The sequence below is a fragment of the Lampetra planeri genome, chromosome 1, assembly GCF_965212315.1.
Source record: "Lampetra planeri chromosome 1, kcLamPlan1.2.h2, whole genome shotgun sequence".
NCBI classification, from domain to species: Eukaryota; Metazoa; Chordata; class Hyperoartia; order Petromyzontiformes; family Petromyzontidae; genus Lampetra; species Lampetra planeri.
The window spans coordinates 17,642,259-17,706,413 of record NC_136107.1 but is presented as its reverse complement, the minus strand read 5'-3'; the positions used below and the strand labels follow the sequence as shown (position 1 = coordinate 17,706,413).

At 49.2% G+C, this 64,155-nt stretch overlaps 1 protein-coding gene across 1 annotated transcript; it reads left to right on the top strand.

Annotated features, from left to right (window-relative positions):
* Positions 1-15,180: 15,180 nt before the first annotated feature.
* Positions 15,181-25,088, top strand: LOC144719311 (uncharacterized). Its single transcript, XM_078595145.1, has 3 exons — positions 15,181-16,010; positions 21,755-21,942; positions 24,789-25,088. Exons 1-3 carry the CDS (start codon positions 15,275-15,277, stop codon positions 25,002-25,004), a joined length of 1,140 nt encoding a protein of 379 aa, XP_078451271.1. The 5' UTR covers positions 15,181-15,274; the 3' UTR covers positions 25,005-25,088.
* The last annotated feature ends 39,067 nt before the right edge of the window (positions 25,089-64,155 follow it).

Here is a 64,155-nt window from a genome sequence, read left to right as displayed (position 1 = left end):
ATAACTGGGGATGTTAACACTCGGTGAAGTAAATTAAAATAGTGCCTGTCAGATAAGATGGTCCAAAAAGTGCAATTAAGTCTTTTTTGCGTGGTTAATAACATCTTTCCAGTGATTACTGAGTTTGTACCCATCATCACGGTTGAAATTATGTCTGTGTTTGTATATTTGTATGGCTTCGTGTACAAACCTTTGATGGTAGCCAGGAGGCTTGGCTACCATCAAAGGTTTGTACACGAAGCCATACAAATATACAAACACAGACATAATTTCAACCGTGATGATGGGTACAAACTCAGTAATCACTGGAAAGATGTTATTAACCACGCAAAAAAGACTTAATTACACTTTTTGGACCATCTTATCTGACAGGCACTATTTTAATTTACTTCACCGAGTGTTAACATCCCCAGTTATTTTTAACAGTACTCTCTTCATTTTTCAGCCTGCATTGGTATAAACATGGGCATTTTCGTTCCTTTGTTCCATCATGTGTATCAGACCTCCCCTCCCCCCTTTCTGCCCATTGTGTTGGCGTGCGCAGCAGCCGCGTCCAAGCCGTCGCCAAATGTTTTGTTGGCTCCCTCCCCCTCCCACCCCCCTCCCTCCCGATACGTTCCATTCATTGGCTACCACATTCTGATGAACTCCCCCCCCCTCTCCTCCCCCCCTTCAACTTGCTTATAAGGGATTACATTTTGAATCATTGCTTCACTTGATGCAGCTAATCTGGCTGTGACGGTCCCACCTGATGACGGAGACTTGTGTTGCCTCCGAAACGTCGTGAATTTTATTTTTATTTTTGTTTTGTTTTATTTTACTTTCATTACTTTTAATGTTTTACCTACGTGACTTTACCGAAAAAACCTGAGAATAAGTGCAATGTATATGATGGGTAAGCAAGTCACTAAAAATAAATGTATGCATATGAGTACAAATTGCGAAAGCATATCAATGCCTGCCGATTTTTCACTAAAAACACGCAACTGTTGTGTTCCGCTTCTACGCTCCCACGTCCCTGCTTCCCGCCTTCACCAACTCGCACTGATTAGCGTGGTGAGATAACCCCCCGCCCCCGCGCCCCACGACATGCACAGCGTCGGGTAGGGTCTCATCCAGCAGTGGATTGAGACGCGCGTCACTGTCTCACAAGCTTGAGCTCTGTAGCATTGAGCCTGGCCTTGGGTTGTGAGCAACAGAGGGCAGTGCAGCCAAGTCCATTGTTGTGCTGTACTTCTATGCTCCTCGGCTTTTACCAACACGCACTGGCCAGCGTGTTGAAATTTGGACAGATGACTCCCACGAGTCGCACGACGTGGAGAGGCTCTCACCCAACAGTGGAGTACATGTGTAGTGACATAGAATTAATTATGTAGCAGCATAGTGCTGGCTGCTGGCAGGGAAGGGGATCTGCAGCTTACAGCAGTCCTGACGTCAGCAGGCCACGTGATACACCAGAGGGGGATGTCTGGGTGAAATGTTACAGAAGGGGCACGTGGGAGAAGCCCGGCAACCCTCTAGTAGGTTCTAGAGAGCGGGCGTGGCCGGGGCGGAGCGAGCCCACGCTTGGAGCATAAAAGGGGGCTCTGAGCGGGAGCTCGGGGCTGTCGTTTGGAGTGGGATCCCCCTCGTGTTGTTGAAGATCGTCGCTTTCATCTCATCGCCATCGTCGCTGTCATCTTCACTCGATATTGCGCTGCTCGACGGTAGTTGTCTGTCTCGGTGCAGCGCCGTCGGTGTTAGACGGCTCGTGTTGTGTATCGGCTAGCAATCCACGTAGCGTTGTGTATAAACGAGCGACAGAAGAGTGTGTACCAGCGTAGGGTGTGTATTGTGCAAAGGGTAATCGGTTAATTAAAAGAAGAGCCTCCAAGTCTTAGCGTCTACGAGTTAAGCAACCACGCATGTGCACAAACAGGTATACCCAAGCAGGTGCTACGAATACAACTTTATAGAGTCTCTGAGTGGTATACATGCGTCAAAGTGTTGTTGAGTTGTTTTTGTGTTGAATGTTTACACTCGGGGTTTCATTTTTCACGCACGCTCATGCCTCCTCTTTATGTCCGTGCACGTGGTTGTTTTTATAAGTCGGTTTGGGCTGGACCTGTCATGGCTGCAAGGGGTGATGGACGATGAACGATACGTGTCGCTGAATGGCAACCAAATGCAATAATAACGTGCCTGAGAGGGCGACCGCCGCGGAGATGGAGCGATGGGATCAGCCCGTTCGCATAACCCGAATAGTTATATAAATACTATTCGGCTCGCTCAGGTTTGTTTTGTTTAACAACTCAAGAGACCAGATTTAGTCTCATTTCGCAAAAGTTATCTGGGCTTCACCAATATTACAAAACTGAAACAAACAGAATAGATTAGGAGCATTAAAGCGAATAGAAATCGGACACACAAAAGCAACTGTGCTCATCATGGATGGTTTTGGGTTGGAGCGATGGAGCGGTGATAATCAGCCCGTGTGCAGGTGCCAGGCGGAGTAGCAAACCGCATAATCTTGAAAGTTGGCCGCGGATTGTGGAGGAGGGAGGTATTCATCCAGCAGTGGATTGGTCACGGCTGATGTCGGTTGGGGTTTTTCTTCATGGAGGGAGGGAGGCGAGCTGAGTGTGTTCTCGTCTGAAGAGGCAGGCATGAGCATGGCGTGCCCTGGGCGAAAATAAACATCATCTAAATGGAGTGAGGGCACTAAAAACACTCCCGACTTCACGCGGCGGCTGCCCCAGCAGATCCTGTTTAAAGGCCACGGTGGAAGAGGAGGGGGGTGGGAGGGGCACGGCACTAGGGCCGCCTTTCAACCTCTGCCAACATTCTCGCCGGCGTTGTAAATTAGACATCACGCACAGAGCTCCGGCGGCGCCTTAATTCGGTGTCATCTCGACACCGCGGGCGCGTCGGCTGCAGTTGGCGCGACGGTTCGGTACGGACGGATGCGTCGGTGGGTGGGGAGCGATCCCCGCTCTACACTTTCGCCTTCGTCCATAGCGCGAGCGACACGCGTTCTCGTAGCCTGACTCTGGCTCATCCGTCGATTGATTATACACTGTGTAATAAAAAGAAATATGGATTTTTTTTGTACCTGGGTACTAGGTGTTATTGTCCAATTGTTCATGCCTCAAAAGTACAGAAAATGGATATAATTATTCCGCACAAACTTTGCTTTTGCGACCAGGACAGTGCTATTTTGAAATGTACCTATTTTCAATGAGAAAACGCGGTGTGCATTTGTGTCATTCCTTCACGTAAAGTCCTGGTCACAAAAGCAAAGTTTGTGGGGTATAATATCAATTTTCTATACTTTTGAGGCATACGCATTTAGAAAATAACACTTACTACCCAGGAACAAAAATCGTGTTACATAGTGTTCGCGGCTTCCTGATTGCGGCGCGGTAGATGAGTTCCCCGAGTCTTTAGTCCTCTCCGCGCACTGCATTTTCTCGCTCTTCCCGTCAGGTTCCCGCGATCTTAAAATAGGAATGTGTACATTTTGTGAATTGTGTTGTGTGTGTGTGTTGATTTATGGTGTTTTGGCGCATCTTTGTGCTACTACTTTTGGTTTTCGAGTCACGAGCGAAATTCGGAACAAATATCCGTCAACATATCCGTGGCTGTATTTAGAGGATGATGATGATGATGCAGGCCACGTACGCACGCGTCGTGGGAATACGAAACATCTAAATCAGCTCAAGCCTCCCGTAAACCACGTGACTTATGCGTGGCCACCCACACTCTGAATCCCTCCTCACCTCCCACCCGCTGCGAAAACAGACGCTGCTCCGTGCGGTGTCGATGCCCTTGTACAGCCTCGTCTTCTCTATCCTCATCTCTCCTGGCACTCTGCTCCAGTTTCTCCATTCATTTTCCACTAATTTCCCATGATTTCTCTTCCTTTTCCCGTTCCTTCTTCTATTGCCATTAATTAAATAATTGACTCTTCTGTACTCCCCTGTGTCACGGGTGCAAAGCTGCGAGTATATTTGATCTTATATGGATACAAACCCGTGCGTCCCACGTGGGCTGTCTGGCACGAGATTGAAGCTTCGTTATTGAAAAAAAAAGTGTAACCTTATGGTCACGTGCACACGTACAGCCCTTTATCAATCCGCTGCTGGAGTACGGCCTCTTCACGCCGTGCGGGTCGTGATGGGGTTTATTTCGACCATACTTCACCACGCAAACTCATGATGCGTTTCTGTGCCGCATCTTCGGTGGATTATCAACTCCACGCTGTCTCTCCACATGCATGTGAATTTAACAATATTTGTGACGTTTGGTGAAGTCTAGATTGACAACTCATTTCTTTAGAACTGCTTCTTGTGTTTAGTTTGTTGTCCTTCCCCCGCACCTCCGATTAGCACGGTTGGCTACGTACGGTGCGAGAGAATTCCAACCTACATATTGGCGTTCCATACAAATATAACCAAGAAGCATTTGTTTAAGCAAGCACATACTCGGTCCGGTTCGGCCTTCTGGGTCTCTGCCAGAGTTTGGTCTGAAAGCCAACAGGCTATGTTTACTTCGCCACACACACAGACAGACATAGGTATGTTGCGTGACAGACAGCATTCCCGGTGAGGGACGAAGGCTGTTTTCTGTGCAACCGCCGCAGACATCCAAGTCGCGCGCACGGATCCCGTGCGGAACCAACTCGTTTACGTGCCCTCTCCACCCCACCCCCACCGGCTAGAGGAGGCTTTTGCACGGATCTTCCTCGAGGAGGTGTTCTCTTTCTTCGCCTGGCTCGGTCAGCGTCCAGGCACGCTCCGAGTCATCCCGGAGAGCGGGATTACGCACGAAATTCCCGATTAGCGACAGGCCGGCCTCGCGATCGGGGGGGGGCGTGATGCCGCTTTGAAGAAGAGTGGCTCCTCCGTGTTGGGATGTGCGCAAGGGCCGCTAACGTCGGTCGTTGCGCACGAAGACATAATTCAGAATCAAAATCTTTGTCCTTTATTTAGATTGGATAGAATGCTATGAGTTATGAAGCTCTTTTCCAGGTATGTCCAGTAGGTCCCCCGTATAGCCTCAACAGACTGTTGGGGCAAGTGCTGTTAGTGAACACTCATAGTTGTCGGAACGGCGCAGGTGGAGAGGGTTGGGGGACATTGCCCGACCGCCTTTGTCTCCCCAAGTACTGATGTTTTATACACCAAACCAAAGACTTATTTACACGCTGAGTCGTCAGCCTAGGGGAGGTCCAGGACATGTCCACATATTAACCAAACTGATGTTGGTCGTGAGCAGACTCGATCTAAGATATCTGGGTTCATGGCCCAGTGCGCTAAGCATTACACGACCGCTATCCATACATACACGCTTTCACTCGTACACACACACACATATCAGTACATCACACATTTACATGGCCGAGAGACAAATCTTCATACGCATCTCTACACACGTACACACACGCACACGTATATGACCCCAAGAGACACATGTTCACACGTGACACCGACAAAAATCTCCCGTATAGCCTTAACAGACTGTTGGGCCAAGTGCTGTTAGCGAGCACCTATGAAGAACGGCACGGCACACGAGATGGGTGGGTGGGCCAGCACCACGCCCGGCCGCCTTTGGATTCCCTAGTGGCGATGTTTACACACCGCACCATGTACTCATTTGAGGCTGAGTCAACCTAGAGAAGGCCCAGCACCGGTGCGTCACTGGGATTGGCCGTGAGCAGGAATCAAACTCGGTTCCCCGGGTTTCGAAGTAGTGCAGCTATACACAGACCGCTACACTACCGGCTCACATCATTAGACCTCCTTTGCCAGTACCAAAATGTAATAAAAGACTCGGACGCTTCTCTCTGTCCTGTGTCCTTTATTTGGGTTCGATCTCTTTTCCCTCACGGTACTCCCCTATATACTCTCCACTCTGCAGCCCCAGGCTGCTGTCGCTCTCGTAGCCCAACTCCCTCCTAGCAGCCCCGCTGCTGTCACGTCGTGCAGACCCCTGCTGCCCGACTCCTCCCTTGCAGACCCGCTGCTCTCTGCAGCCTCCTCGCTGCTCCTCCTGCCCCGGGGTCGGTCCCCGTTGGCCGACGGTGCCGATCCTCGTGGCTCGGGTGTGTGGCGACCTCGCCACTCTCTCCTCACCCTTCGCCCTGCGTGGCCTCTCACTTTTCCAGTCCCCGATCACTCCCTACTGCTTCCGGTTACCCCCCTTATAGACCCTTACCCTCTCCCCCACGTGACGTAACTCCTCCCCCCATGACGTCACTTCCGGGAGGTCGTTTACGCCCGCATTACACCACCCTCCCCCGTAGAGAAAATCCAGCCGACCTCGGCTGAACACAACTCCAATAAGCAATGCGAGCGAACACGACCGAATACGAAAAAGGACACAGAACACGCGATAATATACCGAAGGAACAAGAACACAACACAATAATTAACGAAATGTGAGGGATTTCGAGTGGGTGCGGGTCGCCGGGCCGTCCCGGACGGTCGGTGGCCCTCCCGCCGAGCGGGAACGTGGCAGGGTTTTAAGAGCAACAGGCTGAAGTTCGTCTGTCGCTATTGGAGGCCTGGCAACGTCCCGGTCCCCTATTTTCGAAGGCGCAGCATCAGAGGCGTCCCGCGATCGTGTCCGCGGCGGGGTTGGAAGGGCTGCGGGCCTCAAAGGTTCCGCAGCCGTGGTAGGCGCACCTCGAGCTGGATCTTCTTTCCCCTGCCGCGTCACGGCCGGCTCGTCTGTGAAAGGCACGACAGGCGCTCTAGCAAAGTCAGCAGGCACAGGCAAGGGCGGGCGAGTCGGCAGCAACAGACCCCGGCAAGGCAACCTCAGGAGATGACGCATCCGGTCGAGGGGCCACGTATGGTTTCAACCGAGATGTATGGACGAACGAACGCCGAGAACCAAACCGAACACGCGCCGACTGTGGGTTGGGAACCTCGATGAGGCGAACCGGCCCTTGCCATGGCTTATGTAATTTAGGAGAGGTACCTGGCCGCACCTGTGGACAATGGAGCCAGGCCAGGTCCCCCGTTTTCCAAGGGCATTCTTCTTTTGAACGTCGCGCACACCGCTCGTTCCGAGCCTGGGCTTTGGCCGTAGCCATGCGAGCCTCCACCCGCGCCTCAGTGACTCGGCGAACGGTGTCCTGAATATAATCAGGAAGAGGCTTGACAGGTCCCCTCGCCTCGGTTCCCAACTGTTCATTAATCGGCGGTACGTTTTCACGACCGTACATTAGAAAAAACGGCGAATATCCTGTAGCCGCATGCGGCGTCATCCGGTACGCTGAAAGCACCCCAGGGATATGCAAATCCCAATCCGATTGTTTTTCACTAACCGTCTGGCACAACATGGCGGACAGGGTCCGATTAAGCCGTTCCACCATACCATCCGTTTGTGGGTGGTAGGGAGATGTCCGTATTTTTTTTGTACCCAGCGCCGCACACACCTCCCCTAACAATTTCGAGGAAAAATTCCGGCCTTGGTCTGTAAGGAGCCTCTCCGGCGCCCCTTTGTCCATAACATACCCAAAAAGAAAGGCGTCTGTGATAGACGCCGCTGACTGGTCAGGCAAAGGCCAGGCCACCGGCCAGCGGGAGAGGTACTCCACCCCTACCAGCAAATATTTATTTCCCCTAGCGGATGGCGGAAAGGGTCCCAAAATATCTAACGCCACCAACTCATTAACTCGAGACACCTGGATGGATTGTATCGGCGGCACATATGGATGTTTAGGTGGCTTACGGCGGGCACAATCGGGACACGCGCGAACGTGCCCGACGACATCCGTCGTCATGCCGTGCCAATAGTAGTCTCGCTGCAGCGTCAATAGCGTCTTCTGCACCCCCAGATGTAAAAGCGTGTCACAATGCAGAGTCCTAATCAATTCGTACCGCAATGATGCCGGTACAACCAGATGCCAGCGTTCCTGCATCCCTTCCCTCCACATCAGCAAGCCATCACGGAGAGCGGTTTCCGGCACGCCGCCCGCACAGAGTCGCCCACTCCCATTCATAGGCCGCTTACGTAACGTTACCAAGGAATCATCCAACATCTGTTCCCGAATCCACACAGACCTCGGGAGATGTAGAATGCCATCAGCCGGTCCCCCATCAGCCGACCCCGCATCAGCCGGCCCCGGCTCAAGCGGAGCTTCCAGCACTTCGACTGCCAGCGCGACAGGCGGAGGGGGGTGCTGAATCGGGCCACACCTATGGGTCCCCGACGCACACGCGCAAGGGGATCGCTGCGGCAGCCTGGAAAGTGCGTCCGCATTAGCGTGGCGCACTCCCTTCCGATGGTGAATTTGGAAGGAAAATTCTTGCAGCGTGTCCAACCATCGCGCCAGCTGGCCGGATGGTTGGTCCATTTTAAGAACATACTGCAAGGCCGCATGATCCGTGCGAACAATAAACGAACGACCGTACAGATACGGTCGAAATTGGCGGAGAAAAAAAACAATAGCCAAAAGTTCCCTGCGAGTGACACAGTAGCGGGTTTCAGCGGGAGACAAAACCCGGCTACCATACGCGACCACGCGTTCTACACCATCTTTGGACTGAGATAACACCGCCCCAATGCCCGTGTCACTCGCGTCCGTATCCAGAATGAAGGGATGCGCAAAATCCGGATAATCCAACGTCGGTGCCGTAGCCAATAGATCGCGTAGGCCTCGAAATGCCGCCTCCTCTGGCGGTCCCCAAGCAAATTTGTGTCCTTTACCCGTCAGGAGATGCAAAGGCCTCGCGATCGTAGCAAAATTTGGAACAAACCTCCGATAATATGAGGCGAACCCCAAAAACCGACGCACATCCCCCACCGTGGCAAGGGTTGGCCAGTCACGGATCTGTGGCCACCCCTTCCGCACTGACGATGTGCCCCAAATAACGCACGGAGTGTTGCAGCAGGTGACATTTCTTGGGCTTAAATTTCAATTAGCAGAACGCATCCTGGTGAACACGGCCTCCAACCGCGATAAATGCTCGTCAAATGTGCGGCTGAAAACGATAATATCGTCCAAATATATAAGACATGTCTCCCACTGCAACCCCGTTAATACCAACTCCATCAACCTCTGAAAAGTGGCAGGGGCCGCATTCAGCCCCTTCGGAAGACAGTTAAATTGAAATAACCCCTGCGGCGTACGGAAAGCAGTCTTTTCTCGCGAGGACTCATCGAGGGGAAGCTGCCAGAAGCCCGAAGAGAGATCTAGCGTTGAAAAGAACTTCGCCCCCGACAAGGCATCGAGAGAGTCGTCCATACGCGGCAGGGGATACGCATCTGCCACCGACACCTTATTTAATTTACGAAAGTCTACACAAAATCGCAATTTGCCATCTTTTTTCTTGACCAAAAGAACAGGTGCGCCCCATGGGCTGTTAGACGGAGATATTATGTCCGCAGCCAACATGTCATCCACTGCCCCTCGAACATGCTCTCGCTCAGCCAGACTCATCCGATGCGAGTTCAACCGAATAGGGGCAGCGTCCCCTGTGTCAATATGATGGTAAAGCAACGAGGTGCGTCCTAAGTCCAAATCATCGGAACTAAATACATCAGAATAGCTCGATAACAATTTACGAATCGCACAACGTTGTTTTCCGGAAAGAGCTGAATTCTCCCCACACAATTCAGCAATCCAGCGGTCATCTACAGCTCCGGGGCCCGAAACACCTCCAACAACCCCCCGGCCGGACAGATCATCATGAGCTGTAAACGCAGTTGTGGCATGTGCCACAACGGTACCCGCCGGCACACACACGCTTTCGGCACTCGCGTTAAGCACCTGCAAAAACGGCTGCTGTCCTGGCCGAACAATAGTTTGTGCCCCAACCAGCGCCGATCCACCCGTGATGGTGGCGGACGGTGACAACAAAACCCCAATCGCTCCTTGACGACCAGGTACAGGCTTCCGATAACGCAAAGGAATGAGAATCTGTGAGCCAGGTGGAATATCAACAGACACTTCGGACAACGCCTGCACCTGGGCGACAGGAGCAGGTCGCCCCCAGGGCGATGGCAAAAAGGCAATTTTACGGCCTTCCGGTAATTGAATGCAGTTCTCATTAATTCTAATTAGAATGGGCATTTTGGCCAGAAAATCGGTCCCTAATAAACAAGGAACCGCAAGAGATCTCGAAATTAACACAATTCCCGAGGCCGACACTCCCCCGATAGTGATTGTAGCGTACACCTGGCCCACAATGCCCATGCTACCCCCGTTCGCAGCGACGCAGGAAGCGTAAGCCGGACTCACGGCCTCTGGTGGGATGTTCAAGAGATGGAATATTACATCCGAAATAATGGTCGCGGACGCTCCGGAATCTACCAAAATCCGTACGTCCACCCCTTGTATCGACCCAGGTACGGTGGACGAACCGGTAGCGGCCGCGACGACCCGCCGAGCCAACCTACGCCACTGCGTTACCGAACGACAAGGCACAGTCAATGGTTATTTAAAACACCCGGATCGCATGACAACGGTGATGAGTGAGGTGTCAAGCCTTGCCGGGTGTCTGGTGCGCACCGACTTGCCTGTGCTGGCGAATCCTTCCTTGGAGCGGCCGCTGTCGAGGCCTCCTGCTGGGGCGGACCCGGGACGCGGGCCCAGCAGTCCCTGGCATAATGGCCCTTACGCCCGCAGCGGAAGCAGTCGATGTTGTTGCGCCTTGCTGCGGGCGCCCCGTCCCGACGCGGCCGTGTCGGCAGCGCAGCCCGCGGCTCCGGCCACGGAGCAGCGGCAGCCGACAGCTCCTGCGGGCTCCTGTCGTCCGGCACATAAACAGCTTTCTTGGGGTCCCAACCCACGGCTCCCCCTTCGACGATGGGCCCACCCGTCCACGCCGTAACTTGCTTCCACCGGCGCAGGTTGAACTGGGCGTCCAGACACTTAGCCGCAGCCCGGGATGTGAGCTTCTCATGACCGCACACCGGCATGGGAATGCCGAGATCCCAGGACAACTCCAACATCTTCCCCAGGATGAGAGGTTCCAACAGGTCAGGCTCCATCTCCGGGTATGCGGCCATTGCCAGCTCCAGTACCGCGCCCCTATACGCCACCGGAGACTCCTCGGATGCGCGTTGTCGTTGCACAAACCGGCGATGAGCATCATCCGGCGGCTCGTAAGCGTCTGCCATTTCGTCGAACACACCACGCAATGTTTTCTTCTTCGCGGCTTTTATAGAGCGAAAGAATCTAACGGACTCATCATCAAGGAGAGTCGGAAGAACTTCTAATGCCTCGGCGTCAGTCCACCTCGCCAAGCGCACCGCTGCCAAAAATCTGCAGGCGAACGCACTCCAATCGCCCCCGATGGAGAATTCCTTGACAGTCGTTAGGTGACGACTGCGACGCCTTGGCGCGTTCCCTCCAGCCGCTGACTCTTCCGGTGGCATGTTCTACATGGCGTCGCAGCGTGGTGTCGACAAGATGGCGGCCTTCCGTCGCGGAGGGCCCAAAATGGCGGCTTCCCGCCTTTCGTCGTGCGCCACGCCCAAGATGGCGTCTTCGTGCCGCGTGGCTGATGGCGTCGACATTGAAGACAACCCGGGCTCCTGCGGACCACCAACATCGCCTTCCGACGCCGTCCTCGGCGTAAAGAGCACACACAACTGTGCAAGCACGTTCTTGAGAGTTTCAAGTTGCTCCGCCATCTGACTCCATCTCAAATCCGCGTCCTTTGGTGCAGACTGGTCCGCCGACGCGGCGACATCTTGGACCCCTGGACCCGCACTCGTCCCAGCACGGATCTCCTCCTCTGCCGGAGTCGGGTCCACCGCAGGAGGAAGGTCATCGTCGTCGGAAGATGAAGCCGATGCCGGAGACGGAATATTCTTTTTTCTCAGTTGTTTAGCCATACCGTTACACTTTTGACACCAGTGTAATAAAAGACTCGGACGCTTCTCTCTGTCCTGTGTCCTTTATTTGGGTTCGATCTCTTTTCCCTCACGGTACTCCCCTATATACTCTCCACTCTGCAGCCCCAGGCTGCTGTCGCTCTCATAGCCCAACTCCCTCCTAGCAGCCCCACTGCTGTCACTTCGTGCAGACCCCTGCTGCCCGACTCCTCCCTTGCAGACCCGCTGCTCTCTGCAGCCTCCTCGCTGCTCCTCCTGCCCCGGGGTCGGTCCCCGTTGGCCGACGGTGCCGATCCTCGTGGCTCGGGTGTGTGGCGACCTCGCCACTCTCTCCTCACCCTTCGCCCTGCGTGGCCTCTCACTTTCCCAGTCCCCGATCACTCCCTACTGCTTCCGGTTACCCCCCTTATAGACCCTTACTCTCTCCCCCACGTGACGTAACTCCTCCCCCCATGACGTCACTTCCGGGAGGTCGTTTATGCCCACATTACAAAAATATAATAACAGGGTTTTCCCCCTTTTTTCTGGCAACAAAACTGAAACCTTTTACAAGGAGCCCTCATTACTTTGATAGTGCATTGTCTTTGAGCTGTACGCCATTTAGCGTCCTCTGCTCGAGCACCAATTGGGTCGAGGCTCAAAAGAAAGCCCTCCCTTGGTGTGGACCAATCTGTTTCAAGGACAATGCATGTATTATCATAGTGTGTTTTTGTTTGCATTTTGGTTAATTCAGACATGAATCCTTTCGCTTGGAAAGTGGTTGGCGCTTGGAAAGGGGTTGGCGCGAGAGGCGCGCCTCTGCGTCGACTCTTCTTTTCCCCGCTTTCTCTACCGCACCCTCATAAAAAAAAATACCGACAATAATTGGTCTGGAGCCGCCCGGCCACGACTGATGGACAACAGCAGGTGACTCGCCACAGCACGAGGTCCCCCCCCCCACCCCCGACACACACACATATATATACATACAAAGATAAAGATCCCCCGTATAGTCTTAACAGAATGTTGAGGCAAGTGCTGTTAGCGAGCAGTATCTATGAAGAACGGCACGGCACACAAAGGGGGGTGGGTGGCCAGCACCATGCCCGGCCGCCTTTGTCTCCCCAAGTGGCGATGTTTACACACCGCGCCAGGTGCTCATTTGAGGCTTAGTCGACCTAGGGGAGGCCCAGGACCGGTTCAGATAATCGCCATTGGATGTTGGCCGTGAGCGGGAAGATACAACACAGCACAGGAGTATGGCGAGCACCACGCCAGGCCGCCTTTGTCTCCCCGAGTGGTGATTTTTACACACAAGGCTGTTGTGGGTCCTGAGTGGGAGTCGAACTCGGGTTGCCGCATTCGTAGCGCATACTCATAAACACAAAGATCCCCCGTGTAGCCTTAACAGACTATAGAGGCAAGTGCTGTTAGCGAGCACCTATGAAGGCCGGAACGGTACACGAGGGGGTGGGTGGCCAGCACCACGCCCGACCGCCTTTGTCTCCCCAGTGGCGATGTCTCCACACCGCACCAGGTACTCATTTGAGGCTGAGTCGACCTAAGGGAGGCCCAGGACCGGTTCAGATAATCGTCACTGGTGTTGGCCGTGAGCGGCAATCGAACCCGGGTCGCCGGGTTCATAGCGCAGCGCGCTAACCGCTACACGACCGCTCCCCTACTCATAAACACACACACAAGCTACGGATGGAAACATTACACGTGCACGGGTGAGTATACGCACACGTGCGACGAAACGTACACATCAACTGGTCGGTGTGCACACACGGGTTACAAACACACCCGTTTGTATATATATACGCACGGATATGGCTATAATTCCACACACACGTATGTAAATGTATGTTGAACTTCTTTCGCTCTGTACGTAGCCAACACGTGTATGCACATACGCGCATCGGTGTGACACACGTTAACGCACGGGTGTGGCTACACAGACGCATAAGGCCTCGAGATACACACACATACACACACGTGTAGGCGCAAGGGCTTGAATGCACACATACACGCGTACACAACACATACGGGTGTGGATACACGTTCTCTGTGTGCATCCTACACGTGATGTATTGATACACACATACACGTGTACACACACTCGAGTATAAATGCACACGTCAAAGACAAATATCCCCCGTATAGCCTTACCAGGCTGTTGGGGCAAGTGCTGTTAAGCGGGCACCGATGAAGGCCGACACGGCACACGAGCGGGTGGGTGGCCAGAACCACGCCCGGCCGTCTTTATCTCCCGAGTAGCGATGTTTACCCAGCGCACCAGGTACTCATTTCAGGCTCAGCCGACCTAGGAGAAGCACAGGAACGTATTCAGATAATCGTCACTGGTTTTGGCCGTGAACTGGGCTCTGCCGGGTTCGTAGCGCAGTGCGCTAACCCTTGCGCCATTGCTCCCATGCACAACGCGTTTGCTAATCAAGCGCACTTGCTCGAGCACGTGGAAGCACCCACGTGCTCGACTAAAAGCAGGGTGCCCCCCCTTCTCCCCCCACACCACTAACCCCTATAATTATATCTGGCCCGCCCCGCGCTCTACTTTGCATATAACCCGCGAGTCTGTTTCTCGTAGAGAATCCGTCTCTTTTTTTCAACACGCGGTCGGCTTTCGCGACCGATATTACGATTGAGAGGTGATTCATTTTGGCTGTAACCGTCAGCTCAGCGAAGCGCCGTTACCCATTTCAGTGTCGTGAGACAACTCTCCAACAACGACACGAACGGCGGGTGCCGCTGAAGCAGTCATACAATTTGGCCACGTTTGTGACACCTTAATTCGTTGGCTGTGTCGGGTGGAGGAGGGTTTCACGACACAAATTATTGACGCAATTTGACCCCAACAACGACAACAATTGTGAATCAGGATCTGTCTCGTTCGGGGCTTAATTGCATCTCCCTGCTCCACAGCGCGCCTTGGAAAAGACGCGTGTGGTGATGATGATGGTGGTGGTGCTGTTAGCCCGTAGACCGCCCCTCTCTCGTTACTCTCTATTTATAACAGGAGGATCGCATTCCCTCCTCCTCCTCCTGTTCCTCCTACGCGGCCGTCTTGAAGGAGGGAAGGGCAGGGGAGAGGATCACTCTCATTGACGTGGGGTTCCTTCCTGCTGCGGCTTGCTGCCACCGCTTCACAGAGAAGCGCAGTATTGGCAGCAGAGGCAGCAGCGTCCACGTGCGCGTGCGAGTCTGTCTATATAGAGCGAGTGACTGAGTGACCTTTATCTTAGAAGGTGTCTGGCTTTTGTTGGTGTTGTTGTCAAGAATCTCGAATGATTGCTCGCTTGGAGGATTGTTAAGCGTGGGGGTACTGGAGACGCAACGTAGAAGAGTGATTCTGTTGCGGTTTCATTGATATATATTTTTTTACGTTTGTTTTTTTCTGTTTGGTTTGGTCCTTATTGTTGTTTTCGTTTGCTGGGAGAGATTGGCCATGGATCACGCCGTATTCAGCTACATGAACCAGTCGCACAGTGGTGTCCCGCCACCGCCAGGGCTTCATCACTTCCCACCCGTAGCCCTGCACGGCCGCGGAGCCCTAGAGCGAGTGCCCTTCCCCGACATCGCCGCCTCGTGCCTCGTATCCTCGGGGTTTGTAGCCAGCGAGGGCGCAGGGCTCACCGCCCGGACGAACGGACACAATCACCACCACCACCACAGCAACCACCACCATCACCACCAGCTCCACCACCATCATCATCAGAGCAGCAGCAGCAGCAGTAGCGTCAGCAGCCAGCACCATCACCACCAGCAGCAGCACCAACAAGAAACCCACCACCAACAACACCATCACAGCCATCATCCGCAACAACAACAGCAGCAGCAGCAATTGTCCGTGTGGCATCATCATCAGCAGCAGCAACATCATCAGCAGCAACATCAGCAGCAGCAGCATCAGCATCGCCAAGGGTCGTCGCACTTCGCCGCTGCGTCCACTCTGCACGCGGTCGCCCCTGCCGCTGAGCAGCCGGTCTCCTCTCCGACGAGCGCAGCCTCAGCGGGGGAGACCTCCCCGCGCCTGGCTGCCTGCAGCCTGGAGCCACAGCAACAGCAGCAACAGCAGCAGCAACAGCAGCCGCAGCAGCAGCAGCAACATCAGCCGAACGCGTCTGAGTGCGGGAAGAAGACTGCCGGCAGGAGGAAGCCCGTGGTGGAATCTTCTGTCCGCGGTGAGTTCCTCTCTTCTATCAACCAACTATGTGAGTCCCTCTCTTGTATCAACCAAGTACTTATACAACTGGGTGAGTCCCTCTCTTCTATCAACCAAGTACTATACAACGAGGCGAGTTCCTCTCTTTTAATAAAGTTCTCTACAACTCTGTACTTGCGTTGGTACTGGTGCACGAGCAAAAACAACATGGAAACGATTACATATACCACTGCCTTAAAAGTAAAAATGTAATATTAAATTTACAATTATTCATATGCCAATATAAAATTGGAATAGAGAGCAGTCTCCAACTCTCACTATACACTCAATCTCTCTGTCCTCTCTATTTGCTACGCAGGAGATGTAATTGCCAGAGTGCCTCTATTTGAATCAATCAAGTCCTGTACAACGAGGCGAGTTTGTATGTGTGTTGAACTTCTTTCGCACCGTATGTGGCCACACCGTGCTAATCAGAGGTGCGGGGGAAGGACAACAAACTAAACACAAAAAATCAGTTCTAAAGTAACTCGTTTCAATCTATTTTAAAAAGTGCGTAGCTCCAGTGGCTTCCTAATATCGGAAGGAAGAGCGTTCCAGACGGTCGCAGAAGCGCATCTGAAAGCGCCGCGAGATGCGGTGACCACCGTCTTTTTTCGTTGGTTCGCCAAAAGCCGCAGCTGCGATGATCATGACCGGAGATGGCGTGATGGTTTATGCTCCTTGACGAGATCAGCAAGCTATTGTGGTTCATTTGTGGCATGCACTTTTTGTTTCATGAGTGCGACCTTGTAATGTTTTCGTTCTATCTTCTAGAAATCAAGTCCTATATATATAACCACGTTCGGAGCGAATGAGACACAAACCTCGGATGTGTGTATTTGTATATATATACTATATTTGTGAGTGTATGTATGTATGCACGTACGTATCTTTATGTATTTGTGTGAAGATATGTGTCTGCGTGTGTATATGTGTATTTTTACGTTTGCGAATATGTGTAAGCATATGGCGATACATATATGCGTTGTGGGTACATACTGTGGATGTATGTAGAGATGTCTCTGTGCGTGTGTGAATCAGAATCTGTATTTATCCTGGAGAAATCCCATGAGCCATGAAGTTCTTTCACACGTATGTCCGTGCCATTTGTGCAAAGATTGCTACTCGCAGCTTTCCAGCCGTGGCACCCCATACGGGAAGGGGTTTACAGGAGGGTCAATGATGTAATTGTCTGGGAAAGGAACGGCAAAGGGAAGCGAGAGAGCAGAGGAAGATGGGAAAAACGATGGAAAAGGAACGGAGTAACGTGAGCAGAGGGTCAAGAGAGATGCGGAGAGGGAGAGGAGGAGGCGACGTACGGCCTCAACACAGCTGCACGGAGCAACGTCGATGTTTTCACAGCGGGAGGAGCGGAAGGATGCAGAAGTTAGGGGTGGCCCAAACACGAGTCGCGAGACGGTCGCGAGGTTTGATCCGATGTAGATATCGATATATTATGAGCACACATTGGCGATGACGACGGATTTCGATGGATGTCACAGTAGCGGTCTCGAAATGTGCTGCATCGATTGAGGCGCGGAGGGGTACATGGTGCAATGAGTGTATAGCATTGCATGCCAAAAAACTATCAGCCTTATCCAGACCACCAGCTCGAAATAACTGAATGTGCGGCCTTTTCATAATTTAGGCCACCAACTCAAATGTTATAAACTATCCGTTAAAATGACGTCATTATCAGCTTTTTATGATGGATTTTAATGACATTTTTTTTTAGGATAATTATGCATTCGTCTGGGAAATAATATTTGGGTCGCCATTATCCTTTCAATTGCGGGAAACCGGTGACCTGAGTTTGATTCTGGGCCATTGCTGACGTCAGTGGCGACTGATTGATGTCTACTGCCCACCTCCACCTTCACCAATGCGCGCTGACCAACGTGGTGAAGTATGGCAAAAAAAAACGCCTCATGACCAACACGGCGTGGGAAATTGTGCGGAAAGTCTTCATCCAGTCGTGGATTGACAAAGGGCTGTGCATTATACCAATTGTTATGATTGTACTGTATTAGCAGCCTTCACGTCTTTTGGAAGTGAGTGTCCATCCGTCCCTCCATCCGCAGGTGCCGTCCTGCCAGCGAGCCAGCAAAAGTTTTTGTTTCTAATATAGCATGATTGTCAGTGTTTTGCAGTTGCCTTATAAACACGTGCTTGAGTGTGAAGGCGGGTGTATATATGTGTGTGCCAGTGAGTGGGGGGCGATTGTGTAGCGGTTAGAGCGTTGCGCTTACGAACCCGGCGAAACGAGTTCGATTCCCACTCACGGCCAACACCATATTCTTTGGATCTTTCGGTAAAGTCACGTAGATAGGTTCAAAGAAAATAACAAACAACTATGACGTTTTGATCGCAACTCAAGTGGTCGTCATCAGGAAAAGGGGGTTATCTTCTAATGGCAAACTGTTTATAAAGGTTTAAAATTGGCGTAGCCCAAATGTCAGCAGCATGGGTGGGGCAGCTAATGTTAATGTAAGTGATGGGCAGCGACCTCGATTGGCGGTGGGTTTCCACCAATTAAAAGGCTGCCAGGTACAAATTAGCATGTTAATGTAAGATCGGTGAGTGGCCTCCACGGCGAGTGCGCTGAGGTGGCTATGTTAATGTGAGAGATTAGCGTGTTAATGTAAGATTGCAGAGCCACCGCCACTTCGAGGTCAGCGTGCGAAGGTGGCTGTGTTGGTGTGAGAAATGTAACCTGTCAATGTAAAATCGGTGAGCTGAAAATAACAACTAACATCGGAAGGTGGCAGGATGGGAACATCACAGCCAGTTATGACTTAAACTGGTTGATAACGTCCTTCCAATGATTGCTAAGTTTGTACCCATCTTCTCGGTTGAAATTGTGTCTATGTCTGTATATATGGATGGTTGAGGAATTGGTTCAGAGCTGGTCGGCCATGTGGCCAGATGACCACATCAAGGAAGGACTTTATCAACCAGTTTAAGTCATAACTGGCTGTGATGTTCCCATCCTGCCACCTTCCGATGTTAGTTGTTCTTTTTGGCTCTGATTTTACATTAACACGTTCAATTTCTCACACCAACACAGCCACCTTTGCGCACCGTACCTCGACGTGGCAATGGCTCTGCCATCTTACATTAACATGCTAATCTCTCACATTATCATAGCCATCTCAGCGCACTCGCCGTGGAGGCCACTCACCGATCTTATCTTAACATGCAAATTTTTACCTGGCAGCCCTTTAATTGGTGGAAACCCACCGCCAATCGCGGCCCACTGCCCATCACTTACATTAACATTAGCTGCCCTACCCATGCTTCTGACATTTGGGCTACGCCCATTTTAAACCTTTATAAACAGTTTGCCTTTAGAAGCTAACCCCCTTTTCCTGATGACGACCGCTTGTGTTGCGATCGAAATGTTGTAGTTTTTGTTATTTTCTTTGAACCTATCGACGTGACTGTACCGAAAGACCCAAAGAATATTAATTCCTGCAGCCACGAAAGCTTTAAGTCAAGGCCAACACCAGTGACGGTTATCTGAACCGGTCCTGGACCTCCCCTAGGTCGACTCAGCATCAAATGAGTACCTGGTGCGATGTGTAAACATCGCCCCTGGCGATACAAAGGCGGCTGGGCGAGGCGCTGGCCACACACCCCCTCGTGTGTCATGCCGGTCTTCATAGGTGCTCGCTCACGGCAGCATTTGCCCCAACAGTCTATTAAGGCTATACGGTGGGATCTTTGTCTTTGTCCGCGAGATGCTTGCACGACAAAGGTTGAGGTGCCACTGACTGCCTCGCATGGCCCTGCCCTGCACCACTTTATCAGCTAAATGCGTGTGTGTACCCTGCAACGGCCGACAATCCCCGAGTCGCGTCTACGCAAGCATCTGCCGTCTGCTGTCAAATACACGTCGATTATAACATAAAACCACACACGTTAAAACCCCTGTTCGCCCCCGCCATAGGAATGTGGAATTTCCGCCACTGGCTCGTCGCTGTAAACAGGAGCCGAGCAGCACATCACTTAGACTTTAATGCAGACGTTAACGACCCCGTAACATCATCTGCAACAGTAGGCACGTCCTGTGCCTACTCAATGTTATACAATGTGCCAATGTAAAGAATACTTGAATAGAGCGGTGGCGCTGTGGTTAGCGCATTGCAATATCACTCCAGTAAACTTAGTTATATTCCGAGTCGCGGCGAACATCAATTGTGAGCGATTTCTGAACGAGTCATGGGCTTCCTCTTTTCAAATTCGATACATATACCGTACATAATAAGGCTGATGTTTCCGGAAAGAGCCCTTCTTCATAAGCAGACAGAGTACGGGGCAGTCCCCAACTTACGAATGGATTCCGTTCCTGAGATCCGTTCGTGAGTTGATGAGACCGATCGATCGTATAATTGTGCATTGACCCCTTCATTGATATCCCCCGTGCCCTGTCCCTCTCTTCCGTGATGACATCATACGCCGGTGCTGATGACGAATATGGCGCGATATAATGTTGTCCTGCGTTGAAGCTTGGCGTGTTTGAATGCTCTATATGTGTGCGTATTTATTTATTTGTATTTACGGACAATGCCACGGTCTCATTCGTAGAAGCCAAGCAGGGCGCACGAAGTGTCTCAGTCACCGTCTTTCGATCCACGACGATAAATCGCTCCACATGTTTGAGTTTCAACACGTTGTCATTATTCCAACTCATTCGGTGCATTCATTTCAATTGAAATTAAAACACGTGCATGGATATTTTTTTTCTAGGTATAAATCTTTGAAGAGGGATACAGTCTTAAAGTCGTCCTCTAGATTTTCCAAACTCTTTTGTAGACACTTTATTTGGTGGTGCTGCTGGTGAGTTGGCAGTGATGCACAGACAACAACAACTCAACACGGTCGTCAAGAATTCTGACTTAAAGGGAAACATCATCGGCGACGTTTCGGGCAGTGACCCTTGTTCATAGCACACGTGTTATTTAGGGTTATTATTTTTTTCCATTTGTAAACGAATTATGTACGTATATATACAACATATACACACGCACACACACGAGTATGTGTATACTGTCTGCGCGGCTGCGTGTGTTCGTCTTTGTGTAAATTCATGAATGCGTGCGTGTACGTCTGTGTCTGTATGAATGTGTATACATGTGTCTGTATGCATTGGTATTTTGTATACTTGTTGGGGAGATGTTGCGTAGTTAGCACAATTTGCTACAAACCTGGTGACCAATATAACAGTTGCGAATATATGAACCGGTCCTGGGCCTCCCATAGGTCGAATCAGCCTTAAATGAGTACCTCGTGCGGTGTGTAAACATCAGCACTGGGAAGACAAAGGCGGCCGGGCGTGGTGTTGACCACCCACCCCCTACGTGTGCCGTGCCGGCCTTCATACGTGTTCGCTAACAGCACTTGTCTTATAACAGTCTGTTCAAAGATATACGGGGGATCTTTGTCTTCTTGATTGCATATGAACGTTTGCGTCTGTATCCGCGTGTCCTCCCTGGACAAGTGTTCGTATATTCGATGTTCAATCACCTCCGGCGCTTAAACCGTGCAACAGCCCTCTGTTAATCCACTGCTGGAAATGTCCCCCTATGTGGCCCTTCTTCATGTGCTATGAAGAAGGGCCATTGCCCGAAACGTCATCAAGCGTGCTTTTGTGCACCACCGTCGACGCGGCGTCAGCGCGCAATGCGTCCACCTGTGAACGTCGTGAACTCGCGCGCGGCGCAGACGCCAGCCCCGAAGAGTCGGAGCCGTGCCCTCGCAGCGAAGCGTCGGGGTCCCGACCCCGCAAGGAGCGCACGGCCTTCACCAAGGAGCAGATTCGCGAGCTGGAGGCCGAGTTCGCGCATCACAACTACCTGACGAGGCTGCGCCGATACGAGATCGCGGTCAACCTCGACCTCACCGAGCGGCAGGTGCGTGCCGAAACAACCTCCTCGCCCGCCCGCCCGCGAGCGCGTGCGTGGCGGCTGGGTGTGCGTGAATGTGTAAGGTGCGTGCGTGGTGTAAGGTGCGTGGGTGGTGTGGGTTCGTGCCGAGACCCACGTACGCGCACACCCACCCACGTGCGCGTGAATGTGTGGGGTGCGTGAGTGGGTGTATGTCCGTGGTGGGTGTGGGTCCCCGCCAAGATCCACGTACACACACCCACGCGCGCCGGCTATTGAGAGAGTTAGTACCAACCTATGCTCCTCGCCTTCCACCCGTATTGACCAGCGTGGTGAAGTATGGTCGAATAACTCCCACGACCCTTTAGGGGCGTGGCGAGACCCTCATATGCAGTGTGCGTGTTTCACGTTCGATACGAGATGGCAGAAAGAAAATCACGGCCACTGCGATTTTCCACGTTGAGTGATGGCAACACCGGCAGTTTTTTTTTTCGTCAAAATTAGAAACAGACGTTCCGTGTTCCAGAGCGATGGCGCAGTGGTTCGCACGCACACTGCGCTAAAATCTCAGCCACCTGAGTTCGATTCCAGACCGTGGCGAAAATCAGTGCCGAGTGATATCTGAACCCCTCCTTTGCCATCCCTTCACCAAGCCCGCTCTGACCAGCGTGATGACGCGTGGTCAAACAACCACCATGGCCACCACGGCTTGGCCTTTATCCAGCAGTGGAGATATAGAGGGCTGTAAATTATCATTGGCGTTCTTACATATTTTGTCAAATTGTGCACGTAGAGGCGTATAATGTGAATGCTATTTCGTTAATGAATAGTGTGATGCTGTCATTACGTTAACAACCATCATAATTCGCAGCTATTATTTATTAATTGTAGTCTGGCGACTGAGCTGTCTGGTTCTGTATTCATAAATCAATGCAAAAATACAATAACAGCCAATAAACCATGAGGAAATTGGACGAATGGACAGAATAACAGTAATGTCCTGCCACCGGCTGGCATGAACACTGTTCGACCGGAACTCATTGCAATGAAAGCACGAATCTGCCACAGTTCGTCCTCAAGTGGAGAGCCGCCTCTGTCAGCGATTTCCTCAAACCCCCCACCCCCCCACTCCCCCACCCCGTGATGCCACAACACACGCGTGGCACATGCCGTACGAACCGGCTTCATTGCTCCACCTCTGCATTGTCCTCTTGACCCCACACCCCTTCCAGTGCTGTTCTACCCGTGGAACGTATTATTTGGTCAATTTTCGCTCGGAGAATTCTAAATGTCAGAGTAAGGCACACAAAAAGTCACTTAAAGTTATCTCGGACGTAGCTCGCTAATGTTATACAGGTCTGACATCTCGGAGGTGCTGCTCACGGCTCTCTGTCGCCCTGAGGCCCCTTGGTTTCTCTGGCTGACCTGGGCTCTACGGTGGCGAGATGTTAACTATCTCGCCTGGTATACAGGAGGTCGTGGGTTCGATCCCGACCATGACGCCGGTATATTTGGAGTTTGCATGTTCTCGCCGTGGTCGCGTGGATTTTTCTCCGGGTCTTTCGATTCCACATTTTGAATCAACGTGAGTTTAGAGTATTTGGCTGCTATACATTTCCACGTGATAATAGGCCACTTCGTTGAACTGTCATTTGTGGCCAGGTCGCTTCTGAAAAAAGAGCTATATAGCTCAGTAGGTCTTAGTGTGTTACACTGCTCACTGCGGGAGTTCAGAATTGATTCTTCGCCTCGTGACGTGCCGCTGCTAGTACGATCAGGATGCATTTGGAGAAAAACGACAAAATACGATTAATTTATAGACACCTTAATTATTTCTAGTGGTCCCATTACTTCCCTCCCAATAACTGTTTGAATTCTAGATTCTGTTTGAATATTGTGACAGCGATGGCCCTGTGCATTACAGCGGTGCGAAAGAAGTTCAACATCCACGCATACAAAGATGTACGAAGTATACTGAGATCATCATGAGGCCTACTTTGCCAGTACCAAAATATACTAATAGGCTTTTTCCCCTTTTTTTCTGGCAACAAAACTGACACCTTTTCTTTTTTGCATTTTACTGCAAGTATTGTGGTTAATGTGAACATGATTCCTTGCAAAAGGTGTCAGTTTTGTTGCCAAAAAAAAGGGGGAAAACCCCTATTAGTATATACTGTTATCGGCGGGAGACAGGCTGAGAATTACAATGTATTTATCTCCATACATTTTCTCTGTTATTGTAATCGGTTCTCTAAACAGACGGATCCCCACGTATTTTTTTCTGTCATGAAATGCTATGAGAATCTCGAGGGTCTCTACCTTAGTTGATGAAAATAAAATGCCTATCAGTTAGAAAATAAGCTCTTGGTATGAATTTGAGTAAAGCTGTCAGAGATGGCTGCTAGAAATGTCAAGGCGAAACAGGATGGAGAAGTGCCGTAGTGGACGAGAGTCCACGGGCAGGCGAGCGTTGTTCCGCACGAGTCGGGGAGTAATGGTTGCGCTGGGTGGCGTTGGAGCGGTTTCCACGAGTCCAGCGAGGAAGGCGAATTCCTGATATCAGATGGTGGGACACTGGTAGGGCACAACTTGAAATGTGGAAGCCGCGTGTCTCGTGTGTAGCAGCTAGGGGGTCAGGGCCGCACAGACGGGGAGATGTGGGGAGAGGGGCAAATTGCTCTAGACATCACACGCAAGAGGGCCTTACAAAGGGCCTGTTTTTTTTTATTCCCCGTGAACAGCCATCCCCTCCCCCCATGTGCAGAACGCATTGGTAGCGAGGTGTCAGGTGGTGGTGGCGGCATCAATCCCACGGCTTTGGCCATGGCGGTGACATCTCGATCGTGATGATTCGCCCATTGGCTCTCCCGCAGGTGAAGGTTTGGTTCCAGAACCGGCGCATGAAATGGAAGCGCGTGAAGGGCGGGCAGCAGGGAGCCTCGGTGCGCGACACGGAGTTGGCGCACGTGCGGAAAGAGCAGCTGCTGCCCGCGGAGCTGCCCGGGCCCCGGGGCAGCCACGACAGGGGGGCAGGGCGCTCCAACGAGGGCAGCAGCCCCCCCGAGAGCGGCGACGACGACTCCGACTGAGAGCGCGGCGCCTCCTGTCTTCTGACTCCCAACGAGAGCAGCGAGTCCGCCCGCGTCTCTCGGTTCTCCGGCATCCGTGAAGAACAAGAAGAGATGGAGAGAGGGAGTCATCGGGAGATTCACTGCGACACGACTGAGACACACGGGGAAGAAACAAAGACGCTGAGACCGAGAGAGACACCCAGCATCAATGGGAGATATGTTGAGACACACACACACAAGACAAAGGGGGAGTTATAGAGAACGGGTCGGAGATGGTGATGCACGCCCCCTGAACCAGCGCCGTGGAGTCGAATGTCGGTGGATCAAATAGAGATGTGCAAAACTGCCGCACGTGCTGCTGAATTAGGGAGGTGGTCAGAAAATGGCAGTGCAGTATTACAGCGAGTGGATTGATGAATCCATCTGTGCGGACCTTTGCACTCGTGATGTGGGGGGGGGGGGTTATTTCCCCGGATAGTCGAGCGTCCGTCCTCTTGCGAAGAAACACCACGCGTTGAGAAAGAACTCGCCCAAACCATCCCACGCAGTGCCGCACCTCCTTCTCCTCCCAAAGACTCGCGAGGCACAGGGGGACTTTCCCCGAGATAACCCAATGGTATCGTTGCCGTTACGGACTGAGAGAGAGAGAGACAGACTTGTAAACAACTTTTATTGCCGCCAGCTGCAACAGCACTGGAGGCGATTCCGATATGAAATACACAAAGTCCACAGCAAACACAAATGAAAGCAAACGCTACAAATCCACGCGCTGTGGCGCTAAAAGCACCGCGCACAACACGAAAGAAAAGTCACGTAGTGGTGGTGGTGTTCATCGCGGACGCCACGGTGACGAGCGAGCGCTGCAGAAGGTGAATACGAGACAGGGAGATTGGAACACGAAGCGTCGTGAAGATCGCGTTCACACCGTATACATTTATAAATATGTTGATAACGAAATCACGCTCGGCATAATTCATGAATGTGCTTGGAGGACAATGTTGAGTGACCGCAATGCAGGGCGAGTGTGGTGTGTGTGAGTATGTGTGTGTGATTGTGTGCTTGTGAGCGTGTGTGTACGTGTGTGTGCGTGTATGTGGAGCGGCGGCGTAGCGGTTAGCACACTGCGCTCTGAACCAGTCTAACCGAGCTCGATTCCCGCTCACGGCCGACACCAGTGACGAATATATGAACCAGGCCTGGGCTTCCTTGAGGTCGACTCAGCATTAAACGAGTACGCGGTGCGGTGTGTAAACATCGCCACTGGGGAGACAAAGGCCGCCAGGCGTGGTGCTGGCTACCCACCCCCCTCATGTGCCGAGCCGCTCGCCTTCATAGGTGCGACTCGCAAATAGCACTTGCCCCAAAAAATTTGTTAAGACGATGCTGGGTGGTCTTTGCCTTTGCACCCACTCTCTTGCACTGCCTGTCGACGGGCAGTACCTGAAGGAGTAGAGATAACAGCTAAGGCCCACTGAGCTTTCGAGCTCTTTTTTAGAAACGACCTGGCCACTAATGATTGATCAACAGCGTGACTTATCTATTGGCATTTTACAGGAGCCAAATACTGTTATCGCAACGCATGTTTCGAAATATGGAGAGTACAACCGGAGGAGCTGGAGAAATATCCACGTTACCACGGGGAGAACACGCACACTCCAAATATACAGCTGGCGTCAGATATCCGCATCGAACCCACGACCTCCTGTCTACCAGGCGAGATAGTTAACATCTCGCCACCGTAGAGGCCAGGTCAGACAGATAAACCAAGGAGGCCTCGGGGCGACAGGGAGCCGTGAGCAGCACCTCTGAGAAGTCCGACCCCCCAACACCCCCACCCCTTGCAAAGACAAAAGCACGAGAGTCCGAGCTTGTGGTCGGAGGACTGTGCTGCTGCTGATGCTGCTGTTGTTGTTGCTGTTGTTGTTGCTGCTGTTGCTGCTCAGCCATCATCGGAAGCGCCCCCGACGACGGTGCCACGACGACAACGACGGTGGGAGGTTGGGGGGGGTGTGGAGAGCGCGCGTCCCACGTGACGTGGAGAGAGACAGCGCTCTTGATATCAAGCGAACTTTTTGGTGATGCTGCTTTTGCCAATGGTGCACGAGCACAGATAACAACAATAGCAGCAGCAGCAGCAGCAACAACAACAACAAAACACGCAACATAGTGTTGTCCAAAAGAACACTGCCTTTGTAAGGAATAATATGCAATAGGCGACGTTTTGGGCAACTTCCCTTCATAGCACGTGAATATTTACGTGCTATGAAGGGCACGTAAATAGCACGTAACTATTTAAATATTTTACGTGCTATTTAAAAAGGGCCTTTGCTGGAAACGTCGCCCTATTATAAAATGTTCCCTTTTAATGCCACAGAGTGTCATTGGCGAGTGTGCTGCGTTTGTTTTAAATTTCACTCAGCTCCGGTTACTTCACGTGGGACTTGTTAACCAATCATCAGGCACGTGCAGCGTCTTACTAGCATCCCCCCACCCCCACTATATTTGATAACAGAATAATTGGTAACCATTAACAGGAGCGCAGTGGTGGGTCACGAGGACTGGGGTCTGGTTCAATCCCGATATTGATGTTGGTCGGCACATAATCGGCGAGCGTGAATTTGCTGCACGCGAGTTAATCATTATTTTAAACAATCTAATTACTCAAGAGTTTGTATCGCTTCGCTAAATATACACACGTATCATACACAATACGCGACGCTCGCCGTGGTGTCGTGTTTAGCACAGTGCAAAGGGTTGCCTTTTCGTGGCAGTAGGTTCTTCCGTCGACCGCAGCCCGCTCTTTCCTCCCGTGCGCTCTGTCCACCCAGCGGGTATACATGGGTGGGGTAAAGTGTGGGTACATCCACCTCTTCCGAGACGTCTGGCCAGCGTGGAGGAATTGGCCACAAGCAGCCTCCGAGAGGGGATCTCCGCCAGCGGTGACGGCGGGCGAGACATTGCAGGGCTGCGCCTTTGTCTGGCACGCATTCGCACAGAGGACATCCGACACACTACGGCGTTGCGCGCGTGCCACCGTTAAAGTGTTTACTCAGGATGATCAGAATGTTTACAGTGTAAAGGGCTTGACGTGTGTGCGCGCGCGCGTGTGTGTGTTTCCTCTCTCGTTGTTAATAGCGTCTCAATGGTGAGCGTGCCTCATTGTTTCATGACATTGCGTTGCTTTAATATATATTAAAGTACGGACCAGTGTTACGTGTGTAGGGAGGGGGTTAGCCCGTCTGAGTTCTGGCGTGCGGACTGACACGCGTCCGTGGAACCACGCTGCTGCTGCTGCTGATGCCGCCGCCGCCGCTGCTGCTGTGTAGAATAAACACGAGTTGATGATCTTAGCCCCGCGGCTACCCTCGTGTGTGTCCTTTACCCTTCACGCGTCGCTATGTGCACATGCGTGGTCCTATTTACAACAACACAAAGGCGTTTTGGTGGGTTCATCGAAGTGAATGGAAGTTCACTGATTGTCGCGTAGGTTCTGTTGACCGGCATTACGCAATGTCCGACGTTTCGCTCCGCGTCCTGGAAGCTTCTTATCTTCAGTTCGGGAACTGAATGTAATGAGTAGTAATTCTGTATGTTGATTTTTTTTCTATATTAATTGCTATAAATATATTCATCTTCTGGATGGGGCGGATGCAGTAAAACCAGAGTTGAGAAAACATATTTCCGACTTAGTCCTCTTGGGACGAAAACAATTTGACCCCCCCTGGACTGTTTAGCTGGGTACGTCGTGTGTGTGTGTCTATATTTGGGCCATCATCATCAGCCGCAGCCATGCTCGATCCACTGCTGGATGAAACATCCCTAATCCTCCGCCGTATACTAAATTAAAACCACGCATATGCACACACATTACGGTATATTATCACGTAACCTCGTATAAATTGGAATTCCTTACTTTGTAATAACTTTTTAATTCAAATAACAGATTTGAAAACGTGCTCTTAATCATATTCACTGCTTCCTACATACATTTAGTAACAATATTTGCGATTAACCATCTCGGTGAGTTTCCAGCGTTTTGTACGCGAATATACAACAGATATTCATGTAACAATAAACAAACTGTAAATTCAGTATTCAAATTGTTCCTTCATTAACTTAAAACATTTCCCAGTTTTATTTTGGCCTCACAATGCAAAGTACGATCTCAAAGTGCATAGCCAATCGTTGCTATTTATCTGCTCTGAAGAAGGGTCATTGCCCGAAACGTCAACCTTCTCAGGGAAGGAAGGCTAAGGAAGGTCGGGGAAATCCGTGGAAGGGCAGAGAAAGTAATCGCAGGGCAGGGGCACGGACTGCTGCAGGAAAGCCTCTCCACGCGCGTGGTCTGATTGAGCATACTTCACCACGCAGGTCAAGCGGGGGTTGGTGAGGCGGAGGGGACGGGCGACAAAACCTATTCGGTTATCATTTGTACACGGAGGCTAATGCCACGGTTGGGAAATGAACTCGGACATCCGGGTTCATAGCGCAGTGCGCTAATCACTCTCCCACCGCTCCCCCACACTGACGGCTGCACGTGTACAAAATGGCCCTGGGCGGACACGCACTGTTGTTGCGAGCTGAATGTTGAAAACGTGAGAGGTGTGGGGGGGAGATAATTGACCGTAATTTGTGGTCTGTAAGTTTGAGTGATCGTTGGTGATGATGAAGAGTTCCGCTGGTAGGGGTGGACATCCGGAAGGGGCGGACAGTTTTTCGGGTTGAATAAATATTTACGTGAAGGAGTGCGCGAAGATTTGTGTGTGTGTGTGTATTTGTGCGTGTGATTGTGGGGCAGTTGTGGAGAGAGTGGACACGGGCTAGAAAAGAGATGGAGTGATGTGGTACAAGAGGATGTGGAGCTGAGTGGACTTGCCGATGACTGGGACCAGCGGTGTCAAGATCGGTCTCTGTGGAGGAGGCTCGTGAAGTACGCTGCTCGGCAGTTGGAGGCAGTCGCCCTCCAAAAACAACGGATGGCGGAGGAGCAACGCTCACAACAACGAGCGGAGCGCCGGGCGGCTAAAGCACAGCAAGTTGACACAGTAGGGGGCACAGGTGGTGCATCGGCCAGTCCTCTCAGTCGACCCGTGGCATCTGGGTCTGCCCCGTGACCTCCTACCTGCGGGCGTTCGACACTTATCGTGGCCTCAACGTGCACATAGCCTGGCACAAGCGTCGTGGTGACGTCACCGCCACTTAATGTCGAATGGCGATTGTTGTTGTGTGATTGTGTTTGTGGGAGCAGTGGTGTAATGGTTAGTGCGCTGCGCTACGAGTTCCATTCTCGTTCAACACCAGTGACGATTATTTGTACCTGTCCTCGGCCTCCCCTAGGTCGACTCAGCCTCAAATGAGTACCTGCTGCGGTGTGTAAACATCGCCACTAGGGAGACAAAGGCGACCGGGCGTAGTGTTGGCCATTCATCCCCTCGTGTACCGTGCCGGCCTTCATAGGTGCTCACTAACAGCACTTGCCCCAACAGTCTGTTAAAGCTATACGGGCGATCTTTGTGTGTGTGCGGGGGGGGTAATGACTAGCGCGCGGCCAACACCAGTGTCGATTATTTTGAGGATCTCTGTGTGTGTGTATCAAGGTGAGTGTATAAGAGTGCACGAGCGTGTGGTGAGTTTGTGTGTGATTGTGGTGCTGACTGCACCACACTCCTCTAGGTCGACCCAGCCTTAAATGGATACCTGATGCCGTGTGTAAATATCAGTAATGGGGAGACAAAGGCGGCCGTGTGCCCTTTGGGCTCTCGCAGGTGCTCGCCAACAGCACTTGCCCCAACAGTCTATACACAATACTACACACATATATAAGACGGTCATGACCGACTGCGGTAGATGATGAATGCATCCGTCAGGATGATTTGTCGTTTCTGTAAATGCAACTCGCGTGGAAAATCCGACGCGCTTGACACGGAGGCGCTGACGGTGAAACGATAGAGCAGAGCGGAGCGGGCGGGCGGGCGAAATCCGATCTCCCGTGGGCAGCTGATCGGGGTTATGGGGTGGGGGGCTCTTTAACCACAGCTCTCTTTTCTCGCTCTCCCACAATTTCACCGACCACCTCCCCCCCCCCATAGCAACTCCCCCCCCCCATCTCACACCCCACCCATCCCAATTCCCCTCCCATCCCCACCTCACTCCGCCATCTCTCCCCAGCTCATATCACCAGGAACCCGAGCGCCAAATAAAATTACCCGTGAATTACTTCATTGGGGATAAACGCACGAGGCAACGGCGACTGCCACCCGACTGACGATTCGTTGACAGCCCCTTTGTCAATCCACTGCTGTATGAAGGCCTTCTCGGTGCACGTTGTGTCAGTCATGGAGGTTGATTGAACATACTTCACCACGCTGGTCAGCGCGGCGATGGTGAAATATCAGAATATTTATTCATCCTCGAGAAATCCGACGAGCCATGAAGCTCTTTTTCACAGATTTCCAGCAGGGTTAGGGTCAGAACGTTAGAACAACAAACAGTAGGAGGGAGGGAGACCAGAACGGGTTCAGATGTCACTTGCTACTGGTGTGAGCTATGGCCGGGAATCGAACTCAAATCGCAAAGTTCGCTGTGCCACCGTTTCACCACCGCCACCGATATGACGGCGGCCTTAGGTTCTCCCGATTTTCTCCTTTCGCAGGGCTGCTGATGTAGGTGGCAGAGCAACGATGACAATTTCACATTCTGGTGGTCAATCCCAGACATCCGCGTCAGCAGCAGCAGCGGAGTGTTTTCATCGCTGTGATGTCTCCGGTGCATTTATGTATCGGGGCATTGCGTCGTCTTACGTTATACGGCCTCTTCTGGATGACCACAGTCGCACACTGGAAAGTTTTTATTTTATTTATCTTCCATTTGTGCATCAGGTTTCCGCATCTGCCATGGTTTGTGCGGATACGATTTCGGGTGGACCATGAGTTTCGTGGAAGATCAAACCCAAAAGATCTTCTGCGTTGGGTCTTTCACAAGGATGCTTGGTCTTGACTTAAAGCTTTCGTGACTGCAGGAATTCGTATTCTTTGGGTCTTTCGATAACGTCACGTAGATAGGTTGAAATAAAATAACAAGGATGTTTGTTCGTGCGTTACTTTGAACTCTACTCAGCTCTCCAATGACAGCTCTCCCAATGAGCACGTGTCAAACACGTGCACGTGATTCGTATTGGTTTTCCGAGCATACGTGGGACAAAGATTAACCAACATTGTAATCGTAAAGTCATTTATTTAGCCAGGAAGGCCTTTCCGAGACACCTTGTCTTTTTTTAGGAGGGTCCCGCTACTTTGGGATGTTTGGTCAATTTTATTGAAGAGGAGGCCGGAGAAACTCCACTGCACACACGTGGAGGTGACACTCATCATTGACATCCCCCGGCCACGTCTAGCAGCCCCTGCGCCTACAACACCTGGCAAGCCCTGGTTGTCACCCATCCCGTGTATTAACCCAGGCTCAAGTCTGCTTGGCTTTGGAGATACAATGAGATCGGGCACATTTAGAGTGATCTGTATGCATGTGGTGTAATGCGTTTCTGTTGGAGTCGGTATCTTATTTTGTGCATAACAGAGGTTTGTTGGGTTAGACCGCGTAAATATATAAATGTGTCGTTAAACCCGTCACCACCCGACACAGCCAACTAGTAAGGGTTGTCACGTAAACAGAACGTGCCAATTAGTCACTAGTACAGCACACCGGTGTGTTGGAGAGCCATGCCACATCATTTAGAATTTGAGTACACGTCTGGTGGCGAATCGATTGTAAAAAAATGACTTAACAGACATATTTTTGTTACATTTGAGTGAAACAATAAACGCATTCGTACTAGACAAACAGACAATCGAATAAATGTGTGTTAATTCATACTCTTTGGTTCTTTCGGTAAAGTCACGTAGTTAGAAATAAAATAAAACAAATCACAACGTTTCGATCGCAGGTGGGATAACCGCAGCAATAAACAACTGCTAAAGAAGGCCTTCTGATGGCGATTGCTTGTGTTGCAATCGAAACGTCGTGATTTGTTTCATTTTATTTTATTTCTAACTCCGTGACTTTACCGAAAGAACCAAAGAGTATGGATTCCTGCAGTCACGAAAGCTTCAAATCAAGATTGTGTGTTAATTGGCGTGTGGACGTCCACGAGTATTGCTGGTCTTATACGAGCGAGTATTTCAGTCCCGTCCCTCTCGGATGCGAGGTGAGTTTTCTCCTGCTACTCCGGTCGTCTCTCCCACGAGAAGCCAAACCGCTCCTTATTAAAACAAAAAAAAGAGGCAATTGGCCAAACATCCCAGCGCAGGGCCGCTACTGGAAAAACGTCTTGAGTCTGTCCTGCAGAAGACCATGCATGTCCAGACATGCGGCACGATTTAAGTCAGTGTTCAAGAACAGAGCTGACGAGATTACGGAATAAACCGCAGTATTACTACGTCTATGTAAAACAACTGTTTGAGTCCAACGGGCCGTGAGCCTTTCAAACAGATGCCTTACGGCAGGATTTATTGAAGCGCGGCGGGTGGGGTGATGGTGACGCACACTAAGTTCGACTCCAGACCGCGGCGCGTGAATTCGGGCAGGTGGCAACCCTTAACCCCAAGTCTGGTGGCGAACCGAGTCCTTGATTTGTGAAGAGGCCACGGACGTGACCTGCGCGGAGGAAGGGGGTCACGGTGTCGACACGAGGCGAATGCCTTTGATGTCCTCTCAAAAGCTTCTGGTTCCACCGTGAAGAATGAGGTTTTGGGTCCGAGGTTAGAGGAAGGGGTGGGGTGGGGTAAGGGGGGAATGTGGGCTTGGGGGAAATGGCGGGGGAGGGGGCATCGGCAGTGTTCGCTGTTCAGCATCTCCAGTTAGCTCATGGATCAGAGCAGAATTGAGTGGCACCTAAAGCACCAACACTTTAGTTGGTGCTGTCGCATCGATTTATTTAAATGGGTAATTACAGAGATTTATTTGATAAACATGTACTCATTTCAAATGGCTTATCACGTATTTATTTGACTGTTATTGGCCGCATAGCGACATTATAACCGCTTAAGCTATGCCACCTCGGGTGGTGCCGGCAAGTGGTCTCATGGAAAACAACAACACTTTGCCCACCGGGTTCTGCTTGAAAGCTATTGAAGTGGCAACTTCGGTAGGGATGAGTGGTTAAGCTAGGGAGCGACCCGTTAGTTTCTGTATTAATTACGCGAAGGTCCACGGGGCTGGCAGGCGCTAGGAAGGAGGTCCCGAGGAACACGCAAAAAAAAGGTTCTTGCGCAATAAAATCCACGCGGTACATTAACCAGACACCTGCTCTCAGCCGCAAGCGGCGCATTCAGACGCAACACGCGCCTGGCCCACTCCCTTCAAACCACAGAACAGCAATGTCAGCGCGTTTTAATTTTACTTGTGTGCGTGAGTCACACCCATCGTTGTCCTCATCGCCGTCAGCCGTGATCGATCCACTGCTCGAGGAATGCATCGACAATTCGTCGCCGAATACCGCGCTCTGCGGATTGCAAATGGAGGGAAAACATGTTCGTCTGTTATAACGCGGGCGATGCGGTAAACGTATCCATATTGAAAATTCATTTTATAGATAAAAAAAAAATATTTTGAACTGCTTTTGTGTGTTTAGTTTGTGGTCCTTCACCCGCACCTCCGATGAGCACCGTTGGCTACTACGTTGTGAGAGAAGTTCAACGTAGGCATACATGCAACACGGAGTCACGATCGAGGAAGAGACGGGAACATGGCGCAATTGACGAAATGATAGGACTGATAGGACTGATAGGAAACGGGTTGTTTTCGGATCTTCCCAAAACGTTGTACAGAGACGTGATTTTCAACTTCGTAAGATTCATCCTTTCAGTGCAGCATATAAGGCGCGGTTTACCACACTCCAGTAACAGCGACTTCCAACGTTTACCACTCTTTCCACGTTTAAACGGTGTATTTGGTGATGCTACGTTAGCAGTGATGCACAGGCACTATTAACAACACCATGAAAAAAATAACCTTCCGCCTTCGTCAACGACGCCGTGGCCTTAAAAGAAACAATATAATGGGCGACGTTTCGCGCACTGGCCCTTCACAGAGTGCATGTTTTCCAGTCTTCTCAATTCCAACAAAATGACATAACTCCACCATGCACGCGCATCGATATCACCCGTGGTGACGTGGCGACCACTGATGTAAAATTAAGATCGGGATTTTGTGCACGTGTGTACATGTGTGCTAACGTCTATGAGGAGCGGTGGTGCAATAGTTAGCACGCTGCGCTACGAACACGGGCGACCCGAGTTCGAGTCCCGCTTATGGCCACCACCAGTGGTGTTTAACTCAACTGGTCATGGGCCTCCTCTAGGTCGACTCAGCCTCAAATGAGTACCTGGTGCGGTGTGTAAACATCGCCACTGGAGGGGGTCTTTGTCTTTGATCACGGTGGAGGTCGCAACGATGGTGTTAATTTTGGTGGTGAAGTATCGTAGCAGCAGCTACTGCTGCCGATACTGCTGATAACCGTAGCTTTGCCAACTATGGCTGTGTAGATTTGGCTGTGGCGGCTGCGCGTGCTTTTGGCTGTGATCTCTGTTGCCATGCGAGAGCCGTCATGCGAGCGGGTGAGAGACTGCCCCACCTCTGTGCCGCCGAGGGATGAGCGAGCCGAGCCTTTGCATAACTCCGCCAGCAGGGAACCTCGCCTCTTACCTGGGCTCACCGCCGCCGCGGCGCTTAGTCGTAACCTGCGCTGACCCCCCCTTCCACCCCCGACCTTTAATAAAACTGTGATGATGGCAGCGTGGAGGCCACGTGGTGGTCATTACTTCACGCGCACTACGAGGTGCTCTTAAATGGAGCTCATGCCTCTGAAATGGGCGTGCAGAGTGCACGGACCAGAGCAGAACGCGGTACCACCAGAGCCGCGTGTATGTGTATATGTTGAACTTCTTTCGCACGCGTACATAGCCCCAAAGTGCTAATCAGAGGTGCCGGGGGGAAGGACAACGAACTAAACACCTAAAAATGTTATGACTAAATTAGTTTTCAGTAGAGATTTAAAAGTGCCTAGCTCCAGTGGCTTCCTAATATCGGAAGGAAGAGCGTTCCAGACGGCCGCCGAGGCGCATGTGAAAGCGCGCGATGCAGTCCGTACGTTGAACTTCTTTAGCACGGTACACAGCCAACCGTGCTAATCGGAGGTGCGGGGTAAGTGACCGTCAGGTGGTAGCTAGCAAGGACATCGCACCAATTTTTTTCATGTGGCCAATTATAGTGAAATGTTTGAATAATCTCACTCATTTCAACTGGTTGTCACACGAGTCGTTGTCATTGGCCACACACATAAATTAGGAGCGCTAGAGCGATACCGACAAAGTGAAATATCTGGTGTGCAACTGTGACGTTTGTGTGTGTGTGTGTTTTTTTGTTTTAAAACGAGAAAGCCTTGCGGAGTCTCACCACGGATTTTTTTATCAGGAGATAAAGGCGCTGACCCTACAAGTTATGTTTGCCTCTAGCCACCGCTATCGGAAGGGCCCCCTCCACTCGGGGGAGGTCTCGAGAGCCCCCCTTGAGGGTATTTCGTCAAGAGTATTCGCTTTTACCAATTGCATCCTCGATAGTGATGTGTGTTGCTGGCCGTTTGACGCCATGGGCCTTTATCTCTGCGCTCAGCAACTGTGTAAACAAAAGCAAAAATACGTCGAGGAAGAGAGAGGTGGGAGTATCCACATTTGACCCCACCGCACGCGATCTGTCGATCGACTGACGGTGCTATTCATACGGCTGTACTCAGAACAGAGGCGGGGTGGAGAATCGCGGTACTTTCCCATTGATTCAACTGCCGCGCAGATGGGTTCACAGACTCAGACGATATTGATGCCATCCCCTTGCCATCATCTCGCAGGCAACATATCCATACGTGATCCACCAATCCTTTCCTTCATATGATAGCCACAGAAAAAGAGCGTACAACCCGTACATAGCCCGTCAGTGAGCACCTGTTAAGTTCAGAGTGGTACAAAAGGTTGGTGCTTATGCACGACCATGCATCTTCGCTCCCGAAGTGTAGATGGTAAGTCTGGTGGCTATGCACTCCCGTGATCCAGCACCGTTGATGCACCGAGGGGTTGGTGGAGCAGACAAATATTGTGCAATTCCTTCCCCATAGTCGTCGAGGTGTCACTCCGCGGCTCGCAAGGAGAAGGCAGTCCGGCAAGGCGACTAACCTCCATCTGTTTCCATATGTGGGGTTGTCTCCGAGTGCTCCTGTGTCCTTCCAAATGTGTAACAATAGTCATAATAAACACTCATCATTAATTGTCTGAAAGCATTTTAAAAGAAAAAAAATGTTGGAACCTCCTGAAAAAGAGTCCGATGACTTGAATAAATAACGAATTATTATGTATTTTTCTATTATGATTACACAGCTCCAACTACTCAATTTAGGCTGCGTCGACTTAGATGTGGTGGCGGGGGGGGTGTCCCGATTGTGATATTATCCATTGCCGGGAATCGAACCCAGATGCCAGTGCGCTAACCACTGCACCACCGCTCCACTCGATCGAACAACACGGGCGGGCGGGCGCGTGCACGTGGCTGTGCGTTAGCGAGGCTCGGCGGACACGTGTCCAAAGCATTTAACACTCGGGTGAAATACCTGGGGCGTTTTTTTTCTCACTTTCCGAGTCGTTTTAAACACAATCGTCAAGCCACATCGCAACCCGACACGGCACAAGCCATAGTCCATTTATTCAGCGCACTGAATGGTGTAAAGATTCTAGATTTTAAGTTTTCGTGACTGCAAGGATCCATACTCTTTGGTTCTTTCGGTAAAGTCACGTAGGTGAAAATAAAATAAAATAAAAATGAAAACAAGTAAATTAAATCACGACGTTTCGGAGGCAACACAAGCCTCCGTCATCAGGTGGAACTGCCACAGCAAAATTACTGTGAAACGTCGTGATTTAATTGAGTTGTTTTCATTATTATTTTATTTAAAGTTGTAGAGTTTTTAAAATTTACATTGTGTTTTTATATCTACATATACTACAGCTAATAGATGGGTGGGCTCCGGACAAGGCGACTTGAGTGTGATTCCCTGCCTACAGCGATCACCAACTCCCCTACCTCCATTACCTCGCCTACTCTTCACCAATCCACATCGACCAGCGTGGTGAAGTATGATCAAACAACCCATTTCGACCGAGATGGCGTGGGGAGGGTCTTCATCTTTTAGTCGACAGACAGAAGGGACGAATTCTATTGTAATTAATGAGGGAGTGTGGAAGGCTCCATTATTGGCTGGCTTGTGATGAGTGTTTGCATTCAGCCTGTGTGTACAAATTGCAATAAACACAACAGCAATGTGGCCAAATACAGCGAGGCCGTGTATCCTTGCATAATATATGCAATGCTCTATGAATTTACTGTACTATAAAGTGCAGTGCATGCGTGCGAAATGTGTGCATATTATATGCAAAATAGTTTAACATATACAATGTATTGCATTTGTGTGTTATGTAAAATATGGGTCTAGAAGGATAATGGCCAATGGGCTGAACTTTTTTCGTGAAAATACAAAATCGAGATTGAATTATGTACTTAACTACCCAGACTCTTACCACCGCTAGATGAAGAAGAATTCACCACCGCAATTCATCTTTTTTGTACATTACTTTAAATTCTATAATGCTCTCCTGTGCATTCTACAGTGCTCAACAAAAGTTCGTTAATATATTCTTTGATATTGAATTTGAGGAAGCGTATTCAACTCACAGCGATTTCGTGAATGTGCTTAAATAAATTACACAATAAAACCATGAACACATTCTGTTATTTAAAAATATATAATTCAAAATCTGGCGCAACAATATCCGGACGTTAAGTTTCGGGTGGAAAATACAAAAACGTACGCTTATCCGTTGTAAGGTTTTTAAAACTGATTTGGCGTCACGCAAGGTATTATTTTGGCAGCAATATGGTTCAGGATCTAAATGTCAAATGGAAAGGCCTGCTAGCCAGGACGAAGGGGCTTCAGGAGAGAGAGTTGGTGTAGTTTTGCTATTCCCCGGTTGAAAGAGCGCAGACTTTAGTGACTTTACGATATGGGCCATAGTTGTGGTGGTATGGCCACAATCTCACCACTGTGTCATGCCTTTAATTTTAAAATCATGAAGGAGATGTGCGCATCAGCCTGCTGATGTTCTGATGTTTGGGTCTCGAATGAGGTGTTTATTCTGGACGTCCACTTTGTTCCACGCTGGTCGCCAGCGTTCTTCCGAATCTGGATGAGATTCTACGATGGTGACAGCACGAATTTTTGTTAATGCAGTCGGGTAGCAAACGATTTTATTGAGAAGTTTTGCCCCCCTTCCCCTAAAAAATAGAAACTGAAACGAATTTCCTTCAAAAATCTTTCAGAGGCTGAGCCAAGTCCCAGAGAAATCGATCAAGCGAGAGTGAGAGCTATGAGCTAACACGTTCAAATAAACCGAAGGTTTATGGCGCAGGGTGGAACTATGATGGACGTCTTGACACGTGCTCTTCACCGGCGTGTGGAAACGCGTGTTTGCCTTGGCCCCGTCGCCTCAGACCATTGGCCAGGAATGTGCGCGCCCGTGACGTAATGGATTCTTAAGGGTCTGGTTTCGTAGTAATTGTTAATACTCCGTAATTGAGATGGAATGTCTTGTCCGTCGCATTATGTCATCCCCATTGTGTGATGCGTGTGCGGAGGCTTGCATCAGCAGTCTACCGTTTATTTTCGTTGCTTTCGTTTATGCTGCGTGGCTTGCAGTGCCCCCCTTGCACACGGCATCGGTGGCTTACTATCGGCTTTAGCGTCAGACTCCAACCCAGCTTATTACTTGGTTCACTGGTAATGGGATCTAATATTATTTAGTGCTCAGCACGATATGTAAAAGCGATGTAGAACTTTAGGCTGAGACTGCTTTGTGAGTAAACTAATAAGTCAGTGGGCAGTGATTTTTCGAATTGTTTTGGTGCTTGGATTTTTCTAGGGAAAAAAAACTACCGTATATTGAAAGATGTATGCCACATTCTATCTTTCTGACTCTTCTAGAAGGTACATTTAATGTTACATCAGTTACTGTGCCATGACAACCCAGTACGTATTAGTTGTGTTGGTGTGTGCATACGCATTACAAATGATGGAACAGAACAATTTACAATGACAGAACTTAACAAAGTAATAGAGGGTTTTCCAAACTCCAGTCCGACCCAGCACGCGAGGTCTTTCCAGCACGCTGTCCACGCTGCACGCACCCGATGATGGTTAAAAACTTTCCACGTGACGCGCTATGAATTTACGCCGTCTGCGTCACGTGCAAGCGCACACACCACACTAAGATCTCAATCTTAATTTGAATCGGATCGATCAAAGCAGACAGCGTCAATTGCTTAGGGCGTCACGTGGAAAGTATGCTAACAATCATTGGGCGGGTGCAGTGTGGCACGAATTAATTCGCATTTGAATGGAGAGTAAATTGGTAAAGGCGTAAAGATGTAGCGTGGTGCCTCGCGATAACAGGAGTTTAGGAAACCCGGCTCTCATAAGAGAATGCGACAGCTTATTTAAAAGTGTAACAGTTCTTGAACCAAGCGTGACGGATTACAGAGAGTGTCTTTCCCCAGACACAAATTCCAAATCAAAGCCACTGGGGCCAGGTGTGTGTCTTTGCAAGGGCAAATTGTTGGCCTATAAACATTGTGGTCAAGGTGGATCCTCCAGATCTTGTTTTCTGTGAAAATACAACGGTTTAATTGAATGCCGCTCCATAAACGCTGCTTTAGCACGAGGGAATTTTAATTGACATCTGTCATCCTCCGCCAGGGCCCTCGTAAAGATCACTCCCGGTGCTGCTGCTGTTAAGAGCCACCTGGATAAACACGTGGTGGCACATGTGGGGGACGGACCATTGCCCAGTAAAGCCAAGATGGTCATTTTGGTCACTTGTTAGATCGATGCCAAAGGGAGTGCGAGCAGTGGTGGCACTGTGGTTAGCGCTCTGCGCTTATTATCTTCATCCCATACGACTCCTTTTCAGGATGGTTCCAGTTACACTAAAATACTTGACCATTTTCCTTTCACGAGTGTTTGGCTTCGCTTGGGAGGAAACCGGAGAAAACAAATATGAGTCGCATTATGGGGTGGGGGGGGAAACACTCTAATCTCCGTACAACCGGATTCAAGAATCCATTGCTGAACTGCCATCTGCTGCCAATCTCCCAGCCCCAGCCTCACAGCATCCAGCATTCGCAGGCAGTCGCGGCATCCAGCATTCGCAGGCAGTCGCTGGCCCAAGCCAACCGAGCTTCTAACGTCTGACGAGATCGGGCACATTCAGGGTGTTCTGGACGACATAAGCGGGCAAATGGATCTGTGATTCATTATAACGACTGCGAGATAGGACATACGAGGCATATCGCACGAGTGGGTGGTTTTGTTAGTGATTTTTTTTTAATCTCTCTAATATATATTTAAGAAAGCTCGGAATTCGTTCTTTGAAACTGGTTTACATCTTCTTGCTTAAAAGCTAGTGCCGCAAAATTAAAATAAACCTATATGTTCCCTCCAAAAAGGTTAAGTGTTCCTGTTTATAAAAGTAAGTCATAACAAGTCTGAAAATTAGACGGCCTTTGATTAACTGTGGTTAATGTTTGAAGGTTCGTTTTAAAAATCTCTCACACTCACATCTGTTGTCCTTCCCACGCACCTCCGATTAGCACGATTGGCTACGTACGGTACGAAAAAAATTCAACATACATACAAGCATCTGCAGGCGCCCTATTTCTCAGAATACTGTGGAAGGAACCCTGCGCTTTAAGCCCTGCTGATCATCACCTGCTCCTGACACAACGCAGCGACGGATTGCTGTAGGCTGTGTGCACGTGTGTTTGCGGTGGGAGTGGTGGCGCAGTGGTTAGCGCTGGCGTTACGGTGCATATAGAGTAAAGTTCTTACTTTGTGGGCATCGAGGTGCCATAGCGTGGTTCCCCAGGAGGAAGTGGTACAGCAATATGTGGACTCCACCTGTTCCATCTATATGGGATGGAATGTTGCCCCCTCGCATGCGAGGGCTTTCTCCGTGTGCTCCTATTGGCTCCCGCATGTAAACAGTCATCAGTTTGCCGACAATACCTTGCCCCGTACCTCCCATTAGTACGGTTGGCTACGTATGGTGCGAAAGAAGTTCAACATATACACATATATATTGAGGACCGCAGAGCTTGGGAAGGAATTTGGCGCCGGCTCACCGTGTGGCTGACTTACCGCTTGTCCGTTGTTCCTCGCGCCTCTGAGTCGTTCTCTCTCTGCGAGAGTGAGCCAAGACTGTTGCAAGTTGCAATCATTATTGGAGGCGAGTGATATATGAGCTGATATGACGAGACCGTGTGCTTTCAGATCGATTTGGTCACATAATACGTATCCACAATGCATATGCAGTGCGTGTGTATGAACTATGTCGTAGAGATGATGCTTGTGGTGTAATGGTCAGCACGCTGGACTTGCTAGCGGTAGGTCATTGTGTGGGTAGTCGCAAGACGCCTCGTCTTGTGAAGGAGGTGCCGTGGGTGCGAGACGTTAACGACCTTGCCTGCTATACATGAGGGTTGTACGTTCGATCTCGACCCTGACGCCCGCATATTTGGAGTTTGCATGTAGCTCAGTGGGCCTTACCTGGTCAAATAAAAACGTTTAGTTTAGTCTGGGCCAGCGTGGAAGAGTAGGCCAAAAACACTCTTCAGACGGGCTTCCCTTTAGAGAATACCCTTCCGCTAGCAGCGGCGTGAGCAAAATATCGCAGGGCTGCATCTTTGCTAGAGACGAGCACGCACGCTGCGTAATTGTAATGGTTCTTTCAGCTGTGGTGTCTGCCTGTTGTGGGAAATGGCGCGCACGCGCGTGTGTGTGTGTGCCTCCGGGCAGATGCATCCCTTGAATGGGGCGGTGGGAAAATAAAACGAAAACCTGCTCACCTGATTTACGACGGTCTTTGGAGGGGGGTGGTGGGATGTGGCAAAAAATAAGGCCATTAGCCGTGTATTTATCCTGCGAGAGGCGATAGGTCAGCCAGCAGCATAAATCTACATCTAGGATAGCAAAACGGATCTGAACTCGCTTCAGATAGCTACGAACTCTCCCTGGAAGCTCCCCCCTCGCTACACACATAGTCCAAGGCAGTTGACGACCGCTATAGCATTTAACAGAAAGTTCGAACAAGTGCTGTTAGCGAGCACCTATGGGGATGGGTGGATGGCCAACGCCACCATGCTCGGCCGCCTTTGTATCTCCAGCGGTGGTGTTTGCACACCGCACCGCGTGCTCATTCTAAGGCTGAGTCGACGACCTAGGGACGAGGCTCAGGCTCGGTTCATAAATTTGTCACTGTTGGCCATGAGTGGGAATCGAACTCGGGCTTGCTGGGTTCGTATCGCAGTTGCACTAACCACGACGCAACCGCTCCCCGCATGCACACACTGCCCCAACACACGCCGGGAAACATGTGTTGCCAACCTCCGGACAGTGTGCGCGAGAGTGACTCAATGTCATAATGATAGTGACGTTATCGTTCTCATCAGCTTCGTCGTTATTGTCGTCGTCGTCGTCGTGATTGTGATCTCCGTAAACACAGGTGGCCAAATTTCCGTTGTCATCTGAATTGTTGATGATCTAATCGTCACTGTGTCGTCATCATCGTCAGTCGCTGTTGCTATGATTGTCAGCGTCGTTCATTGTTGCCACCATCGTTGTCATCGTCCAGTATTCAACATCACAATTATCGCAGGGCAGCGCGCTAACCGCTGCACCACCGCTCCCCATCATTACCACCATGGCCGGTATCACTACATTCATGCTGGGTATGCAACGCTGTCAGAGCTATTTGCTTTTGAAGCGCCCAGCCCAATGGGTACTTCACTGCGACACGGTGACGTTGGCTTTCCCATCATGCACTTATTCAGTCACTTCGAATTCAAGTACATTTATGCGAATAGCATAATGTTGGAAGCTTTAAAGGGTTTTATTTTACATTTCCGCTCACTGTCCGCTATTATGAAACTGTGTCAAATCAGCCCTTCTCATTTGACACGGGAATAATTAACATGCGTTTTGCTCCCATGTCCACACTATAGGAGACCCGAGACCATCGATGAAACCACGCTAATTGCTATCTGAATCAATTAATGTTTGCGTACATAGTGATAATAATCTTCTTGGTTCTTTCGGTAAAGTCACGTAGAAGGGAAGTAATAAAATAATAAAAATAAAACATAATAAAACAATTCTCACGACGTTTCGGCCACAACGCAAGCAGCCGTCCTCAGGCGAAGAATGAGACATTATCAAGCTAGGAGCTTATATAGGTGTAGCGAGGAGGAGCGCCTTAACAAAAGAATGTGCATATGAAGAGGAATTTAGCATACCAATGGGCAATGCGTAGGAGGTGGGCGGAGGGGTTTCAAAGTCCCATTATGCCCATGCATTATGCAGGATCAACAGCACCACGGGGGGGCGCAAGGAACAGCGTTAATAAACGAAAGGAATGTTAATGATATGTAGCTGCATTTACCAAACAACCATGTAGAAAACCAAAGTAAAAAACTACATAAAAAACTAAAATATAAACTGATACTTACTATACTCTACAATAAGCTGAGTTGCTAACAACAAATAATAAATTACAATTCTACGTCGTAAGAAGTATATAATATACTTCCATCTAAACTTTATTCTCTTAGCATATACAGTACTATATACTGCCATAGATAAACCCAACATTAAATTATATACTGTATTGCTGTAAACCACTATGTATTATTCAACTCACCCTAATGTGTATCGAAATGGTTTATTACGTCCTTCCAATGATTGCTAAGCCTGAATCCATCTTCTCGGTTAAAATTGTCTCTGTGTTTGTATATGTGGATCGCCTCATGAACGAATCTCTCATGATAGCCAGATGGCTTGCAGAGAACCTCCGTCTTGGAGAAGTCAATGTCATGTGAGCCCACTGAGTTGTAACAGTGGTCTGCCACGGCTGAGGTGTTTGTCCTACCGTGTTTTAGATCAGCTTTATGTTCACGAATGCGGTCTGAGACGTGTCGTTTGGTTTCCCCAATGTAACTGCTACCACAGAGGCAACTTAGTTTGTAGACGCCAGGGTACTGTATGTCTGGAATCACATCTTTTACAGACGGTACCAGATCACGGATTTTATGTACTGTGTTGAATCGGACCTGGATCTTGTGTTTAATCAAGATTTTGGAGATCTTTTTTGTGACCCCAGCAATATAGGGTAAGGTGATGGTCTTGAAAGGCTCCTCAACAGGATCCTTCTTGATGGTTGGAGTGATGGCTAGAGCAGGCCGGCCATGTGGCCACATGGCCGGCCTGCTCTAGACCAATTTCTCGACCACATCAATTCCATACACCCAGCCATCAGATTCACCATGGAAGTCGAAAATGATGGCAAGCTACCCTTTTTGGATGTCCTAATCAAAAGGAGACCTGATGGTTCAATGAGCCACTCTGTCTACAGGAAAGCCACCCACACGGATGCTTATCTAAAACCGGATTCCGACCACCATCCATCCCAGAAGAATTCCCTCATCAAGACTCTATATCATAGAGCCCAATGCATCTCCGACCATGAACACATTTCCAGTGAACTCAAACACGTACGCCAAGCTCTTAAGGCTAATGGTTACTCCGACTACACAATCCGCAAAGCCATCACTCCAACCATCAAGAAGGATCCTGTTGAGGAGCCTTTCAAGACCATCACCTTACCCTATATTGCTGGGGTCACAAAAAAGATCTCCAAAATCCTGATTAAACACAAGATCCAGGTCCGATTCAACACAGTACATAAAATCCGTGATCTGGTACCGTCTGTAAAAGATGTGATTCCAGACATACAGTACCCTGGCGTCTACAAACTAAGTTGCCTCTGTGGTAGCAGTTACATTGGGGAAACCAAACGACACGTCTCAGACCGCATTCGTGAACATAAAGCTGATCTAAAACACGGTAGGACAAACACCTCAGCCGTGGCAGACCACTGTTACAACTCAGTGGGCTCACATGACATTGACTTCTCCAAGACGGAGGTTCTCTGCAAGCCATCTGGCTATCATGAGAGATTCGTTCATGAGGCGATCCACATATACAAACACAGAGACAATTTTAACCGAGAAGATGGATTCAGGCTTAGCAATCATTGGAAGGACGTAATAAACCATTTCGATACACATTAGGGTGAGTTGAATAATACATAGTGGTTTACAGCAATACAGTATATAATTTAATGTTGGGTTTATCTATGGCAGTATATAGTACTGTATATGCTAAGAGAATAAAGTTTAGATGGAAGTATATTATATACTTCTTACGACGTAGAATTGTAATTTATTATTTGTTGTTAGTAACTCAGCTTATTGTAGAGTATAGTAAGTATCAGTTTATATTTTAGTTTTTTATGTAGTTTTTTACTTTGGTTTTCTACATGGTTGTTTGGTAAATGCAGCTACATATCATTAACATTCCTTTCGTTTATTAACGCTGTTCCTTGCGCCCCCCCGTGGTGCTGTTGATCCTGCATAATGCATGGGCATAATGGGACTTTGAAACCCCTCCGCCCACCTCCTACGCATTGCCCATTGGTATGCTAAATTCCTCTTCATATGCACATTCTTTTGTTAAGGCGCTCCTCCTCGCTACACCTATATAAGCTCCTAGCTTGATAATGTCTCATTCTTCGCCTGAGGACGGCTGCTTGCGTTGTGGCCGAAACGTCGTGAGAATTGTTTTATTATGTTTTATTTTTATTATTTTATTACTTCCCTTCTACGTGACTTTACCGAAAGAACCAAGAAGATGAATCCCTGCAGTCACGAAAGCTTTAAAGTGATAATAATATTAAGATTTACACGTGGAAATCCTCACCGAGTCTCAATCATTTTTCACGAGGGTCCTGTTGCCTCCGGTTATCACGGTTGGCTACGCACGGTGCGAAAGGTCAACATACTTACATACACACGTTTGACTAATTCTATTCATGCGTTTTTGGCATGCAGACCGGAACCAGAGAAACCATATAAAATACCAACTTTAAAGGAAGAAATAGCGCTCAAAGCTCGGTATGGATAGATTCAACAATATATTGTTGTATTGCCATGTCCCTGGCCACCCCTGAGCCCAAACCTACAACATATTGGTATTCATGGGAATTGTCTCTATCCATGTACAAACCATTTCATACGCAGGGGGGGAGAGTCGTGTTGAGGGGTACGCAGTGACTGTGTAAGTGAGACACGCGTGAGAATTGTGGGTAGGGGGGGGGTCATCCCAAGGGCCTTGCAGAGTGAGACTGTGGGGGAGTGGGCGGCATAAAGGGGGGCAATTTGCCAGAGCACCTCCAACAAAAGAGCCAAAGAGCCCCCCCCCCCTTCCCACAATGGGTCTGTAGATGGTGAAATAACGGGGCTCCACTGTAGATGGCATTCTATCCCTGGCCTCCAGCAGGGGCAGCCACCCCCCCCCCCCCGTAGTAGTCTCCCATGACTCTATCTAACGCTGCTACTGCAGCAGCAGCGTTAGATAGAGTCGGTGGGCCCCGTGTGGGCCCTCGCTCGCTCGGGCCGAAAGGAAGCGGAATCGGACTCACGCTCCGTCAGAAATGAAAAGTGCGGCGCACGTGCGCGGGCTGTGTAAACATCCAGCGAGAGATTTTTTTTCGTCTTCCTCCTGCCTCCTCCTGCTGCTTCGTCTTCAAGGTCGTGCGCGCAACTTCCGCGCGATGGGCAGCGTGAGCAGCCCCTGCCTAGCGCGGTCAGACTGTGCACAAGTGTCACGAGGTGGTGTTGCTGGTGGTATGAATGTACGTACGTTGAACTTCTTTAGCGCCGTACGTAGCCAGCCGTGCTAATCGAATTGTATTCGAAAAAAAGGTTTGCTGGCTGGCAGGAGGACGGTTATGGAGGGACCGAGAGAGGGAAGGACGGATGTATGGCCACGTCCAAAGGACGTGCTGGCTGCGAGTGTTGATGTAAACCCTGAGTGTGCCGGATCTTGTGAAATAAATCGCAACTTCATTGCGAGACGTGATCCGTCACCTCCTTCGGGCTCATTACACCACACATCAGCGTTGCCTGTGAAAGCCGTCGGTGCCAGATTTGAGGGAGGCAAGAGCAAACACTCGGCATCTGTACCCAATTAAGCAAGCACATGCTGCTCGGGTTAGGGTCACTGTGAAGTGAAGACAAAATGTTCAGAGATATTTTTTTTGGTAGTTAAATTGTTTCTGTGAATGCAGGTGTGTGAGATGACAAGACACAGAATGGGGACATTTGTCTGGCGTCAGGAATGTCATTAAATAACCCGATAACTCGTACACGGATACTGTGAATTCATTATTTGCTGTCATGGACCATAATGAGTTTGTTTATAATATTGTATGTTTCCTTGGACAGGAACCCATTAATGTAGATCGAGAGCTGTTGCCAATAACATCTGGTAACCTAGACGCATTTGTTTAACAAGTCTGACACTGCTGTTGAGAAGCGGAAGGTGCTTGTTTAAGACATTCTGTTGGACAATATTGCTCTGGAAATTCATTGGGCCGATGAACTAACACACGTTTCCATTCATTTGAAGACAACGTTCAAATGTGATATTTCTAACTCTGATCGATGGATTCCCCTTTCTGTCTCTGCCGTATAATCGCAAGCTGTTAAAAAAAGAAACTGGGATTGGTCAGGGCACGTCACTCAGAAGGGATGACAGCCGGTGGTCGAGACTGGTGATGGAGTGGCAGCCAAAGGAGGGAATCCCGAGAGGCCTTTCCTCTGAGGGGATCGCTTCGAGTATTTATGTACGTACAGTGTGTCGAACTTCTTTCGCGCCGTACATAGCCCACTGCGCTAATCGGAGGTGCGGGAGCAACGTGAACTATTGCATCACGTCACCGCGAGGGAGCGCAGCTGCTTGGTGAGGCATTCATCCAGAAGTGAATAGCTCATGGCTGACAATGATTATCGAAAATATATATATCAACTTCTGCAGGCAATGCTGGAGGAGTTATTGAACTTGTTAAGGCAGGCAAACCCTTCAACCAGTTTTAACATTCAAAGGTGTTTGCAGCAATGTGGCCTGTTCAACAATGCTGCTGGGTTGTTAGTGATATCATAGCAATATAAACGATAGGACCCGTTCGGAAAATTTGACTGAAGATAAACTACAACATCACCGGGGGGGTTTTGGTGGTTGTGCTGCGTAGCTCTCCGATGTGATTTCGAGTTGTACCACGTGTTCACCGGAACGATGTCCGACGTTTTGCTCCACGTGCTGGAAGCTTCTTCAGGAAATACAGGAACCTGATTATTCAGTTCCTGAAGAAGCTCTCAACACATAGAAGAAAGAAACGTCGGACATCATTGGGAAACAACATGCAGTACAACCCGAAAACACATCGGAGAGAAGATCTCCCCAAATGCCTGCCACGCTGGCTGTTGTCCACACCCGTTCAGCAACACAACCTCTTGGCCCAGGCCACGTGAACTATGTATAATATATGTTCATAATAGAGGTATTTTGGGTTAGATCACGTAAGTATGAATGTCTCGTTAAACCCACCCGACAGAGTAGATTAGTAAGGTTTGTCACGTAAATAAAATGTGTCAATTCGTTAGTAGTTCAGCACACCGGGGTGTTGTAGAGTAAACCCACAATATTTACAATTCGAGAATGACGTTTTACCAGTAATTACAACTAGAATCGTCAGGCGACATCCATATTTGTGGATAAATCATCCTGTATCGTTCTTAAATATATATGTGCTTACATACGTATCGGATTTAACGACACATGTATATTTACGCGATCTAACCCACAAAAAAACCCTCTATTGTGGATTACGCACGTATGTTGAACTTCTTTCGCACCATATGTAGCCAACTTTGCTATCCGGAGTGGCGAGCTCGCAACGCTCTAAGAGGCCAGAGCAAACCACTGAATCAAAGGGATAGGCAAAGACATTTTTCAAAATAACTTTGTCAGTGTAGGAATTCCTCCCACAAGCTCTTTAATGGGGCTCTGCTCGTCACATTTCACACCTGGGTAAATCCCAGCAGGCCGAACCAGAGGACATTCATCATCGCTGTTGAAGTACGCCGGGGCTGGCATCGAGTGGATCGCACAAACGAATATCAGTCGACATATATGGAGATCAATTGTGTTGTTGTTGTTTTTTTTGCTGCAGTCGTTGGTGACCAAGCTGGCACTTGAGCACCTGGTTAAGATAACGAGGTGCTGCAACCCAAATTCCAACCCAGGATCTCAGCAGCATCACAATTTTTATGAAATAAAAAAAAACATTGTGTTTTTTTAAATATTAAACTGTCTTCATTTAAACTCGTTTATTTGGAAGAAAGGTCACTGCCCAAAACGTTACTTATTATATACTAGCCCAAGGCCGTAATTATAATATTTATTGGAGGGACACATCCCCCCCAATATTCAAATATGCTCAAAACGTCCCCCCCCCCAATATATTGCTATAAAATACATTTCTGTTTATATGATTGTGGTTATGGTCCCCCCCCAATGTTGACTCCATGGTTACGGCTTTGTACTAGCCTATAGCCCGTCCAAGGACGGGTGTATATTGCAGTTAATCTGAAATATTCAATCGAAAATAATGACCCGCTCATGATTATTAACGAGGGGATGGGGGCGGGGTCCACAAGAGTGACGTCATCAGCTCATGATTATTGATGAGGGGGGGGAACTCCATGTGCAGTGACATCATCCGCTGGTAATTATGAATGAGAGGGGGGTGCCCCTTGTGGAGCGACGTCACCCGCTAATGATTATTTATGAGGGAGGGGGTGCCGCATGTCATCCGCTAATTATTAATGAGGGGGGTGGTTGCCCCATGTGGAGTGACGTCACCCGCTCATGATTATTAATGAGGGATGCGGCATGTAGAGTGACGTCACGCGCGGGACACACACATTCTCGGCTTATTATATTAGTAATTTCCTTTTAAAGCCACAGTGTTATTGACCAATGTTATATAGCCAATGTCGCTCTTGCAAAAACACAGCGGCAATGTTTCATTGGCTGCTGTGTTCATTTCGTCTCCTGGTTAAGTAAAGGAGATGACTGACCGTCTCAGTAGCGGCGGGCCACTGCCCTGACCTTTGAGCTCCTCAGCCGCCTTTTCTTTCTCTCGATCTGGAGTTGAGATGAGACGCGGGGGGTGTGGGGAAAGAGACGGACATGGCAACAGATGAGCGGCAGAGGCACTCGGCTGACGCCGAGATTTTGACGCCGGGATTTTTGCACACAGTGTTGGTGTACGGTGCTTTTTCTGCAATATTTTGCTGTCTTTTCTTGCATTTTCTGTTTGCACATAGTCACTTTAAGATGTTTTCTTGTTCATGTTTTAGTTTTTTTGTTTGTTGCGGTTGCACCCGATTCAAGAGCCGAATGGCTCACAAGGCTATACCTAATAAATGAAACTTGAAACTTGACGCAGCGACAAAGACAAACTTATCGCTGACAACTTGACGGGGCAACACAAGATCGTTGGGATACGTGCGTCCATTATAGCGGCGCAGCGTAGTTGTCCATGGCGCCCTGGGGGATGGGGGTCATTGGCCAGAACCTGAGCTCCTGTGGCCCGTGGGCCGGGGTGCAGTTGCACTGCCTGCGCACTCGAGATCTACGCCACTGGTCCATTGCCGGTGGGCGCTCGCGTGTCCCGTAGTCACGCCTTCACAGGTGCCGTGTCCATTGCACCTCCGATTAGTACGGTTGGCTATGTATGGTGTTAAAGAAGTTAAACATACATACGCACACGTACGTTGCAGGAGGTTTTATTGGCGGCCAGAGGTGATGTCAGAAATCCCCACGATGTCGCCCCCGTCTGTGCTGTGGCCAAACGTGGCCGTGATTTTTGCAGCCAAGGGAGTTTTTTGGTTTATAATTCACTTTAAAATGTTTGTTCTTTCCAATAAGTAAGTACCGTTGATTTGATTCAAGAATTATTTGGAAAATTCATAGGATGGAGAAAAATGTAGATGGCCTTCCAATTAAATATAGCTTGCTTGCAAACGGAATAACAGTGTATACTATAGGCCCCTGTGTGTCTATCAAAACGGCTTTTTTTACATTGCTTTTAAGAAATATTTACACGTGGGTTCGGGACATGGAGACAAACGCCAGTTACTCTTAAGTATCTTAATGTGTTCTACGATTGGTCATTAATTGTGGAGGCTAAAAGTTTCATCAATATTATCATCGTTTATTGGGGTTCCAATTTGCTTTTCGTTTGGATAAGTATAATTTAATTTCATAATAAACTCCTTTAAAAAAGTTTTTTGAAAACAACGCTTATATTAACAACTTCGTTTGAATCACGGTCGAGAAGTACGTCAGTGGCGCCTGAGACACGCAGCGCCTGCTTTTTGTGCGAGCCGATTCCACAGTTTAGAGACCGCGGCGTTTTAGACCGACGCAAATATATATATATAAATAATAAGGCGTCCATACAAAATGTTAATTGCTTTAAAATAGCGAATTAATTGATTAATTGATACAGGCATGCATTGTCATCGGATCTGAGTTGTGTGTGCAAAATGTGGAATTGATTGGACAACGGGAAGTGGGCGAAATTTTGATTACAAGATTTGACCACGACAAACAGAGGAATCAAGTTAAGTAAAACCGTTGAAAAAATTGTGAGTGAATATTATGGAGAAAAAATATTCATGTTTGATATGTTGTCGATAAAATTGAGCTTGAAGAATGCGGTGAACGAGTTTTGAGCCTGAAACAAGCTACGTGTGCCTGATTCCATCCAATCGGAGATGGTTCAACAGTCAACGAGATGCTGCCGTGAAAATAGCACGCAGAGCACAGCACACGGCGCCCTTGATGGCCGCTGTGGAGAAACACTTCCGATTATTTGTCAAACGATAGCATGACTCAAATGTGCACGAATACGCTTTGATTTGAACAGTCGGAGCTGTTCCTCCTCAGTGTTCGAGGCCGCTCAGTGAGTGCTTCCACGCTCTGGCGGGGCTCTGCGGCGGCACTCATCTCCATCGGTGGCCCGAAACCGGTGCTGGAAGGAAATTCAACATTTCGACGGCGAGGCCTATACATAAGTCTATCCACAGGACGATAACTCGACGGTCGATTTCTCACAAAATTATGATGGGATAAGCTGATCCTGAAACCTGGAAATTTTACTGGTAACCTTTCCATCGAGTGAGTCAAGTGATCTGACCGTTGGGGTGGCTGATTTGCAGTGCCATTCTCAATGTCACACCAGGTATAGAGGCACTTCGTGTAGGAGATGTATAGCTGTGGATTCGAACACGCAATGCATCTCAGGGCTGCTTCTGATCCCTGGCTAAACGCCTCAACGTTGCTTATTATAAGCGATGGAATTACGCTGATGAGCAATAGTGCGGTGGGGATTTATAAAGGGTTTTCAGAATTCAGGCGAGCAAAGCTTGCACATTTTTCTCCGACTCAAGCATTTTATTTTGTAAAGTATTCGTTGATAGGAATGTGGGAATTTGCACATTTGGTGCACGATTTACAACAGAGATCAGTACTGCCCAACACTGGCTCCTCGTTACATTACTCGCTAATGTTGACTTGAATGACAAAATGATGAGGATAATATAAAAAAAATTCCATTATTAGTAGAGAAAATAAAATTTTGCCATTATGAAATATAAGTTAAAAATGGCCTTTTTCCTAAAATTAAGTTTACTATGTAATTGTTTTTTTTGTTTTTGCCAAAATTGTATTATTCCTGCCAAATATTCTTTAAACTGTAAAATCAAACGAAGTAATATACTGTGAATGTATTCATTGGAAGAACTGTTGAAAATTTAGCTGGCCTCGGTGCAATTTTTAGTTGCCAAGAAATTAACGGATTTTAGTTTTTCTTCCAAGCTTATATTAAAGTCCCGTTTTGTATTCTTTGACAAGTATTTACATTTAGTGACACGTTGCACAAACGATTGTCAAGGCTTTGAATTGTTAGGCAAGCTGTTGAGGAAAAAAAACGATTTGCCCTGGAAGAGGCTACGTAAGGAAATCTTCTAAAGTTTCTCTATCCTGTAGGGAAATGCGCAGGAAGGAGGTGGTAATGAACTATTTAAAAGCAGGAGTTGTGAGACCCAGGCTGAGGAAGGGGGCTAGCTCCTCTGTGGTTTTTAAAACTATCTTTTGGGGCCATGGGGCTAGGAGACGTAGGGAGGTGGTAGGGGGGTCGGTTTAGGTTATGGGGGAGGGGGGGGGGCGAAGGGGAAGGGATGTTTGTGGGAGTCGAGTGAGAGTGAGCGCTCGGTGATCTCTAGAGGGGTGCAATAAATTTGAGTTTGTCTTCTGCCACCGAGCGCCAGATCCAAAAATCTATTTTTGCAGAATGCGGTGCGTTGCTCTGTGGCTTGAAAGGGCCGAGTGAAGCGCCCGTGTGGAGCGGCTGCCCAGTTAATGTCCTGTGCTTTTTTTTTATAGAGCAGGCGCTAATTCACTGTTGTCTGTCGGTCTCTGTAACAGATGGGCCACGTATAGTGCTGTTCGGGTAAATAGTGCAGACATCCGCGCGTGATTATATATCTACAGGGAAGCCCAAAAGTCAGGACACACGGGGTAATTTATTTCATTTAACACTGGCATGAAATAAATGTGAATTGTTAGTTTTTAAAGTTAATATTGTACCTATTATTATTTGTATTTATTTTTCTTCTTCCTCCTCTTGTGGGGGTCACCTCACATCTGTCGTTTACAAAACTCGACCAAGAACCCTGAATACATTGGGACAACAAATAATCGATGAATATTCAAAGATAACACGTGTAATCGTTGAAATGAAGTCCTAAATTAATTTCAAAAGAAAATTCGTGCATTTAACTTGTGTCATTGGCAGTCAGTTTGTGAAAATAAATAAAATAACCCGATGTGATTTGTTAAAATAAATATAGTAACCCTACGTGCCCTGAGTTTTGGGCCACCCTGTATATATATAAAACTACGAACAAAAACGTGAATCGGTTTTTGTTTTTATGTTCAATGTGTCGTCATATGGTGTGTGTGGTCACTTCGTGTGGAAAGCCTCTCTCGTGTAAGGAGAGGCTCCAGGGTGGTGGCTAAATTCTGCGCAGGTGCGATTTCGGGAACTGTTTGGTATGTGTGTATGTTAAACTTCTTCCGCACTGTACGTAGCCAACCGTGCTAATCGGAGATGCGGCGGAAGGACAACAAACTGAACACAAAAAGCAACTCTAGAGAAATGACCTTTCAATTCAGACGCTGGGGATGATGGACTGTGAAATGTCCTGGGCAGTGTTGGAATCTTTCGTACGACATGTCCTTTATAGACAGTTGAGAGACCATTCTGATATGTTGCACATGCCCATGCACATGCAACTGTCGTGGCTGTGTCGTGTCAATGGCACTTTGGCGCATTTTCATGAACTAGAATTTCGGCAGCATGTGGCCGCCCTTTTCTCGCTCCTGTGGAGGGCTTCCTGCGGAGTGCTCCCCCCCACCTCCCCCCCCCCCAATGTATGCAGATACTACTGACTCTATTGTATGTAGGATGTGTAGGCATATATGGCTACAAAATAAATTTCTTTTAGGAGGGGGGGGTGGAATGAAATTTTTTTTTTAGAGGAGGTGGGTTCGAGAATGTTTGGAAACCTGTTGGATCAACTTTTTACCCCCACTTTCTATAACTTTTTGATTCAGGCGTTTTGAAACGCGCTTATAATTTATTTGGCGGGCAAACGGACAACATAACGCCGGGCTTTTATAATAGATGTTATAATGTGCAAGAATAGGAGCAGTGGTGCAGTTGTTAGCACACTGCCCTATGAACCCGGCGGCTTTTGAGTCTCATTTCAAGTCATTGCTAACATCTGTGGCAAAGTGATAACTGAAGCGGGCATGGGTCTCCCCTCACTTCACCAGCCCGCATTAACCAGCATGGTGAAGTATGGTCTAACAACCCCAATCACCACCATTGTTTGGGGGAGGCCTTCATCCAGCAGTGGATTGACAAAACAATGTTAATTATTTGTATTAAATCTTGACTAAAAGCTTCCGTGATTGCAGGAATTCATATTCTTTGGGTCTTTTATTAAAGCCACATAGATAGAAACATAATAAAATTATCACGCGGGGCTAGAGGTGGAATTGACATGCTAATCTCTCACAATACAATGGCCACCTCCACAACTTCATCGTCGTCGTAGAGGTACATCACCGATCTTACATTTACATGCAAATTCCACCTCTAGCCCCGCCCACTTACCCTTGGGCTGAGCCCATCTCAAGACTTTATAACTTCGTGCATCAGCAGCTCTTCCGCTGTATTTTCTCCTGCCTCGGTAGCTCTCTCGCTATATTTTTTCACTGATGACGATTGCTTGTGTCGCGATCAAAACGTCGTGATAATTTTCTTATTTTTCTATCTACGTGGCTTTATCAAAAGACCCAAAGAATAATCTTAGTATTAAGTTATATATTATTAGAATGAGTATGGCAGTCATAGCACTGAAATTGATAAATAAATACATCTAGACTCTACGAATTTCAAGATAATGCATTGAGATTTTATTAAATCAGACATCCCGATCTATCGGACTGAGTTGCTGTTGTCCGTGCAGGCTATGTTTCGATTGCAATGCATATCTGGGAGATGTATCAGATAAACAAATCGTGTGACAGGCATAATTTGCGTAAACATTAGGTAACAAAGCAAGTTGGTGCCTCATGCAAAATCAATTAGTATCAGTAAGTAACCCTAAGTTTCAGATGACAACACCAGAGGCCAGGATGGGTCTCGTTTGCGAGTGACGTGGGGCATTAGTCTGCCAATAGGGGGCGATTATTTTGATGTGTAATTTTCAGGCGATTTTTCTGGATTGGGATGTTCAAACGACACCAGTTACTTATTATGTTTGATATATTATATGTTTATCGATGCGATAAAACCAGAAAACCCGGAGGAAACCCATGCAGAACAGGACGAGAACATATAAACTCCACACAGATAAGATGCCTGGGTCATGACTCAAACTCAATTCCTTTTTGCCGTGAGGCACACGTATTACCACTGCACTACCCTGCCGACATCATCGCTGCACTGCAATGTCCAGGGCACCTCGCAACCCACGCCTACAACTCCTTGCCTTGGCAACATTCTCCCATCCAAGTGTAAGGACAGTACGGGGTGATGTAGGGACAGTACGGCTCCCCGTGGCCATGGTTACTAATTAACGTGACGGGAACAGACAGGGGTCACGTTAAGGTAATGTGGGACCTAAGTGGTCGCTAATAATGATTGATGCGACAAGCTTTGACAGGGTCGCGTGAGGGAAAGCACGGGACCTAACGGTCGTAAATTGTAATAAGGGCAGAGACAGACAGGGCCAGGTGCGGTGAGAGAGGGTTGGGAATAGGGGCGTGGCCGGGTCGTGAGGGGGATAAAAGCCGGCATGAACCGGGGCTCTGGGCTGCTGTTGTGGGGGAACTGCCGTCGCCGTCGTCACCTGGGAGCGGGATGTCTTCATCGTCCTGGAGTGGGCACCTTGTAGTCTTGGAAGGCTAGAGTTATGTTGTCTCAGAATAGAGTTACCTAAGTTACCCAAGTGAATATAGTCACTCGCGGTTGCTCATTAAGTTATTATCAGTGAGTCGGCGTACTTCATTTATAATAAATATACATATAACTGAACTAGACGGTGTCTCTGAGAGCTACATTACACAAGTACTAGCCCAGCTCAATTATGCTTGCCCTGCAAATACGGCGAGACCGCGTGGATTCGGAGTTGAGACCATGTTTGCAGTGGACACGTTTAATGGTACACTTCAGGTTTCTGCTCACAAATGCAACCGCGTCCAAATTTTTTCAGATTTTTGCGCACAACAGCTGCCAATTTGCAACGGCCACTGACATTTCTGTAGCGAACATTCTCCGAACCAACACGCAGAGACAGAAAAGGGTGTCAGTTCGTTTACTCCATCTCCATCACACACAGCTCCCTCCGTCATCCACAGCTCTCTCCACACACAGCTCCCTTCTTCATCCACAGCTCTCTCCACTTATAGCTGCCTCCTTCATCCACAACTCTTTCCACACACATCTCCCTGCTTCATCCACGGCTCTATCCTCCCCCCATCACTCCTCTGACGTCCCCTCGTATTCCCACAGTCCCCTCTCCCATTCCGTCCTCCCTACCCCTCATCCCTGTCACCTCATTCTCCTGCACCAATTACATCTCGTCACATCTCAGATCATGTCTCCTAATTTTCCGCCAAGTAGGTGGAGGGATTGATGTCAGTATGTAGGGGGTAGAGAATGGTGATGTTGTGTGAACCGTTATAGAGGACCGCTACATGTCAATGGAAACACATCCACAGCCAAACGTGCAATGCAATCGGGAAGCTTCCTGTACTTGCTTTCCAAGCAAGGTTGGAAGCATTAATACATTTGCGCCGTCCATCTGTCTCTGTCCGTCTGTCTGTAAAGGAGGTTGTCACAATGCATTTGGAAAGATGATCCAATTATTGATATCGCTTTTTCAAACAGTTGTGTAGCTATTAGCGAGTTACACGATACATAACTGGCAAAATATATCGAACCATTGCCCAGAACTTGAAGACCCAAAACGGTACAAATATCCCAATGCCTTTTGCTCTGACAGTAACCCGTCGACTTCCACAGCGCTAAGTAACTATTTGGGAAGGCAAACACATGTTGTAAATTAATCGTTTTAAGAATCCATGCATCTACGTGGTTTTTCGTCTTTGTTCAGACTAGTTTGGCTCTGCGGAGCGGCGGCAGCAGCAGGGGGAATGGGGAAGAGTGGAAAGGGGGAAAGAGACAGCATCCGCTTCGTCTGCACCGAAGGTGAGTCGTCGCCCTGTGAAGCTCATCATGGCCAGGAAGGGTGCACGCACGCAATTTGTTTCGTGCACTGACAGCCCCAAATATAACCGTGGCCCAGCGAATCCCTCTCCATCACTGTGCACAGGAAATGAGAAGCGTTCTCCTGGGTTTCAGGAGCTGCTTGTTTTGGAATAGAGGGTCCACTCTTAAAGCTCCTCTCTCCCTACCGCTCTCTCTGATCCTGAGGCACCCACCCCCCACCCACGGATGCCCTCGCTCCAACTACCTTCTACTACCAACAACAACAACCACCACCACACCATAAGTACCAATACCACCGCCACCACTGCGTTCGCTCAAACCACACTGCCACCACCATCGTCAAAACCCACACGATTACTGACAACATCAATCACTGACGCCCATCACCAGCTTCCACTGCACTCTCCAGTCTACACCACCCACCCATTCACCGCCACCACCAACACTAACTACACCACCCACCCATTCACCGCCACCACTAAGCACTGAAGCCCTCGTGTGTTCTGCTTAGTGAGCTCCCTGCTTGCCCAACTCTGGTGTGTGATGACAGCACGTTCCTTGGCAACACGGGGACGATGGAGCCCGGTGCCATGGTCCCACAATCTGAATTTTATGACATTTGTTATCATCATTATTGTAAGTATTACTATTGTGATATTTTTGTTACAGTCCCGATATTTCCGAGTGCTCCTATTCGAATACTTAGGGAGGTGACGGCAAAGTTCCCCTGCAGTTAAACTTGCTGAATGCAAGTGATTTTTTCATCCAAAATGTTTGTGTGCAGCCACATATTAACACAAAGAGAAAGATCTCCCGTTTCGCCTTACCATGTTTTTGCAGCAGGTGCTATTAGTGACCATGGCACACGAAGGGGCCGGCACCACCCCCGGCCGCCTTTTTCTCTCTGGTGGGCGATGTTTACACATCGCATCGGGTACTCCATTCAAGGCTGAGTCGACCTAGCGGAGTCCCAGGACCCGTTCAGATAATCGTCACTGGTGTGGGCCGCGAGCGGGAATCGAACTCTGCTCATAGTGCAGCGCGCTAACCACTATGCTACCGCTCCCCACATCGCGTATACACCAACCTCAGCCACTGGCTTCACCGCAGGAGGCTCTGGGGCAGGGACATAGATTGCTGATCCCTGGCCTATAACCTCTCTCTAGCACCAGATTCGTGCGACTAAATGTATTCGTGTCCATGTGGTAGACCTCGTGCAGCCGCGGGTCGCAGGAAACTAAAGTCGCAGGTCGTGGGGTTTCCCCCCACTCCCCCTGCACTGGAGTAATATGCAAATGCAGGGCTGTGGGTTTGATCATACTTCACCACGCTGTGTTGTCATGGGGGTTGTTTGATTATACTTGGTGGTGGTCGGGAGTGGGGGGAGCGGAGCCCCTCGGTGATGTGGAATAAATTCGCGTCTGAGCCAATTCTGGAACAATCACCCGTTTGTGCGATTGTTCCCTCGCTCAAGAACTCGAGTGTTTTATTTTATTGTCACGCATTTGCCAAGGCGGCTGCGAGGATGACTGCGAGCGAGTCTCGTTTGCCCACACGAATGGCGGGGCGGTGCTCGTCTCCTGTGGAAGCTCTGGGCCAGTGGTGGAAATTCCACATTAATATGGCGTGGCGAAGGCTATCCTTAAAACAACCACTGTTGACTTGGTACTATGTGGGACTCAATTTGTGTACCAAGGAGAGATGATGATTATGATTATGGGCTGAGGCATAAGCCTGTGTACCTTATCCTGTATGTAGGTAGAACGTTCTGCTTCGGCTCGGCGGAGTCTTTAGACAGGCGAGGCAATCTGCTTGATCTCCGTGACCCACCAACCCTGGCTAGCTAACCGAGCTCGCGTCCCGTCACAGAGAATGGTGTCTCCCAGTCTCCCTCCAACTCCACGCGCCCCCGTGGACTGTGGCAAGAAGTTAAACTAAAAACGAAAACTTTTTTTTTTACTAAAACTAAACCGTTTAAGTTTAGGCTTTCGCGACCGATAGCATCCATACTACGTTTTTTTGGGTTAGATCGCGTAAATTTATTTTATTTTTCCAGGCAAGGCCCATTAAGCGATGTAGTTCTTGTTCAGCAGCGACCTGGCCAAAAATGATAGCTCAACGAAGTGGCTTGTTATCATGTGTAAATTTCTAGCAGCCAAATACTCTAAACGCATGTTGATTCTAATTGCGGAGGGGAAAGCCGGAGGACCCGGAGAAAATCCACCCCACCACGGGGAGAGAGAGAGAGAACATGCAAACTCCAAATATACAGGCATCAGGGTCGGGATCGAATCCATGACCTCCTGTGTACCAGGCGAAGGAGTTAAACATATCGCCACCACGGCGAGTTAGTGGCCTCAGCGACAGGACCACCAGGAGGAGCAGGCACCGAGAGTGTTCTCAAAGTGCCAACTCTCTTCGGGTACCCCCCCCCCCACCATAAATATACCAAGCATAGACTAAAAATGCAGCCATGGGTCCACTAATAGTAATCAACAATTATCTGCTGCCCGACGGACTGGAACTCGCTTCCCGCAACCGTCCGTGCTGTCGAATCGCCCCGTTCGCGTCCAAGCTCAAGGGCCCCTACCTCTTCTCCTCCTCTACCTGTGGCCGAAATCAACACGACCCAGCGCTCGGTGTCTGCAGCGTCTCGAGATGCGGTCACGTGGAGCCTCTACGCAAATCCTACATTATATTGGAGTCGTCGTTCAATAATGCAATCGTGAAAATCATTCGCGTGTGCAGCTGATAGTTGCCCTCAAGTGCAAGAGGTCATCGTGCAGGCTGATGTGGATGCAACCACGTGTTGCCACCGCATCCTTCTGCCAGACCAGGGGTCGACAACCTGCGGCTCCGGAAACGCACGCGGCTCCGTACGGACTGCTTCGTGAAGTAATGTGTGTACGTGTGTAGATATTCACATGCATTGCGTCTCTTGTAAGATTGCGTTTTATACCGAATTATATATTTTTTAATGTCTCTTCTTGCTATTTTGGTCGCTGATCCCTGTGTTTAGACCCTGCAGTTGTTGCAAAGTTCACACCCCGACCTCCAAGGACCGCTCTTGCAGTCTCATTATCAACACCAACACCACCGCCACGACTACCACCGTGTGCATTTATCATATCTTCACCTTGGAACACAGTTGACACATCCTTCAAGGACCCCTCTGCAAGGAACCCCTCTCACAGTCTCACCATCGTCATGACCATATGACTGTCTACCTTCACCTTGTAACACAAACTGACAAAGCTCTCCAAGGTGCAGGCCTGCCGTCTCGTCACCGCCGTCACCTCCTGGCTTCAGGTCATACCGTTGTTACGCAATCCGTTCAATGGCTTCAGGTCCCAGTAACCTGCCCCAACCTCCACACCACTCTCCGCCCCTCCATACCTGCGGGAATGAACCCTCACGCTGGAATCCTACACGCTCGCTCTTAATTCGCAAAACATTAAATTGGACGCCGCTCGTAAAAAAGAAAGCGTAGGGTCGTGACGGTAATTGCTACCGATTAAAAAAAACACGGGGAGCCGCGGGTTAATGTTGTTGGAGTGGCGGATAGGTCACACAAACTTGTTACATAATTGGCAACCGCAGTTTCCCCGTCACCTGGAGAGGAATGCAAATGAGCAACTCCAGATGGAACCTTTACGGGGACCCTTCGTGAACGGGTTAATGTGGCGGTTAATTCGTTGCGAATGGCGGCTGTAAGGGAATCTACTAAGCGTTTAATCTGATTGATGATCCACAGTCAGCTATGCAATGTACTCTGCTACGAGGTTATTGTGTGTGTGTGTGACCTTGAGTGTTTGAACTGGAGCGGTGGCGCAATGGTGAGCGCATCGTGCTATGAATCTTGCATCCCGAGTGAGAATCTCGGTGACGGCTATAACACCCGTGGCGAGTGATATCTGAAACAGCAACGGGTTTTTTTTTCCATTCATCGACCCGAACTGACCAGCGTGGTGAAGTATGGACAAATAACCCCCATAGTCGCAAGGCATGCCAGGCTTTCATCCACCAGTGTATTGATACAAATTAGGTATCTACTACGTTATTTAATCGTGTTTGTGTGTGTGCTCTCTTGTGCTCTGCGCTAACTTTAACGGAGTGCCTCGTACGTTGTGTAATCATCAGCACTGGAGATAAAAAGGCGGCCGGGCGTGGGAGCGCTGGCCACACCATCCTATTGTGTGGCATCTATATCCATTGTGTTAATCCACTGCTGGATGAAGGCCTCCCCACGCTGTGCGGGTCGTGGGGAATTTTTGACCAGAGTTCACCACGTTGGTCAGTGCGGGTTGGTGCAGGCAGGAAACATAGACGTTGGAGCATAGTATGATGACAATACTGCCCTTAACAGGTGCTCGCTAATGACATTTGCCTCAACAGCTTAGTACGGGTCAACAAAGGAAGCGTATATTTGTTAATTTGCTGTTCAAACTGTGGAATTTGAAAACAATCATTCTGAAGTATTTTAACGTGAATTGGCTTTCTGTGAAAAACAGGATATCGCATTGACATCTTTCAAGTGTAACACCTCACCCTGTTCGTGATTGGATGAATTGACACAATTATTATGGATAGACATAATCCCGACTCCGAGCCAGCCTCGCAGTATTGCTGAAGATATCGAACAAAAAATGTATCCCTGCTCATGGCTTGCTCCGATTCTACAGTTGGTGTAGACTACCGTTTAAGGATTTATGACACGACCAGTGTCTGACTATATGTGGTATACATACCACCGACGAGTTTGTTACTTCAACTCAATTTCACACAAATCAATAACGGCACGGTGGTGGCCGCCCTACCCTCATCAATCAGAGATCTTGTTTGCGAGTCAAAATCGCTGCCAAAGCATCAGCCTGTGACAACAGCAGTCCACCACTGCTCCCTGCCGCACTCCCCTGGCTGAAGTTTCGCATGTCTTTGAGTGGTCTCATGCGTCACTGGATTAGAGTTACTGCTGCTGCCTATCAGAGGCTGACAGTGAGAAAGAATTCTGTGCAAAACATATGGTCAGTAGTGTCCAGCAAAACAGAGAAAGGACATGGAGTGGGGTGGAGGGTGCTGGCTGGCGGGGGGTGTTGGGTTATAGATGGGGATTCAAAGGGGGTAGAGTATTTTTGGGGAAGAGGGGGGGGGGGTGGAAACTGGTGGTGGAGGCCTGGTGAGAAGAATTTTATTTT

Coding starts and splice junctions, on each gene's coding strand:
- LOC144719311 (XM_078595145.1), top strand. CDS start 15,275: ATGGATCACGCCGTATTCAGCTACATGAACCAGTCGCACAGTGGTGTC. Junction 16,011..21,754: donor GGTGGAATCTTCTGTCCGCG/GTGAGTTCCTCT, acceptor CGCGCGGCGCAG/ACGCCAGCCCCGAAGAGTCG. Junction 21,943..24,788: donor TCGACCTCACCGAGCGGCAG/GTGCGTGCCGAA, acceptor GCTCTCCCGCAG/GTGAAGGTTTGGTTCCAGAA.